We start from the raw sequence: 72,089 nt of genomic DNA, 5'->3' as shown, positions 1-72,089 counted from the left end.
GCGCCTGTGTACTCACTCGCCTCCTTCATGAACTCTTGAAACCATCCCCATGCCTTTCGGCATCTATCGACCAGTTTGAGCTACGATGTCCTTGGCACGTCCTCTATAAGTGCTAGGTTGATAAGGTTGAGGACCGGCAAAATGCCCGTTGCCACCTCCTGGCACCGGTCTTTCCATGTGTCCTGATCCTCGGTGATCTCTTGGCACCGTGCCTTCCAGTCGTCACGATCTTTCATCACAGCTTCCAAATGCTTATTGGCATTGACTTTTAAAACTGCAAACCGCACAAGCCATTAAAATGGCATACCACGACAAGGTAAAGCGGGCAACAAAAGTGAGCAAAGGGGCTTGGAAAACTTACTTTTTAGTTCCTCTTTCATCTTGGTCGTGTGGTCCTAGAGCTGTGACTGGTCATGTGCTAGTTTTCTGTTGTCCTCCTTTAGGCGATCGCACTCCACGACCGCACGATTGTTCTCCTCTCGGAGACGAACCACTTTGGCTTCTAAGCCTACACTACAGCTGTTACTACCAACAATGCAACAACACTTGTCATGCACTCGTTGTGATAAAGTGACTACTTACTTGTTCTTTCTTGCTCCTTGTTACTAAGCAGGACGACCAGGTTTTGGTTCTGGGACTCTTTTTCCGTCCTCTTATGGTTGGCGGCTTCAAGTTGGTGACACAAGCGTTCCACTTCCACCGTCAGCTCTCTATTGTTTGGAGTGATCCCCTCGATCTGGTCGAAGCATTTCTTACGGTACCTTATGGTTTTCATTAATTCCTATGTGCAAAAAGCTAAGTAAGAAAGTTTGACTACACAACAAGGTCAGGTGATGAAGCAAAACATACCTGGACCTCCGCCACCAGTCGTTTCGTCGCTCGTTCAACCTTCTTGGTCTCTTGGACCTCTGGGATTTCCTCATGAACAACCCATTGGTCATTTCGCCAGTGCGACACATATACATGTTGTCGCCTGTCCTATGGATGGCCTAGGACCTCTTCTACTTCATCCTGTTCGGCCTCTTCTTCAGGTACCGGTGCTGGTCTGGAGTTAGCAGTTTTTGCAATCACTATGGCCTTCCCATGGGCTGCAGCATCGACAAACGTGCTCTGTGCTCTCAACTCCGGCCGCTGCTCCTCGGTCTGACCCATTACCCCTGGTGCTGAGGTGTCACCCTCCGCAGGGTTGGTGCTTGGAGCACTTGTGCTTGGCTCGGCTCTTCCCTCGACCACCTGCTCAGGGACTGTTGTCTAGCTGCTTGTGTGCTGAGGCTCCGGCGGACCTTCTGCTGTGGTTTTTTCCATGGTCGGCTGCTGGGCAGTCTTCTCTGAAATTGCTGGCGGAGCCACGCCGCTCCCGGCTAGTTGGTCTGGATTTTTGGTGGACGCCGACCTTGTATATCCGAGACAAGTTTAGAAGGCAACCGTAATCAATATAAATTGCAAGCTTACATCAAGGTTACAAATACTTACATGTTGGAAGCACGGAATGATGTGGTGAAGGCGCGCCTCTTTGGCCATGCTTGCTCCACATGCTGTGCAGGTGACACCTGGTCTCCCTCTACATCCAGCACCAACGCTGGGGCTTGGTGCTTGACCCCTCCGCTGCTTGTCCTCTGCGCTGTAGTGGTCGGCGATGTGGGTCCCACTAGCACGGAGGAGCCACCTTGCTCCATTGACTCTAGTTGCCTCCTCCTCTTTTGAGGGACGAGTCGAAAGATGTCTGCATCCTCTGTGTCGTCGTCCAACAAAGTCAAGATCGCCTGACGACGCTTGCTGGCCGCCGGCTGCTTACTAGTAGCAATGGCTGCTGCTTCCTCTCCAACTCCGAGCACGGCCCAGTCGACATCCTCGACACCGACGCTGGTCTGGGCGGTTGGGTCAGCAACTTGTGGCTATTCTACACTAGGGGGTGGCGACACAAACATCGTCGCTCTATCCTAACCATTAATCTAGGAAACAAAAAGGAGATAACATAGTAAGTTCCTATTACAATATAAGACTACGGGTACAAGGCAAGATGGGTTACCTTTGGGGGAGGTCGGGCGAGCTTGAAAGCGTGCTCGATGGCGCTCAATCTGACATAATTTGGATCAGCTAAGTTAAATAGCTCTCCAATTCTGGCCTAGACTTTGATCTTGTCAAGCGCCTCCTGCCTCATCCTCATTGGGTCTACGCTACCTTGGTACTCGTAGTCGGGATGTACCCTCCTTTAGCAAGGCTGGATCCTTCGGCTGATGAAGTTCTCGACCACGCTTGGACCGTCCAGTTTATTCCATGGGATCATCCCAAGTAGTTCTAGAATCTGTTCTAGGTGCTCGGGCTTCTCCGACCAGCTGGTCCTCTTCTCCAGAATGAACCCCATGTCGCACAGTGTGATCATGTTTGGCTCTTCGTGGATGTAAAACCACTTCTTGTACCAGTCGTCAAGCGACATGTTCCAAGGGCAGTGCAGGTACTGGGCCTTCATCCCATCACGGAGGTTGAGGTACACACCTCTGACTATCTTCGAGTCATGCTTCCTTTCTTCCATAGACAGAAAAGATGACGAAAGAAGTCGAAATGGGGCTGGAAGCCGCCATATGCTTCGCAAAGATGAATGAAGGTGGAGACAAGGAGAATCGAGTTGGGATGCAGATTGCAAATCCCAATCTCATAGTATAGACAGAGCCCCTGAAGGAAAGGGTGCACTGGAACCCCAAAACCCCGCTTGAAGAAGTCTTCGAAAACCATAATCTCACCTGGTTGTGGATCGGGGTACCCCTCGCCCTTTGGCACGTGCCATCCTGTGAGTTCCTTGTTGTGGAGTACTCCCATGAGGACGAGGTCTTCAATGGTCTGCTCATTACTTCTCGACTTCCACCACTCCTTCGCCATGACTTCTTTCTTCTAGGCGTCACTTTTCGCCATGAATCCAGCTTTGCTGATGAATGAGGAAACGGTGGAGGATTGATTTGGTGGTGATTTTGGAGGTATTAGGGTTGGCAAGAGGAACAAGAAGGCTACGGCGGCGAATGGTAATGGGGTTTGGTAAAAAGTAACTTACCAATTCTATACTATATTTAACGAAGAGTTTCGCTGTTTTGATTGTGCGAGATTCTTGGGAGACGTGCACACGCGCCGCAGATGGTTGTTTTCACAACGTCAAGATCTATGCCAATGTATGTGCCTCTTCGTTATCAGTGTATGCGCCTCTTTGTTACCAGTGTGAGAGGGCCCACGCTGACGCACCTACTTACAGGTGCCACGTAACTGTTTGCTTGAAAGGACAAGAAGGTAGTATGACGTGCTATACACGTCTACTTTTTTGACCAGACATGTTAGATTGGACTTGACAGAGTAAGAAGATAAATAAATACACCAAATAATAGTACAAGTTGCAGTTGGTTCTTTGTCGCACCTCTCGTGCTCAGGGACCGTCTAGACCACTACCGTGCTCGGGGACTGCTCCGACCACTACCATGCTTGGGGACTGCTCCGACCACTACTGCTCCGACCACTACCGTGCTCGGGGACTGCTCCGACCACTACCGCGCTAGAGGACTTTTTAGACCACTACCATGCTCGGGGACTGTTCTAACCACTGCTCAGAGACCGCTCTCCTCGACTACATGTGATTTGTACTCACATACAGTCGAGAGGCATTTATTTAGACATTGCTACAAGGCTTATACTTCGCCTTCCAGCAAGCTCGGGGACTACATCGGTACGATGCACCTGCCGGTGCATCTCGTATTGCTTGTACGACGATTGGATTCTTAACTTTAGTGAAAATTCTTTTTAGACCCTGGCACCATGTGCCTACGTCACCTACTATCAGGCTCAGGGACTAAGTGGGCACACTTCACCTTACGGTGAATGTGCTTATTTTATCGACCCCTACGCTTTGACTAATTGCCAGAATTACTATTGTCCAAGGTTCACTTACATTTCTTTTCAGAAATACAAGTGGGCACACTTGATAAGGAAAGAAATCTTTTTCTTTTTTTTAGAGCACCATGCATTCTTCGGACAATTGGAATCTTCGGCTATAATCATGGTCTACTACTCTCTGTTCTAACCAGAATGCTGGCGCATTCGATTGGTCAATGTTTCAATCAGTTGGAGATGACATGAAGACGGATCGCATTAGTCGAAGGAGATTGAACGGCGTGTCGCAGCATAATACATGGTGCTCGGGGACTAGCTGTGGGGGTATTAACCCCTATACCCTTACGGCTAGGCTTGGGCCGGCTCGAATCAGGGGGTTCGGCCCACTAGAAGACGACGCGTGGCCCGGGCAACCTGTTTAGAATCACGCGCAAGGAGTCAAGGCAGATTTGGAGATCAAGCGGGATCCTAGTTGGTTAGAATAGGAATCCTTATCCGGCCACCTATGGAAATTGTAACTGGCTAGGATTAGTTTCTAGATCTGTAACCCTGCACCCGGACTATATAAGGCAGGCAGGGGACCCCTCTAAACAACATCTCTCATTGACATACAACAATACAATCAGACACAGGATGTAGGTATTACGCCTTTACGGCGGCCGAACCTAGATAAAATCTTATGTCTGCCTTGCATCACCATCTTGTTTGTAGCTTGCACATCTGTCTGCTGATAATCTACTACCTTGGGCATACCCCTAGGTAGACTGCCGACCATATTTCGTCGACACCAGGGAACAACGTTCCTCAATGTTCGGTGTACCACTGCCTCATTCGATGCTTGAAGAAGATTCTCGCTACCCTAGAAATGCTCTTGGTACTCTAACGGCAACATACTAGCTAATGGGAACTGAGGCCCGATCCTTCCGATAGGTAGATGATAATTCGAATTGTGGAGATCACGACGTAGATGATCCAAGGACTCCAACCGAGGAGATCGACTTCCTTGCAATCACAACACCACTGCTTTGATGGTTATCTACCAAGCACAAAACCCGGATGACCTCTCCAAGAAGGCTAGTCCCTACAAGCGATTCGAGAACACAAGAAAGAACTGGTAAAGGCAATCTGAAATTGCAATTTGGGGAATCATAAACCAAAGTAGCAGACTAGTCGGTCCAGTACAGAGGCGAAATCTCACAAACAAAGTGTGTAGATGCAATCTAAGCAAAACCCCAGTTTTCTAGCAGTACATAGGTAATATTTACAGTAGAAAACAACTCCTGCAGCAGGCTATGGGCGCAGGCCACCACTTGAGGAAGTGGAAGACCAATTGGTTCAGCTTCCATGAAGTCTCTTGAGGTTCTCGCGCGTCTTCTGAGATTCTGCGCAGCTTTTAGTAAATCAACCATAACTCTTCAGTGGGAAGTCCAAAGGATGCTCCATTTGTTGGGTTAGGAAGTAGACTTGATAGGCTTTCTCATGATGTATAGCATGCACCACAAAACTTCACATGTTGGTACAGATTTCTATGTGAAGTTGGAGTACTTGTCATGTGAACTCAGTCTTGTGCATGTAAACGTTTGTTGCTTGAGTGTAAACTTGGTGTAGAGCTTGAAGTTGGCGTAAGCAGCGGTAGGCTTGATGTAAATGGTGTATCAAAACTTGTGTAGCTCTTGTGCATTGCGTACACCATAGCTCATTGGATGTAAACTGTGCTGATCCCATGTTCCTAAGCAATAAGACATCATAAGACTTTAGTAGCATCCCATCCTTATTAATATTAGTATGTAACATAAGGAACGAACACACCTCATAATTCAAATGACGTGTACGAGCCCTTGTCATTGGTCCATGTAAAGAATTCGGTGTCGAATTAGTGATAGGAATTGTATCTGATGGAGCGATGTCCTCATCATCCTCCGCCTCTAGAACTGGAGTCGTCCTTGACTCAAGCACATTTTCTTCTTCCAAGTAAGGCTTCAAATCTGCAATGTTAAATGTGGGACTAACCCCAAAGTCTGTAGGTAACTCAAGTTTGTATGCATTGTCATTGATCTTCTCAAGAATTTTAAAAGGGCCATCAGCACGTGGCATTAATTTAGACTTCCTCAACTCAGGAAAATGATCCTTACACTAGTGTAACCAAACAAGATCACCAGGTTCAAAGGTTAAATGTTTCCTACCCTTGTTTCCATAAGATCTATACTTGACATTCATTTTCTCAATGTTTTTCTTAGTTAACTCATGCATTTTGAGAATCCATTCAGCTTGTGATGTAGCATCAGAATTTAATTGGATAGATTGTGGCAATGGTAACAAATCAATTGGGGGCATGGGGGTTGAAACCATATACTACCTGAAATGGACTTACCTTGGTAGTGAAGTGTATAGCACAGTTATAAGAGAACTCTATGTGAGGCAAACAATCTTCCCAAACCTACAAATTTTTCTTCAACACAGCACGTAACATGGTGGAAAATGTGTGGTTAACAACTTCTGTTTGTCCATATGTTTGGGGGTGGCATGTAGTGGAAACACAGCAGCTTGGTCCCAAGTTTACCCCAAAAACATCTCCAGAAATGGCTCAAGAACTTGACATCGCGATCTGAAACAATTGTGTTTAGCACTCCATGCAGATGAACAATCTCCCTGAAAAAAATCAGTAACCTTGGTGGCATCATCGCTCTTATGACAAGGAATGAAATGTGCCATTTTAGAAAATCGATCTACGACCACAAAGATACTATCCCTCCCCCTCTTGGTTTGAGGTAATCCCAAGACAAAGTCCATAGAAATATCCTCCCAAGACACACTAGGAACTGGAAGAGGCATATAAAGACCATGGGGATTCAAGCGAGACTTAGCTTTGTTGCAAGTAGTGCATCGTGATACATAGCGCTCAACATCACGTCTCATCTTTAGCCAAAACAAGAGGCTAGCAAGAACATCTTCAATTTTCTTCATGCCAAAGTGACCCATCAGACCACCACCATGCACCTCCTGCAAAAATAAAAGACGAATGGAACTAGCCGGAACACATAGCTTGTTAGCACGAAAGAGCAGTCCATCAATGAGGGAATATTTGTTCCAGGTGCGGCCGTCTCTGCAATGTTCAAAAGCCTCTTTGAAGTCCAAATCAGTAGCATATAAACTTTTAATTATTTCTAAGCCAAAGATTTTGTGATCCAGTTGGGACAGCATGGTATATCATCTAGATAAACCATCAACAATGACATTATCTTTACCCTTCTTGTGCTTAATTACATATGGAAATGTCTCTATGAACTCCACCCATTTAGCATGACGTTTATTCAATTTAGCTTGGCTTTAAATGTGCTTTAAAGATTCATGATCAGAGTGGATAATAAACTCTTTGGCCCAAAGATAATGTTGCCATGTTTCCAAAACGCGCACCAAAGCATACAACTCCTTATCATAGGTGGAATAATTTAGAGTTGTCCCACTCAACTTTTCACTAAAGTAAGCAATGGTTTTACCTTCTTGTAGCAGTACCCCACCAGTGCCAATGCCACTAGCATCACATTCTAACTCAAAAGCCTTACCAAAGTTTGGAAGTTGGAGTAGAGGGACACATGTAAGCTTCTCTTTCAGCATGTTGAAAGCATGGTCTTGTGCTAGAACCCATTGAAATGCAATACCTTTTTTTGTCAACTCATTAAGTGGGGCAACGATGGTGCTAAAATCCTTCACAAAACGGCGATAAAACCCTACAAGACCAAGAAACCTCCTCACCTGTGTGATAGTTTGAGGGATTGGCCAGCTCTTGATGGCTTCAATTTTTGTCTCATCCACTTTGATGCCCTGTGGAGTCACAACATAGCCAAGAAAAGATACACGATCTGTGCAAAAAGTGCACTTGGCAAGGTTACCAAATAAACATGCATCGTGTAAGACAACAAAAACTGCACGTAAGTGTTCCATGTGATCCTCAAAAGATGTACTATATATCAAGATATAATCAAAGTATACGATGACCAATTTGCCAATGAAAGCTCATAAAACCTCATTCATCAAGCGCATGAAAGTGCTAGGTGCATTGGTTAAACCAAAAGGCATCACCAACCACTCATACAAGCCAAACTTTGTTTTGAAAGTGTTCTCCATTCATCTCCTAACTTCATTCTAATTTGGTGGTAACCTGAGCACAAATCAATTTTTGTGAAAACAATACTTAATTCATCAAGCATATCGTCCTATCTAGGAATAGGATGACGATATCGTATAGTGATATTGTTAATAGCTCGACAATCAACACACATGCGCCAAGTACCATCTTTCTTTGGGACCAAAAGAACAGGAACAACACAAGGACTAAAGCTTTCTCGAATGTACCCGTGATCCAAAAGATCTTGGACTTGTCGCTGAATTTCCTTAGTCTCATCTAGATTGGTCTGATAAGCAGCACGGTTTGGCAAAGTTGCTTCTAGGATCAAATCAATTTGGTGCTCAATTCCTTGCAAGGAGGCAGCCCTGGGGGTACCTCAGCTGGAAACACATCTTTATATTCCTGCAAAAGGTCAGTAACAATAGGAGGCAAAGATGTGGGCATATCATCAAGTGAAAATAAAACTTCTTTGCATATCAAAGCATAGCACAAAGAGTCATGATCTGAAATTTCAGCAAGGTCTGATTTTGTGGCAAGCATAACACCACCCTTTAGCTTTATTCCTATGGAGCTAGAACTATGTGTGAGTTTGTCTATCCTTGGTGGGTAAACCGTGTGAGTAATCTGCTGATTTGCAGATTCTAAAGCTCGTTTCTTCTCATTTTCAGCAAGCTCTCGATCACATTGCACAATTTCAGCAGGGGTTAAGGGCAGTAAAGTGATCTTCTTCCCCTTGTGTATGAGAGTGTATGTGTTACTTCTACCATGGTGTGTAGCATCTGTATGAAACTCCCAAGGACATCCTAACAAAAGAGAACATGCTTGCATAGGCACAACATCAAAATCAACATGATCATGGTAGGAACCAATGGAAAAATGCACCCTCGTAGATTGTGTCACCTTCACCTTACCACAATTGTTGAACCACTGAACATGGTAGGGATGAGGGTGTGCTCGTGTGGTCAAGCCAAGCTTCTTGACTAGATCTGAACTTACCAAGTTGTTGCAGCTTCCACCATCAATTATGACACAAACACGGTAATCATGAACAATGAGAAACATCTGAAATAAATTGTGGTGTTGAAGCCTCTCTTCTTGCTTGATTTGAGCACTCAAAACAAGCTGCACAATAATGGTTCTATAATTTGCAGTGGCAGCGCTACCCAAAACTTTGTCTTCCATTTCACCCGTGGCCTCATCATTAGCAGGAGCTGCAAGATTAGTGGCGAGTGCAATTTCATCCTCAACATCACTAGCACTAACATACCCACCATCGTCGGTTACAATGTAGGCTCGCTAACTTGGGCAGTCCTTCATGACATGTCCCATGCCATGGCAACGGTGACACACAATGGGTTTGGCACATCCCGTGGAAGTGGCCGAAGAAGAGGACTTGCTCACCTCTGGTACATGTGGTGATGAAGATGGGGTTGGTGTACGTGTCCGAGCTGAGAATGGGGCAGTTTTGGCTTGCCCCGAAGTGGATCGTGGTGTCAAAGAAGTCCCAAAAGTGTTCCTTGCAGCTTGTTGGTGACCCTGCAGTTCTTTTTCAGCCAACAAAGCAAGATGGAGCAATCGATTGGTTGTATTATAATCCTTATAATCAACAATGTCCTAAATTTCTCCGTGTAAACCTGAATGGAAACGAACCATTCTATCCTCATCATGTTCCTGTACATCACAACAAAGCATGGTGATTTGCATCTCTTGATAGTAGTCGTGAACAGATTTATTTCCTTGATTTAGTCGCTGCAATTTTTTTTTCAAATCACGTTTATATGTTGTGGGAAGGAATGTACCACGCATAGCTCGTTGTAATCTATCCCAAGTGTTAGGTTCCAAACCAGAATTAACAAGCTCGTTCTACCACAAAATAGCATATCCGATGAACTCACAAGTAGCAAGACGAACTCTATGAATTTCAGGAACCATATGTTTGTTAAATTTCAACTCAACAATCATCTCCCAATCAAGATAAGCATCTCCATCATATGATCCATCAAAAGAAGGGATGACAAACTTAACCTTAGAATAAGGATCAGCATGACCATTGTTACCTCCCATACCTTGGCGGTGGTGGTTTTGTCGACGTCGGTCGCTTCCACCATGTCCATCTTGTCCAGCATTACTAGCATCATCATCCTCGTCATCTCCATGGATGGACTCTTCGGGCGGCTGCTCAAGATTGTTGACATGAGTGGTAAGATTTGCAATGCTTGTCTGAATGTTCCGAAGGAGCTACAATTGGGCCGTGTTATGTTCTTGTAGAATATTGGTGAGTTCATCCTTCGACATGCAAGCGCTAAAATCAGTAGGAGCAGCAGCACCTGACATGATTAGTGAACAAAGAACAATAACAAGGGCGTAACCCTATCAACTATGGGGGCAGTAGAAGTGGAATCACTCACACTCAAGCATCTTACCATGTGCTTGCAAGTGTTCTTACGAACGCAGTAGGGCGGTCAACCAGTGGCTGGTTCGTAATAAATCCTCGAACGTGGGCAGATTGCAAGGAAAAATCTATTCAGACAGAGAAAGGTGGAGCTTGGAAGGCTCAATATGTAGCAAGGATTAGCAAATACCGTGAACAGAGTTGCAAAGTTGAATAAATATCCAAAGCACAAGTCACAGTTGCTGGTCCTTAACATGTCCCTAGACCTAGGACAACAAGATAAAAGAAAGGACCAAGCAACAAACACAAAGCCGAATGAAAAAGATGGCTTCTTGTTTTCTTCTTTCTTTTTTTTCTCTCTTTTCTCTTTTCTTTTTTTTGACCTCTCTTTTTTTCACGTCACTTTGCTTCTCTACTTTTTTTTACCTTGTTTTTTATGTGACTCTGTTTTTTTCTCCTTATCTCTATTTTTTTCATGTTACCAACTAGAGCTCTTGGGAGCTCTCTTTTCTTAGGGGTGGAACCTAATTGTTGCTTTGGGTAACTGTTGGCGGTCATTACCGATCAAATCTGACCGTCAATTAAGACACAAAAAGAAGAGAAATAAGCAATCTTGATCACATATGCATTTACTACTAACCAAGTTCCACATGTATTTGGAGAACGTTATTTTGTAGGTCACAAACACAAAATACATAGAATAATTCACCGAAAGGTGCTTTCCGACGCTGATTTGCGTAAAGGAACAAGGGAGACGTCCATCAACTTAGTGCAAACCAGGCAAAACACCACGGAGCAGGGATCCATACCTCGCTCTGGAGGTGGCATGCCCCCATGCTGAGGCGGTGCATCCCATGCTTTCGCGCCAAAGATAGACAGAAGCACCGCCTTGCTCTTTTATAAATAGAGGGGTACCCCTCCCTCTCTCAACACACTTCACTTGAGCATCACCTCACACACCTCACTCTCTAGTAGTAGTAGCTTTACTTTTTAGTAACTTTAGAGCAAGGCAAAGCTACCTTGGAGAGCTTGGCTCCTTGGAAGAAGAGACCTTTGGGTATGAATAGAGATATGAGTTCTTCTTCCAAAGTTATGCTCTCATATGATATTTATAGTCAAACTTATGAACTAGAGTATAGTTATTGTGTTATAATCTTGATATATGAACTAGTCTATAGTTTATGTGTCATGAAAGTAGCACACTTAACTTTATGCTTAAACACTCATACAACTTATATAATCAAAATTAGAGCAAAGTTGAGGTGGTGGTTCATCGTGCCATTAGGTGTGTCCAAGTTCTTTACCTGTCGATCCGTAGGTTCGGGGACCCGGGGGAATTTGGGTAGTTTCTGTATATGCAAGCATGGTGCTTGAGTATGGAGAGATAGGTGAATGCATTGTCCCTTTCCATAGTTGAGGGGTAGACAGCATGTGGTGACAGCCATGTCCGTGCCTTGTAATCCTCCACATTCGACTGGGGTGTAAGAGTCTAAATTATCACATGAGGTTTCTGGCAGACCAATACTCGATGGCCTCCCAACCTACTTCACACTTAGCCCTAAGACTAATTATGTAACTTGTATGATCATTAACTAATCTTTGTATTACTATACTAGACCAATGCCTGCTCGACTATGATTATTCTTTTATTCTTTCTTCTCTATTTTATCCTTTGAGGAATGCCAAGTGTGTGTCCACTATCTTGAAATCACCATTCTTACCCCTGTTATATATTGGTGTACTTGCAAGCATTATTATTCAAGTTCATATACATACTAGACTCTTAATCAAATGTCTTCCTTTTAGAAAAATATAAATAACGATACCCTAAATACTTCCGGATAAAATACTACAATGATAGCTCCATGTGCTTGCGAATAAATATCTAAAATTGTTAAGGAACTATCAAGGCTATTACTTAGTGGCATTGCTAATCATTAGTGATGACGCTAAGAAATTCCAACAAGCATTTTTGGCACCGTTGCCGAGGATGGATTCTATCTCCATACTTGGTGATTGTGTTTAGAAATGCCAACAGTAACTGTCTCTTTCTCTTTACCTCTTCTGGAAACTAAAACACAAGGCATGAAGATGAACACAAGATGTGTAACTGCGACACAAGAACAACAAAATAAATGCAACCATGGCCAAGTTTATCAGAGGATTGCAAAAACTAGGCAGCGAAGAGAAAGTAGTAATAGGATTTGCTAGATGAACAAGGAGGGCTGCAGTAGCAAAGCGAGTTATGCAAGACGGCTTGCGACCTATCTAGGGCTGAGCGTGGCGGGAGTAAACAAAAGGTGGCTTGCAGGGCAAATCGAGTAGTGTGATGGCTCGATCTGTTGTTGGGGTGGTGGAAATGGGAAAACAGCACAAAAACAAAGCACGGGCGATTGAACTAAGACCAAGAACACGACTCTAGACCAGCAACAAAAACTCGACCATGGATACAAACTCAACAATGCGAAACTGAAAACAGTATTGCAAAGGCACAAAGTGGTTGTAGGACAGCGGAAAATAAGTGGATTGTTTTTTGGCTTTTTTGTGACTGTAGGTGATGAACACAATATATAAACTAAAGGAAGAGTGAGATAATACCTAGCGGTAAACCTGACAATTTGATACTAGATAATGGGAACTGAGGCCCGATCTTCCGGTAGGTAGATGATATGTCGAATTGTGGAGATCACGGCGTAAATGATCCAAGGACTCCGACCGAAGACATCGACTTCCTTGCAATCACAACACCACTGCTCCAATGGTTATCAACCGAGCATGAAACCTGGATGACCTCGCCAAGAAGGCTAGTCCCTGTAAGTGATTCGAGAACACAAGCAAGAACTGGTAAAGGCAATCTAAAATTGCAATTTGGGGAATCACAAACAAAAGCAGCAGCCTAGTCGGTCCGGTACAGAGGCGAAATCTCACAAACAAAGTGTGCATATGCAATCTAAGCAAAACCCCAGTTTTCTAGCAGTACATAGGCAATATTTATAGTAGAAAACAACTCCTACAGCAGGCTATGGGCGCAGGCCACCACTTGAGGAAGTGGAAGACCAATTGGTTCAGCTTCCATGAAGTCTCTTGAGGTTCTCGCACGTCTTCTGAGATTCTGCGCAGCCTTTAGTAAATCAACCATAACTCTTCAGTGGGAAGTCCAAAAGATGCTCCGTTTGTTGGGTTAGGAAGTAGACTTGATAGGCTTTCCAATCATGTATAGCATGCACCATGAAACTTCATATGTTGGTACAGATTTATATGTGAAGTTGGAGTACTTGTCATGTGAACTCAGTCTTGTGCATGTAAATGTTTGTTGCTTGAGCATAAACTTGGTGTAGAGCTTGAAGTTGGCGTAAGCGGCGGTAGGCTTGATGTAAATGGTGTATCAAAACTTGAGGCGTCTCTTGTGCTTTACGTACACCATAGCTCGTTGGATGTAAACTGTGTTGATCCCATGTTCCTAAGCAATAAGACATCACAAGACTTTAGTAGCATCCCATCCTTATTAATATTAGTATGTAACATAAGGAACGAACGCACCTTGTCATTGGTCCTTGTAAAGAATTCGGTGTCGAATTAGTGATAGGAATTGTATCTAATGGAGCGATGTCCTCATCACTAGCTCCCCAATACTTGGGAATATCTAAGTGCACTGCTCAGAGCTTCAGCACCCGAAGATGCTTACTATGTACTCACAGTACTTAGAACTTATATAGGAGACTACGACATTCCGAGGGCTTTAAGCTACATGCTAGCTTATCATTAAGTCTTACGGGGACTACTGTCAGAGATATGGGCCAGGGGTACCTGCACCGCCTGTATATATGACTATCGCCAAGCTATCAGCCCAGCAGCCATCAAGGAGGAGGCCCGCAAGGGTTGACGCGATCAACCAACATGGAGATCAAGGCAAACCAAGGCGGGCATATCTGGACGATAGCTAGGATCAATCTGTTGCGCATATCATATAACAAACTAGAAAACAATCTGTTAGCCCGATCGCCCTCTCTGTAACCCTACATCTCCTACCTATAAAAAGGAGGGTAGGGACCTCAGGCATGGGATCCAATCTTCCACCTATTCCATCTACCTCGTAGCTAGGAGCAACAGCCCATGTAATTGAGCATACGAATACAAGAGCAGCCGCACCACTGGAGTAGGGTTTAGCGTGCACCATGCCCCGAACCAGTATAAAGCTCTGTCTCGTGTGCTACCATCTGATTTTGTCTATGTGATCACATTGCTAGATATTGCTAGAGCAAAATAATCCAACACAACATCATCTTACAACTCAGACTTTGATCTCCCTTATGTCTCTCCTTGTTTCTTTGTTGATAATTTAAACCAAGGAGGCACCCCCAACTCATGGGCTAACATCCAATGGGAGCATGAATCGTCTGAGGCAAAGATCCCCATCCTAATGGAGGACGAGGATGGGAATCCATTCGTAGAATGCCATAGATAAGAGATGATCGACGAATATGTTTGGTCTATGAACATTCTTGAGGGACCAACTTTGGAGTCCAAGGAGGATCATGTGGATGAACATCAAAGATACACTCTAGAAGAGCCACAAGATCCACACTTTCATGATAAATCTCCAGAGTCAATCTTTCCTTCTGCTGTTAGCACTTATGAGAGTTGCAACCATCCTATGATTCTCCTTCATCAAACCTTAAAAAGGATGGTTGTGGAAGCTTTTGTTTACCATAAGTACTCCAAAGCTCGTAGCTTCCTCAGCATAAGTTCTTGCAGCTGAAACTGCAATGGTCGAGCTTATGACTTAAAACAAAGCACTGTCGAGAGATAACCTGTTTGCATGCTATTTTCAATTCAATAAAGTTTGTTTAGTTTCTATCATCATAAGTAGTAGTAGTAGTAGTAGTAGTAGTAGTAGTAGTAGTAGTAGTAGTAGTAGTAGTAGTAGTAGTAATTAATAAAAAATAGTTTACCTTTTTAGGATTATGTTTTTTCCTTCAAATAAAATAGAGCGAACCCAATGAAGATTTAGCTTGATTGTTGCACCGGCCGATGTGCTCACACACCGGTCGGGTTTGTAATATCACCTTGCACTAGTCTTTGTTGTAGATATTAAAATCACGAGTCAAGACTTTTGAGCAAGCATTAGGAGTGACATCAAGAAGAAGGAATTCAAGTCAAGGACAAGGTATAAACGTGCAATTCAAGAGTGAAGCTAATCAGGCATGGAATGCTTAGAAGCAAATGTGATGGTCCACTCGAAGCCATCATCACAACATCACACTTCAAAGAAACAAAGGTAACATCTCTAAGGTATGTGGTTAATGCTTAAAAGATTATCTTTGACCCAATAAGCATGAAAATGAAAAATTTGATATGATCAAACTTGTTTAGTTTTGCTAACACAATGGTCAAACTTAGTTTTTCAATCATGTCTTCTTTCTGTCCATAATCATAGCCAATTCTTTTGAATTCATGTTAACCTAATATATGGAAGTCTACACAAAATCTTGTTCCATATTTTGACATATGTGGGGGTCGGCCGACCTGGCCTTAGGTCGCCCGACCTGGCACTGACATGAATCAGCTCAAATTCTTGTGCACATGTTCTTCTATCTTGCCTTGTCTTAATCCAACATAGGAAGAGCGTAGATTGAGATGTTAAAATTGAATGATCATGTTTTGTCTTTACATTCTCATCTCTAAAACAAATGCCTAAACATGAACCTCTTCTTATGCAACCTGTTGCCATGTTGAGTTGAGATAAATTTTGTGACCTTATGAACTAGTGGCACTTAGAAAGATTTGAATTACCTCCTTCATAAATACCCCCTTTTGCCTTTTTGTGAAGAGAGACATGGATCTATAAAAAAAGTTGGACACATGAAGGTCCAAGTAAAATAAAAAAAACAAAAAAATATGGGCACATGAAGGTCTAAGTATATTAAAAGTATGTTATATGTATAAAAAAATAATAGCTCCATGATCTCAAATGTTATCTTGTGGGGGTCAATCATAAGGAGATCCGCTCACCACATTGTTTTGCTTGAGAAGTGTCACAACCTTCACTACGAACATTTTTTAACCTAACAATATACATGACATAGGTATGTTTTTCCTTCACCTTGATCTCTCCTTTGGCATGATAAATGTTTAGGCGTTTTTGTTTCATTTCCAATCATGCTATGCGCCTCTGTTTGCCTTTCAATAAGAGGAATAAAGTTTTGGTTCACTAGTACACTTGTACTAGTAGAACCCTCTTGCTTTCACCCTTTGTGTCATTGAATAAGAACAGATGCCGAAGGAACAGGTGTGGGGGTTGGGCAACCCAAACCCAACCTAAGCAACTTCTCCTTCGATGAAAAACACTGAGGCTACACACAGAAGCACTTCACACATCAACATCAACTCTTAGGACTTCATCTCAATATGGGACGCTGGTTTGTATCTTGGTACACCTCTCCTACATTTATCTCCCTAAAAATGAATGCTTAAAAAGCCAATTTCTTCATGTTATTAAAACTTGATGAACTCTAAAACATGACCCCAAGACTTGATCATGACTTATCTTATGAGATTCTCTTGCATAATCTTTATTCCATGTCTTTACTTAATGCTTGTGGGAACCTTACTCAATTAGGATAACATTACCTAAGTTGTTGTGAACTGTGATATAGTTATGACAAGACAAGTCTTTCTTTCTAATCAAGTGTTTTGGAGGCTTTTGTTTTGAATAGAATTTAAAACCATGGCTTCATAACTCCTCTATGGTATAAATGTCCTACTAGAGCCATAGGTAATATCTCGACAAACCTACACTTTCTTACTGCTTAGATTTTGTTTTGAGTTTTGTCAAATTATGTGATCCTAGTGAGTCATGCACCATGCTTACATGATCAAGATCATGTATACTCCACCCATATATGCTTTACTCTTACACAGAGAGTAAGCAAAAATATGCTCCACACTTATGCTATGCTCTTACACTAAGAGCTAGCATAGATATGCCTTTTTACCTCTCCACAAACATTCCTTTCCACCTCCCCACAATCATGCTTTTCCACCTTTCCACAAAATATGGACTACATGTATTCAAGATCTCTCTCCATTCTCCATACAAGTCTAAAAAAGAGACATGGGCTATATGTTATGAAAAAAAAGAGAGTTGAAAAAAATAGAGTTGGAAAAGATGAAAGAGAGAGAGAGAGTTGAAAGGAGAGCTGGAAAAGATTATGAAAAGAGAGAGAGAGTGATGAGTAAAAAAAGTGTCGAGCAAAAAAAAGAGGATGAGCATCAAAGATAGACCATGATCTCAATCATCTAGATTTGGAGAGAGAATCTTTAAGGAGTCAACCGTCCACTCATATCCACACACTTGCACTCTTGATCATGTTTATATGTTGTTTTCCTCCATGGATCCATGCTTTGACTTTACAATATAAACATTCTAAGTATGTCTCTCTAGTTCTCCTACCCAAAACTCCACATAAGCTATAGTTGTAGGGCCTTGAGGCAATAGCACAAGATCTTGGTGAGGACATATACACAAATTCCACTGAGTGATTTGAGAGAACCATATGAGGAGTAACATGAGCTATGTTATGTTTTGAAAAATATTGTGAAAAACTCTAGTCTTACTTGAGAAGAAGTGATCTATGTCTTTAAGTCAGAACTATTCCATTTCCCAACCACCCAAGGTGATGTTCTAGCCACTTCAAAACACACAGGTATGAGTATGTGACTTGGAATATCTTTTATACTTGCATCATATCCTAAGAAAGTTGTGCATCAAATCCACTTGAATCTTTACTCAGTCATCTTTCTTGTTCGAATCATTTACTTAGGATGAGCAAAGGCTCAATGTGGGGGAGCTTGTTGATGGTCCTTAACACCCCATTTTATACCATCAGCAATGCCTAAATTGGTCATATAAATGATAAAAACCATAGTCATAGGGCTTATTTCTAACCATTTCCACGAGTTGTGATGACTATGTGAGTGTAGGAACAAGGTGGCCATATACATGCAAAAAAACACTTCATCAAATTCTCATTTTGACTACACCATATCAAAGAGCTCGTCGAGATACATAAAATTGAGTTTTGATTGACCCAATTTGGAGTTCGGACGACAAAGTTATGGCTTCTAGAAGATCGCATGACAACTAGGCTGGATTTGGACACATGGGGGCGCCAGGCGACCCCCTAAGGCGTTGGGCGACCTGTACATGTGTCCAATGGCCTCTAGACTTGGGTATGGGCCTCCACATTCAATGGAGAACCCAAGGGAGGCCTTGTTCATGCCATTGGGCCAAATGGAGGGTCGGGTGATGCTAACCCAAGATGGTGAACCCAAACCAAAGTTCATCCACGTCACCAATCCATGCCACCAGCAAGAAACACACTTTGGAGGCATCCTAAAAGTCGATTCAATGATGGTTCATCATCAAGGGTGAAGATGGTGTCCATGTGGCCTCTCCCATGGATCCATGGGCCCACTAACCAAAGAAAACAAACTCCAAAAGCGACCAAACTTTGTACCCAAGCAAAAGAGGACCGTGGATCACCAAATCGACTCAAGATCGACAGCAAACATGCCAGTGGAGCATCGGGTGACTGCCACCCACGTCGATCGATGTGTGGGACCATCCAAACCGACTCTAGGGAGCCTCCTCAGTCGTGGATGCACCAAGTCGATGCATCCAAGCATCGGGCGACGCCAAGGAAGGTCGGCCGACACCACCGATCTACCAACCGACCTCCTCAGCTCTCTACAAGTACCCCCCCCCTCCAAGAACCAACCTTGGGAGGCTATAAATAGTGGTGTAGAGCTCCATTTGTAATCATTCCATTCATCCCATCTCATTCATATCTAGTAGAATAGTCGCAAGGCAAAGCTCTGTAGCTACTCCACTTAGAAGTAGAAGATAGGGAGAGAGTGAGGAGAAGCTTGCGGAGGAGCTAGGGTTGTCAGCATCCTCTCCACTTGTGCCTCGGCGGATGAAGCTTTTCTTCGAGTGAAGTCTGGCATCTTCTGTGTGGTAACTCTGTTCTTTTGCATTACTTAAGTGTTGTTTATATTACTGTTGTTTACAAGTTTCACCGCTTGGGTAGAGTGCTCTGATCTTATTTCGTCGAGGCCTAGATTGGGGTAGTGAGTCTATAGATTAAGCGTGGTGCTTAGGCTATAGCTTGCTTGTGTTTATGGCTAGATCCCCGGATAGATTGTGGTTGGTGGCAAGTGGTGACAGCCCTATCCATCCTCTGTATTCCACCACATTGGTTCTAGTTATTAAATCATAGGGCTTGTTGTGCTCTGTGCCTAATCAACCCTTTGGGTGACGTTAGGGCATGTATGCCCGTAAACAACCTTGATATAACCTTCCTTAGTCTTGCCTTAGTATCTTAGAAACCACATAGATCCCCTCTACCTGTTATCACCTATCCTTGTTTTGTCCTTGGACAACTTAGTTCTTACACTAGTCCACTTCGCATTCCCCGTGGAAATTCAATACCCCGGAATACTCCCGGGTGAAAGCTACATTGACATCCGTGCACTTACAAATTTATCTGTTTGCCATATCAAGTGTCACCAGTCCTCGCAGGGCACGGTGGACGTGGGAGGGTGTTACCTTGTCCTTGCGCGACCGCTGATGGCGGACAGAGAGAGGAGGACTGGAGCTGAGGGACGACCCTGTAGCTAGGGTCGCTGATAGGTGGGGTCCACTTGTCAGCGAATGAGAGAGAAGGAGGCAGGCATGGCCCGCCTGGTAGTCACAGAGAGGGGGAGAGTTCTACCAGTGCGGTTGCGGGTCGACGGACTAGTAGGGAGATGGGAGGTGGGCTGGAATTGGCCCGGATAGAGGAAGGAGAGATTGCCATTTTTTTCCTTTTTTTTAAATCCATTTTGATTTATTTCTGACTTGGAAATAAAACTTTGAACTTGTTCCCGATGAAATTTAAATACTTTATTTTATAAATAGAGTAAAACCGATTCGCATCTAAATCGAATTGAATAAATTATTTTCCACCCAGTAAAAACAAATGCAAGCGGAATGAATGCAACACAATAAATTTCAAATTATAACACTAGTCCATCAACCCGTTCTCTCGCACGGGCTAGAATTTTAGGACATATAAACAATAGGTATTATCTAATAATCCCTTCATTCTAAATTATAATGTACTTTGGATTTTCTGGATATATTATTTTTACTATGTATCTAGAGAGTATGTCTAAGTGTATTACAAAAACTATATATTTAAAATCTAAAAACGTACATGTACATCTAAATAATAAAGAATTACATTAAATGTATGGTTTTTTCTTTGTTTATTTTCTAACATAAAAAACATAATAGATACTCTGTAGTCTACGTCTAGTTATAATAAAATTGTTAATTACTATTTTTTAAGGAACAAATCCATATGTTTTTTATCCATATTCGTATTTTTCCTTGCACCTCTATATATTTTTAATATGCAATTACTTTGACACCTTACCATTAATCATGGTGGCTCTTGTTGCATCATGCATCTTATAAAGTCATAAATCTAAATTTTGTTTTTTTCAAAATTTATTCTTATTGACTACTATGGAGTTCTTTCTCTCTCCTTGAGTTAAGTTAAAACTCTCGTGCTTATTGTATCTTTCATTAACTCTCCTTTTTGCACTTTTTAAAAATAAGGATTTTAGTCATAAAGTATGTTTATTAAGTACTATAATAGCATAAGCCATTATTTACATGCACCATATCGCTCAACATAAATCGTAGAGCTTGAAGTGAGATCTCGGACAGGGGTGGTAGTGCTAACCTCAATAGAATTTTAATACTTAAACCTTATAGTGATCGACTTTTTACTCTACAATATTCTTAAAGGGCCAGGAAAATATAGCAATCAGTGGTCTCCCACACTTCTATAGATGATTGAATTTTTCTATCAAGAAATTATATTTATAGTTATGGTTATACTATAAATATAGACATGTCAAACATTTTAGTTAAAATACATAAATATATCTAAAGTAACAATCTCTATAATTTATATGTTATAGTTACTAATATGGTTTAAATAATATGTTAGTATCATTAGTATGTGAGTTGTTAAGGAAATACTTTTTATGTGATGAAATGTAACATATGTACTTTATTGCTCATGTATGTTGGCACGACCCTTATATTTACTTTAATTAAATCTTACTATATTAATACTGATAGAGGTGGGGTAGTGTAAAAACATATTTATGCTCTATTCGTTATCTAAATAATTTCCGTTTTTGAAATAGGAGATGTTGATAATGAAGATGTAGATTTGAGGGGTATTTAATTGTTCTAATAATGAGATAAAAATTGAGTTATGTAAATTACCGATCATAATATGAGGACGTCGATAATTAAATGTAAATTTAAGTCTACTTTAGATCATGTTTCTTAGGACATATGCGGTTAATATAATTAGAGTCATGAGTTAGTTTATATTGTTTTACACAATAACAAAAGTTAGTTTTTATTGTTTTACACAATAACAGAAGTGGATAAGTATTTAGAAAATAGAACATACCCAATAGATATTATTATTATCAATGGTGATTAGGTTATACCTAATTGATGGTAAAATGTTTCTGATTTATGAGAGTTTCTAGTATCTATCTTGTGTTTTCCTATCAAGTCTTTTGAGGATTAACATGCAAGCTTCAATAGGGACCTCTAGTTAGAATTTCTAGTATTTATCTTTTTTTCTAGTGTGATATGTATTTAGCTGAAATCTAGTCTTAAGATATATAAACTCTTGAGACAACACTTTTTGTGACTTCGTAAATATATAGTTTATCTTTTAACTTTTAATCAAGTTGTTGTAATTTTTTCACATGCTAGTTAGAAATTCTAGTATTATTTACCTTTTATTCAAAAACTTTTATTAAAAAGAGTCTAGGTCCTAGTAGTATTGTTTTTCCAGATAAGTTGCAATCCAGTTTGCATCTTGAGAACAAACATGTGGAATTTCTTATATCACAAGATTATATATGTGTAATATTATTTATATATCATAGAGTGCATAAAATTAAATTAATAATATTGATATGACATAATGTTTTAGTAAAAAGTATAAACTTAGCTTTTTGTTTATTTTTGCTATCGCTAAGGTACATACAAATACAAAGGTAATACCTTATATTATGTTTCACAACCACATATATGGATAGGTTAAATGCAAACTTAGAATATTACTTTACATTAGCTTTCATAACGATAAAGATGGGTAATTTATAAAATCGTAGGAGGTATTTTAAATTATCTTTCATAATGGCATGTGTGAGTAGTTTAGATACAGAGTTAGAGGATTATTTTAGATTATCTTTCATAATGACAAAGCTAAATAATTTAGAAACAATGTTACGGGGTTATTTTAAATTATGTTTCACAATAGCCGAGGTGGGTAATTTATATACAAATTTAGGGGGTTATTTTGAATTGTTTTTTATAATGACATATGTTGATAATTTGTATATAATGAGGACATTCCTAACATTCACTCATCTTCGAATGAAACTCCACTTGATATAGCTGGTCCAATTACAAGAAGTAGAGCTAAACAATTGGAGAAGGAAATTCATTCTCAGGTGAACGCTAACCTTATGTTTAATAATCAGTTTATGTTGAATGAGCCTATGCTTTTGAGTTCTTGTTCCAATGTCCTTAGGAATGATGGAGTGTATGAACCAGCATGGAATGAAGATGGATTCAAACCTCTAGACATTTGAACCAGGAAGCCTATGGTGTGCAAGAATAAAATGGTGGTTCATCACCTTTGCATGGAAATGTAACCAGAAGCTAGATGACTGATACATGGTACGAATTCCAAGCATCACCGCGGACAGAATACAAGGAGTTAGACGGTGTTGTACATGTGGATGGAAGCGTCTTCAAGTCTACTTTCTAGCCCATCAAACGGCTCATTATTTGGACTTTTTAATAAAGAGTTATACTCATTTTAGTAACTGCTATCAGAAGCTGAAAGACGCGCGAACCAGCCACGAAATCCACTGGTGCATGCGCATGCTGCCATTTACTCCAAGCTGAATGTCCCTATCTCTATATAGATCTTGTACTAGACAATGAAAGATTGGATCTTGATTGGCTGAATTCAGAATACACAAACTCGTGAAGTTTTGTTTATGCGTGAGTCTTGAGAGGCTTGCAACACTTGTTCTTTCGATTCCTGAGGGAGTTGTAGAACGCCGAACTACGGTTCACCCAGTTCGTGCATTCACTTGCATTCATTAGCAAAACTAATCAATTGATTTTTTGTAGGCATCCCGTTTCCAATCCCGACAGCAGCTCCCGCTAAAGCAATTGTAGCAGCTCCAGCACCTATTGATTTAGCTCCCACTAACATGTAGAGTTGAGAGTTTACATTGTTTCATGCTTTTCCTTCGCTACTTGAAATTTCGAGTATAGTATTTCTCGTTGATTTGATTCCTCTCCTTTCCTTAGTTGAACAGATGAAAGCGAAAGGAGTTGCTTCAATGAAACTGGAAAACCTAAAACCCACATTTTCTTAATTCTAATTGTCCGGGCGTATTGTGGCGATTCTTTTGAGTACTATATCTAGAAATCCCCGTCGATTCCTTATTGGTACCCTTTCGAACACAACTAATACATTCCAAAATAACTCGGATTCTAACATCTTTGCCCTTGGCCATGAACCTCCTTTCCTTTTTGGATCGACGTCTATAGGGCGTGATTGCGTGGGCTGTTTCGTCGGTACGTGGAAGGGTGATTGTCTCGTTAGTTTGTCGTGTGGACAGCCTCGCGGTGCACTGCCTCTTCACCAGGTCACGCAGCGACAAGTTATCAAGTTCGCGGATCCTACGAGAAGATCGGGCCACACAACTTGCTACACGCGTTGCATAGGCGTGTGCGCATCAGTATATAAACATAGGGGGTTATTTTGAAATATCATTTGTAATGGCAGAGGTGGGTAATTTACATATAAAATTAGGGGGTTACTTTATGTATTTTTCACAATGACAGTGGTGGGTAAGTTTTAATAAACTACAATAGATCCAATGGCTATTATCGATTATGATGATTAGAGACTACCAAATCAATGGCCAGATGTTTCTAATTATTATGAGAATTTCTTAGATTTATCTTTTTTCCTAGGGCGTATGGTGAGAATTAACATGATGTTTCCGTTGGGGCCTCTAATTAGTAATAGTAAGATATGATATTATTTTTCTGCACTATTATTTGGCCATAAATCTAAATTATATTCTAACAAATTTTAGAAAATTGTGAAATTCAAAATTTAGGGTGTTACAGTGGCCATGCCAGCTTTTTGGCCTCTGCCTGGTCTAGATTGGCTAGGCCGGCTTGTGTGTCTTCACTAGGGATGAAAACGGTACGGATATTTTCCGACCGTATTCGAAACCGAATCCGTTTAGAGGGGTTGAGATCTGTCCGTATCCGAGTCCGGATATCCAACATCCGATACCGTATCTGTATCTGAATACTCAAATCGCATATTTATGATGTCGATATCCAATCGTATTCTATCCGACATAGTTGACACTATCCGTATTCGAATCCGAATCCGGACAGAAATATGAAAACAAATGTAATATCGGTGATATCCGTCCGTATCTTGCGATTTGTGCGTTCTAACACTATAAGTGTGGGATTGATATTCCGGTCAAAAAACAATATAAACATTTGTGACTCTGAAAAAGGTATACCATAAAATAATGCTCCAAGATGAATTTATGATAATTATTTGGCATCAGACATATTACTAATTACTAATATTTCTAATAGATCTTGTCAAATTTAAGATATGTGGACTTAGAATAAAGCTAAAATAACATTGTTTGTTTGACAGAGGGAACATTTGACATAGCTTTCAACAGAAACGATATCACTACTCGACCTTAAAATTCCACATGCTAATCAACGATTGGAGTGGACAGAGATATGAGGTGGTCAATCATACAAGTCTGTTATCTCCAACCATCAGAACTGACAAATCATAAGGCAATAACCTCGCTTCCATTGTTGGACTGGTCTCCCCACTCAAATTTAGCAAGCCAATTAGTACTTGTATTTGTATCAAACACTCTCTCATCCCAGTCTGCACGCTACCGTATCCCAAGAATTCAGAGTACAGACAGAAAGGAAAAAGCAACAAGTTGTGCATCGCCCTTCTTTGTGAACAGAAACATAATCCCGGATTCAGATTGATTGCGCTAGCCGAAAGAATTTCAATGAGACAGTTACTTCTCGAAACCAAAAGTTTAGCAAATCAAGATGCCAATTCGACTTTGCTGTCCCTGGCGCATGAATGTACAGTACGTGTGTTATCTTTTGCATGGACGGTGGTTGTGTTGCCAAATCGGTAAAGCCAATCTTTCCACCACACGGCTGTTCTATCAATTTCTTGATGTGGGCCGAAGAGAAGAAGCACCACGTTGGTATGGTCCACAGCCGACCAATCTGCAGCACGACGTAAACGAAAGGAAGGAGCACTGTTCCCATGCACTGCCGTTGTATCAGACATTCAGACAGTGACACTGGACTAAACCGTGACCAGGGGCCTCTCCTCTCGTTGGCTAAGCTCCTGCCGTCGAGACGTTGTTGTCAAGTAGTGTTATCATGGACAGCTTCCATGTACATTTGACTTGGGGTGGATTATTGTTACTCTCACCCTTGATCTCTTAGTCTTAGCTAGGGTGGCTAAAGAAAAACAGAAATGATGGAGACCCACAGATGCTCAACACTAGTCCATGGGCTGGATGCAGAGCATTTGAGCCAGATTAGCTTTCAGCATTTTCGTTTCTTCTGTTTAATTACACAACAGAACTAGTGTACATTTTAGTTGCCTTGAAAGCACTGGGTATGTAACAGGGGAACGACATGATTGCTCCTAGCTTTTCTCTCATTGTTCTTTTCAGGCAGAATTAGTTGCATTCTCTTGGTAACTTTTTTCTTTGCGTAATTCTGCTAATATGCAAGAAAACTAGTAAAGTAAACTGATTCAGCTCATGTTGCCAAGGTCATATCCTCATCGAATCCAAACAAGTCTCTCTCTCTCTCTCTCTCTCTCTCTGTGTGTGTGTGTGTGGCAAGAGGCCATTGACGATGCAAACCAGTCTGTGTGTCTGTGACCACAGCGCACGATACGGCTTCTATGGAGCAGATACATGCGCCTGTTCAGTAGTAGCTTTCACATTCGACAAAACTCAACGTTCAGTCGTTCAGTGAAGTACATCATGCTCCTACCATGCATCTTATTCAAGAGCTCATTTGTTTCCCAAACAAAGCCATTGTGATACTACTTGATTTCCAGGAGAATCCAGGAAAGTTTGCTGTGTAATTTGCGTAACAGAAGCTGGAGCTGTTGTTCAACCGCAAACTGTGTCAACTCAGTTTGATAGAATCTGCAAGGAGATGTGGTTCATCTGTTTCAACTTTTTGCTTGAGTACGCGATCTCTATTGTTCTTCCAACTGCTGGCATCAACGCAAACAAATTTGTAACTACCTGATGAGTCAGTGCATGATTGAATAAAGCTAGTTGCTCCCAAGAGCCAAGAGAGGAAAACTTTTGTAGGGCGAGCGATACTGTCCACAAGCAGCATTTCATCTAGGTGCTGCCCAATCGACCCTTGATGCTGCTGATGCAGGTCTACTGACATGACTCCTCAAATAAAGTTGGAACGAACCAAACACGACATAGCTGCTCCTCTAGACTAGCGAATGTGATGCTTTCGCCACATCCAAAAAAAATACTGGATTTCTTTCTAATTTCCTTGCTACAAAGATATGCTTTTCTGTTTTCCATTGATAACGGAATACATACTTTATCGTCTAAGATATCGTGTACAATCTAATGATGGATCAGTTGGAATTTCAGGGAAAGCAAAGGAGTGCCCATCTGGTAGACTTGTCATCCATGATTCATAAAGCAAAAGTGTACCCCGTCAAGGTCATACTCTGATCAAATGCTGGTGCCATTGAAATGTAGTGTCCAAACTCTTGTTTTGCACGAGGACATATCGTAAGCAAGAGCACTGTTGTCATGATCACCTTCGTTAGAAATTTGCCTTGGGGGTCAGGGCCATTGGCATTGTTAATTCGTCGACAGCCGAGCTCAGAATCCAGCAAGTTGTACATGTCTCACAATCACAGTTACGTTCTTTCCAGGTTCAGATTGATTGATTGCACTTCCGAAGAGATCTTGGGTTTGTTTGCGAATGAAACCAAAGCCATGAGATGTCATAGCTAGCTTCTTTGTTGTCTGCTACAGTACTACGGTAGGAGTAGAACACAATGCTTACTCGCCTTTTGCTTACTCATTCATGTAATGCAATCATGCATGAATGTACCAGTACCGTACCAGGCGACGGTTTCTTTAGGTTGGATGGTGGTTCTTGTGTTGCCAAATTGGTAAAGCTGATCCCGACACGGCTGTCATCTGCTATCAGTTTTCTTGAATCGTGTTAGTGGTCGCCATCAGCTAGCCCACAAGCGCGCATGCAAGGTGATGAGTGAATGAATGGCGCAGTGTTCGTACGTTCCCAGTTTACATATATACATGTACACCAGGCAGCCAGACAGTGACTCAACCCAACTTTGAGTTAATTGTCAGTAGACACGAGACATGCATGGGTTCAGGGTTCTCGATCGATCTCATGCCGTCAAATAGTTTCGTACGTGTTCGATCGATATGGATCGACTCACATCATCCCGTAGTCTAGCACTGTTCGTTGTCACGGCCACTTTCCTTACAAACCTGACTTCATTTACAAGGAAGCTAGAGCAGAATACAAATAATGTAAAACCTAGTTAAATTAAAGCTAATTAATCAATGTATTTGCAATGAAGGAACCAAGCTTTGCAATGAGCTTATACACATCCAAATCCAAATTGATATGACTCCACAAACTTCAATGAAGTAACCAATGCAACCAGGACCCCTTCTGGTTGCGACTAAAGAACACGAGGCTATTGCCGATCCAATCCAAATTAAACTAAAGCTCGCATCATTCCTTGCCAATCTTGGAAGGCACCAAAAAGATGCTTTCCCGGAACCAACGATTATCTCCGATCCCGTCAATACATGATCCAATAATATGTCGCACCATGTTTTTCAGCCAAAAAAAAATTCAATCGACAGCGGCTAGTCATGGGATTCATACCGTACCATCTATTTGCAACTCAATCGTGTACTAAACCCGTTCCAAATTATAGTTCGTTTGACTTTTTTACCCTAAATTTGACCACTCGTCTTATTAAAAAATTTATGCTAAATATCACTTCTTTTGTTGTTGTGGCTTACTTTATTAACAAAAGTTCTTCAAGAATGACTTAAATTTGACTATGTTTACACAATTTTTTTTTGAATAAGACGAGCGATCAAACTTAGGGTCAAAAAAAGTCAAACGAATTATAATTTGAAACGAAAGGAGTAGCATACATGTATGAACTGACATGATGCAGTCAGGCAGGCATCCACAGCCAGGTGAGCACCCAAGAAAGCTTACAGTATCTGCCAAATTCTCTTCGCTGTGACCAAGGCCTTGTTTAGTTGGCGATTTTTTTTTAGGAAATGGTATTGTAGCACTTTCGTTGTTATTTGGCAATTAGTGTCCAATCATAGTCTAATTAGGCTTAAAAGATTCGTCTCGTGAATTTCGTCTAAACTGTGTAATTAGTTTTATTTTTTATTTATATTTAATGCTTCATGTATGCGTCCAAAGATTCGATGTGACGAAAAATCTTAAAAAAATTTGCAAAATGAAGTGGAACTCAACACTACCCAAATTAAAACCTCTCGCGTCTCAACGGCCTGGCACAGTTCCGTGTCCAAATCCCAAAAGGCTCGTGAGTCATGAGTCATGAGGAGGTGGTGTGGTTGTCACCTCGCTCGCCGTTCTCTCAACTCAAGATTGTGCGCAGAGAACAAATTCCCTGCCGGCTGCCGCCGTACGTCATCTTAATCTCCGGGTTGAGTTGAAGTATTCAACCACGATTATTGGTACTGCTGCTGCTGGTGGTAGGCTTGGTTGGTAGGAGTGAGAAAATATCAGCAAGCTCAGCCTCCTCTAGCAGTTCCTTCTGGGTTCAGAATCTTCCGACCCGATTCCGATTGCATTACATGCATCTCAAACAACTTTTTCAGTCCGCTTGTTAAACTGAAACCAGAGCCATGAACGCTGCTTCATTCCATTCAGTCATCGCCGGGTGGGTGCATTTGCATCTACGTAGCAGACGGCTGGCTGTTCCATCAAATTCTTTCTTGGTGTAAAATTATACGTAGCAGAAAACGAGCACCATGTCAGTCATCGTCGCCATCACTCAGCCGACCTGCCTGGTCCCTGCTACAAGGTTAGTGAAAGGAGCAGCGTTCTTCCCGTAGCCTGTTGTTTACTGGACAGACAGTGACTTGCATGTGAAAATGTTAGCACACCCAACCCAATAGACACGTGTTGTGGCGCTTTCACTCGATGAACCTCCAGCCTCATCGAATTGTGCTACGGTTCCTCTCATGATCGAGCAGTGTTGCGTGACCGGATTTCCTACAAATTTGACTCGGTGATGACTGATGAGAGACGGTTTGCTGTTACTTATCATACAGTTAACAGTTCCCGTCTTCAGATTCATCCAATCCATATGGTCCTCATTTACTGTTACAAAATTTTCATTTTGTTTTGAATGATAAATGGAGACAACGAACAGAGGGGGAAAAAAACTTTTCCACTTTTGCCCTGAAACAAGGGGGGAAAATACAGCGCACTAGGGCAGACTTAAAGGATTAAAAATAAATTAATCTGTTGTTCAACTAGTAGAATAGCTAAGGAGGACTCTGTCGCTTCGTTTTGGTTAAATCCGGCCTGTCAGGATTGTAATGTTTCCTGTGAAATGTATGAACTCCAAAGTCCAAATACATCACAAATAAAATTATAAAAACAACAACAATACAGTTCGGTCAGGCATATGCAGTAAGGCAGTGGCCAGTAGGGAACAAAGATGACACGTCTGGCACTCTGCCAGCAGTGCCCAGCAAAAGTGCAAAACTATGCCATTATGCTCTAACGCTCAGAATTGGCCACGTTCGCTTGAGCTTATCAGCCAGAATTAGCTTTACTTTTTACTAATAGGAATAGTGTTTTCTCTCGCAATAAATCAGCCACAGCAGTAATAAATCACATCCAAAAGTGTTGCTGTGTGCTACTACGTATGCGTGTGATTGTCGTTGTGTGGCCACCGACCATGCCCATGAGCACATCGCCGTCTTATCTCTCTCCTCAATGTTTTTGGATCGGGTTAGTCGGATTTGTGCGGTTACAAAAGTTGGTTTGTTTCGAGGATACGCAGGTACTATAAATTATAATTTGGAAAAATATGCCATTACAATTGAGTTGTATTAGAACCATGCGATTATAGCTTTAAAGTTGTCATGAACTACACGGGATTATAATGGCATATTTCTAAACAGTTGAGTTGATGTGGCATGGTTGGAGTGTTTTTTTAATAGCAGAAAAGTTGAGCAAATTCCCAGTGGCACTGAAAATTGTAGCGCTTCTTTCAAAGCTATCTAAACTCAAGTCCTCTCACTGTTACTAAAGAAATTTTCGTTTTCCGCCGTTTATAGTGAAACTGAAATTCTCTTTCACATAAATGCATGCTTTGGATGGCACATCGTGTTCAGAATCTTGATCGCGCAAAGCTGCCAGGGCAGGTGTGCAATTGCAGAATCGATCCCCCGCGGCAGCTTAGCACTAGGGTGCGGTGGCGTAGCTGCGGAGGTAGGCGTTCTTGTCCCCGTAGCACGTCGTACGTCCTGCCCACCGCCACCCTGCGTGCACACGCGTGAGGATGCATGTACTCGACCTAACACTGCAATTATTCCGCCATGTCCAAATCCCAACGATCGAGATTCGTTACTTCTAGGCTGAGATTGAGTAAGCGGGTGTTTGGTTTCTCCTCTAGATTTTAGTTGGTGTTTCATTGGATGTTTAACATGTATATAGAGTATTAAATATAGATTAATTACAAAACTAATTGCATAGCTTACGACTAATTTACGAGACAAATCTTTTAAGTCTAATTAGTTAATGATATGATTTGACAATGTAGTGCTACAATAAATATATGCTAATAATAGATTAATTATGCTTAATAAATTTGTCTCGTGGAGTACCGATAGATTCTGTAATTTATTTTTTTATTAGTATTCGAACATCTCATGCAACACCCTCACGTGACACCTCCTAAATTTTAATCACCGGATCCAAACACCCACTGACTGTACAAAAACGAGCATGATCAGTTCCGCTGCGGAACCAAAAATCCATGAGCGCTTCATCACTCTTGGGCATTGGGAGCATAGCACAGCAAGACAGAATCCAAGTTCGTCTCTGGATGGTTAGGGCGTTTGATGTGGGTAAGCAGCATGTTATATGTTAGTCACTGCCATCAGCCGACCACTGTTGCAGCGCAGACAACACAAGGTGAGTGGATGCTGAAACAGTGTTCCCATTGTACTTCCTCCCAAAAATTTAGAAGAATGCAAATGTTCTATAGTTTTAAAAGAAGTCATTTTTTCTTTTATATAAAATAGTATGAATATTTACGACTCCATCAGAGTGGTACGCTATGAAAATAGAATAAAATATATTTTCCTGAAAAATCTATTATTTTTTTATCCATATCATAAATATTAATGATTGCAAATTGAGTGTAATTCACACATATGTATTTAAGTTATTGACCTGACCTTGATACTCGTTTTTTTTCTGTGTTATAGGTAACGTGTCCATTAATACTGTTATGCCTGCGAGTCCAGTTTTTTTCGGAGGTGCTCGTGCTGATAGAGTGTGTGGTACTATGATTTGAAAAAAAAAATATTAGTACTTTTTAACGAACACTTGATCAACTACTTGAGATCTGTTGACTTGGGAAAAATATAGAATTGTATTTTAAAAAAAAACGGACGGTGTGCTATTATTCAGACGGACAAAGACAGTCTATAGTTAAAAATGTGTAAACGGAGCGCACGACCACCTAAATTATTGATTGATCTCAAGCTGTTGTCATGGGCATGTCTTAGTCGAATAGTGGCGCCGTTGAAATTGACTCACAACTCAAAGGTCATGCCACCATCAGGGATTGCTGTCGTGACCAGTTTCCTTACAAGCTGATGATCGTTATCCATCTCACTGTTGACCAGGTGGTCACAACAAGAAGAAAACCGGGCGACTGATGTGCACGTCCATACCGAAGCATAAGTTATCGCTAGTCAACACGAGGCAGATAACTTTTTCTTTTAGCAACCTTCATTTTCCCTTTAACCCAAACGGGGCACCAAACAGGGGGGTTCTGCAGGTATGTTTCAATTAATTACCATGGACAAGAAGAAACAGGTAGGCTAAAGAAATATGTAAGAAGTAGAGTACAATGGGTTCCACCTTTGTAATTGATTAAGCTCATGTTGCCAAGGTCATATCATAGTCAAGTAGTACTAGCTAGTAGTCAATTGATTAAAGCTCAAGTGGCTAAGGTCATATCCCAACGGGGCAGCGTCCCTGCCCAGCTGATTAAACAACTAATGTCGTTTGTCAATGGCAAATCGTAATGAAAGACCCTCTTGCTCACATTTATGAGCTTTCGATTTGAATATGTATAGATCGTGATATCATGAAACCGCCGTACGTTGAAATCAAATATATACATATGATTTTGGTGACTCGAATCAAAATGCTTTGGCATATATTAATTAGCTTAGTGGCCAGTTTCGTTACTAGGATGCATGGAAAATGTAACAGCTAGCAATTGACAGACGACGACGACAGCTTAATAAGATGCATATGCATCGATCATCCCTTCATCAGGAAGAAGGACGCTGCTAGTGCTAGATACACACGGCGTTGGCGTATGTAGCCCCCGTACTTGTGGGCGCCAGCTCTTGCGTGCTTGCATTGGTGGTCGTCTGCTAGCCAAGTTGTTGTCATCACGTACTCATCAGTAGGTGGTGTTGCCGTTGTTGTTGGAGGCCCTGGCGCTGCCGTCGACGACCACCTCCGTCATTTCGACCTGGTCCGTCTTGCGCTTGCGTGCCTCGATGATCTTCTGGGTGTTCTTGTAGTAGATAGCGTACAGGACCAGCTGCGCCACCGCGAACAGCACGCCCAGCCCGTTGGGGATCTGCATGCATGATCATTGATCAGTGAGTACATGTACATGATGAGGAGGAAGAAAAATACATAACAGAGATTCATCCGGATAAAATTCAGACTTGGTCAGTAGGAATATGGTTGTCTTAGCCTTGATTCTGTAGGACTAATGTTGTGGAGGTGAGTTAGATTTCAAGAGCCAGGTGGCACAGCAGTGATGTACAAGTGTACTACTGCTAGTGTAGCCGGGCATGCAGCAACGCAGCAGAGGAGAGGAGGCGTCTAGGAGTTCCAGTGCCCTACGGGATACGGATAAGATGGTGTCCGTCGTGTACTGCTGTGGAGTAGCGTGCCGAAGCCGTCAGTCGTCACTCGTGAGATGCACACGGTAGAACGGGACAGACGCGTCCGTCCACGGATCCACCTGTGCAGCTTTCGCCGCCTATGATATGAATGATGACCGCTGCAATGCAAGTTGAAGGCGCGCGCATTGGGAACATCGACCAGAGATATATGGCTGGATGGACGCGGACGCGGTGCAGCGGCATGGCAGACGAGTGACTCGGCTCGGCTGAATGAACATGGACGGCCGGATCGGCCACAGATGTGTTTTTGTAGTCTCTGCCGAGTTTCCACGGCTCTAAGACTGATTGACAGTGTTGAGTTGCGCGATCGCGACATGCAGTCGTTTTGCACGTTGCCATCAGCCATGGTCGATGGCTAGGAGCCTATGACACGGACAGGCCCTCCTCAGCGCCCGCCGCCGCCTGTTGTGGGATGTGGTTGGTGCCGTGCGTGGCTGGACCGTGCCCACCACTCATTTGATGCGATCGGGCGGGCGGGCTCGGTGGCGGTCCTGGCCGGACGGTGGACGACGCAGCGTGCACGCATCGGACCGGAGGAAGCTCGTTGGTGGTCAGGTGAGATGGGGGGATGGCGGTCAAAAGCGTGTGAGGGGAAGGGGAATTGATCGAACAGGACAAGGGCATCATTCATCGTTCACGGGTTTGCCTTCTGCCGAGGCAGGTCGGCAGGCGCTCCCACACGAGTCACAAGGTGCAAAGCCAAAGCCGGGTCTCGTCGCATGTATCTGGGCCAAAGGCCAAGGCCGGCAACTGCACACCTCCCGCCGGTACCAACTTGGCCTGTCTCTCTGTCTGTCCGTGCCAACTTTTGCCTACAGTACCTACTACTGCATGCCTGTGACTCTCTGTGAGGGAAGCTGCGTCTGCGTCTGCGTCTGTGTGCATGCTTGCCAGCAACACTAAAAAATGCAAGAGCGATTCTTTCTTCGACAGCGTTTTAGGCAAAAGGTTCGATACCTATTCGACATCATGACTTAAAAGAGAAAAAGAATCATTTCTGCCTCTCAGACAACCTAAATAGGTCTCCCATATAGATACTCAGCTGATTTTAGATCTCTGGCTATCTATTTTACGTTGAGATGCTCATATAGGTTCCTTTTTGGAGATGGTCTGCACAAGAGTTGAGTTACCCACATGCGCCATCACGCCACGGACAGGGAAGGGCCCCAGAGGAGGAGGTGCGTGCCATGTCCCGAGCCACACGTATTTCAGGTCAGGTCTCACGTCATATGGGGAAGCTGCTGCGTGGAGCGTAGCCATGTGACTGCTTGCGCAACCAAGGTCTCAAAAGAAAATACGTACGGTACCCAACCGTAACCCGTTCTGTTGGTTTGCTCCGTTGGTTACTGCAGGTGAAGCAGGGATGGATCGGACATCGGAGCACATGCGTGGCTTCTAACTCCTCTCATCCTTCCCTGTCGGGTTCCTCCAGACCCAGCAGGCTGATTTGGGCACGGTCTTAAAGTACTCACTGCCCGATTCCTATATGAATACTAGCGCTGCATGCCAAGCTACTTCTACCGTACCGGCTGCTAGGTAAATACAACAAGTACTAGTACAACTGAATGCCTGTTAGCTACTACTCTAGGTATAAACAAAAGCTAAAAACGGATTCCAAAGTTTATTTGAAGAGTTACTAGTAGCAGTTTCTTACGGTGATGTAGAGGTCGAAGTGGATGAGGGCGTAGGCGGTCCAGCAGATGCCGTTCCCGAGGGAAGCCAGAGACAAGAACAGGGGCATATACTCCACACTCTTCGTCTGGATCACCATTTTCTGCCCAAAAGAAACATATCTGCATTAGTATATAATATGGGTATAAAATAAATCATGCATGGACAAAATCAGATATGCAAAAAAGACCTTTACCATCAATAATACCTTCTGCAACATATAACAAGGCATGTGCTGCATGAATGTGAGAGAGAGAGAGAGAGAGGGCGCCCAGTGCTAATTTTGCAAATGAATCAAAATGAACACTCTTCTACGTACTATTACTCGATAGTACTCCAGTTTGATGGAATCTAAGGTCCGAACCGGTCCGGTTCGGCCGATCTATAAGCCTTTTGTACTGATTTATATGACTAGTTTATTGGAAGAGAAAAATACTATACCATAGATATACAAGCAGCCGAACACAGACATGGAAAACACTGCACATATGCTGTTGCGCCGCATACAGAGTCACAGAAGACGACAGCAGGGTTATGCCCACGAACGTGTGGCTACATTGTTTTATTCTCACCAACAAAGAAAATCTCTGTGCGCAATCAAATGAAATCTAAAACTAATGCCCACTTCGTTTCTATGCAAGATTCCCATTCCAGCTGCACTAATTTATTAATCACTCATTAACAGTAAAGAACAAAAAAACGTAATCTCCTGACGCCGACAGCAACCTAATATAATACTGGTAAGCACAACGCGCTACTGCAGAACAGAAGTGCAATCAAAGAAAAAAAAAGGAAATCCGTCGACTAATTGATAACTCGGTCGAAAGCTAGCACACCAGTCACATGCTGCAACTATACCAATATACTACTACAAGTAATACTAGACGCCGTATATACGTACCATGACGGAGAGCGGGGCGGCGTACATGCCGGTGCCGAAGAGGACGCAGAGGATGCCGACCACCATGGACCTCCGCTCATGCGTGTGTGCCAGGGTGAGCACCAGCGCGGCGACGGCGCCGACGAAGGCCACCTCGGCGGCGAGCAGGAGAACGACCTTGCGGCGCACCGCCCCCACGGAGTAGAGGAGGAAGAGCGTGACGTAGGTGAGCTGGATGGCCATGCCAGTGCCATTGATGGTGATCACCAGCATGCTATGCGGGTGCACAACCGGCAGGCCGTACAACACCCACATCATGCAGTTCAGGAGCGTCGCCACGTACGGGATCGGCGAGTACTGCTCCACAGACCCTTTCTTCCAGATGCGGATGAACGTAGGCCTGTACACGTCACACGTATATGCGCGCATAAATACGTGCTTCAATTAGTAGACGCTACATACTACATACATATTTTTCAGAGTATTTGTGTTCTGGGACATGTTTATTGCTGGTTCATAGTTATGCAACTGTATGATAATTATTCCTATACGTATTTCATGATGGGTGTGTGTTATTGTCTATTCTTAATTTAGAGTTTTGTATTCATCTGGAAACGAATGGATTGATTCTTACACTGGGGAGAGGAAGAGCACCAGGGCGGTCCCATTGCCTGCAACATACCCAAAAGTGAATATATAGCACGTGCTTTGTGGCAAGAAGAAAATCACAAATTGAGCTTTAATTTGGCGCAAATTAGTACTATGAACAAGCAGCATGAGAAGGAAAATGATTAGGCAGGGGCACAGGTAGTGGCTACTCACCTATGACACCGATGGCCGTGCGGATGGTGTCAGAGGAGACCATGGTCGCTAGCTGCCTTGAGGAAGATGGTGCTCAGCTCTAGAGAGAGTGCCCTTGCTAGCAAGACTCTGGTGAGGCACCTCCGTTAGGAAACAGAGGCCGGCCGGAGGACAAACACCAAATAAAGACGAAGAAACGAATGGGCACGGTTGAGCTGAAGCTCTCCGCTCTCCGGCTTCTTTGTGAGTGACGGGCGAGTGAAGGATGCCGGCTTAAATAGAGGAGGAGCATGAGTTAGCTAGCGTCTGCAGCAGTGCAGCTCCCTGGCCTCGCCGTGGCCGGAACCGCGGACATCGATCGGGTCCCACCAGCCCACCTCCACTCCACCTCCACCTCCATCTCTATCTGATCTAACTCTCTCTCTCTCTCTCTCTCACTAGTCACTAGAGTGTCGTCTTTCCGAGTAAAATAAAAAATTTGCCTTCTCCAAAGCGTATGTACCGTCCGTATGGACAGAGAAGGGGAGGCCGCGAACCTGTTTGCTAGGGCGTGTTCGATTTATAAGTCATATTTTTTTAATTAATGAATAATATTTTTTTCTCATATTAAATCAGTTAACAATATTTTCAGTTATGGTTTATTAGCCAAATAAGTTCAAATAAATAGGGCGATTATACTCGTACAAGTACAATATAATAAAACCATTTCCCAGAGTAGTAAGATAACATGTATAGTAAATGTCTTTTTTTGAGTTTTTTAATTTATGAGAAATTTGGATATCAAACCAAGAGAAAATCTTTATGTTTTAATGTTCCCTGTTGGCAGATACACAGAATTTCTCTTAATGTTCCCTGTTGGCAGAGACACGTAATCGACCCTCATATTTCTCTTATTGTTGACTTTTCATACTTGTCTTTTTTTGTTCTTTGTTGTCCTTTTTTTTTGAAGCAACCGGAGGGGTTACCCCTACTGAAAAATTTTATTAAATTTGTGATCCCTTTGGTCACCCCAAATATAAATGTTTGTTTCTATGACACACTAGGAGGCGTGTCCCCTAATGATAAATTTTATTAGAATGAAAAGGTACAAAGATTACAATTACAAAAAGCCTTACTCCAAATATGTACATCTTTTTTGACCCAAAAAGAGTGTTGTTCTGTCTATGAATCTGGACAAATATTTATCCGAATCAACAGCTAGAACGATATTCTTTTTGGGGGCAGAGGGATATGTGAGTTACATTAACTAGTATAATGCCCGTGCTAACGCTACGGATTTTTCTTGAAAATGTCTCTTAAAACAATAAAATTATTTTTGCATAGTCTAATGTAAAAACAATTGTACTTGAGTCTATGTATAATTTTCTAATATTATGACCATCTAAGTTACATTTTGCCTAACTCCTTAATCATCTCTTGAAGATATTCAGGGATGTTGTCAGAACATTCGTTTGCACGACTCACCAAAACGTCTGCCAAGAATTCCATCCTCAGTGAAGTTGAGAGCTGTGCATGGTATATAGATTAACAATAAGTTATTGTTTTTCTATGTAGTGTACAATATATAGCTAGAGACTATATATGCTTACATTGTTGATCGGTGACGATCTTTCGTCGTCCCAGAACTTCATAAAATTGTATACAAGAAAGCCTCCTAGTTTCCTGGACAAGATCAGTTGTTTATTTGATGTAAATAAATGAAATAATTTTTTTTGTGATATAACAGGTGAAATATATTACAACTGGTTACCAATATTTATTATGTGTAACCTTTGTTACACATGTAGGGTATTCTTTCTTCCAGTCATAAATATTGCCGTTCCACTTAGAATTTGATAGCCCCATGGCGAGACTGAACATTCTAGCCATTGTGTGGAACGTAGGTATATAAGCCATTGTTTGATCATAACCCTTGAAACATGGACCATCTTGAAGGGGGTCCATAATGTGCACGGTTTTGTTTTCCATGTCCATTATGAATAAAATGTACAGTCCGCTTTGATAATATGGTAGTAGAATCTAAAAACAAACATAGAGAATATAAGTGCTAAACAAAATAAATTAATTTTGTACAGTAGTACACATAACATAACTTACGTTGTTACAATCTTTAATTTTGTAATCCATGTCCGGCCAACACTCAAGTACTTTCTCAATTTCCCGCAATATTCGTTGTCAATTCTGCCACAACATCGTGGATCTCGTCCAAACCCAGTTATTTCCTGAGGATTGTGCAAAAATATATTTTAATTAATTATGCAATTATTGTAAGTCTTTGATAAACAATAAATTTATATATCAAGTGGAATTTTTGTTTCTTACCAACCATATGTTGGCATCTCTAGATCCTCATCGAAAATATTTTTAATCTTGACAAGATTCAAAGAAATTAGGTACGGTCGTGTACTTCGTACCCACTCTTTGCTATAAAACAAGGTTAATCCACAAATTACTTTTTGTATGAATTCTAGAACGGATAACTGAAATATCTAAATTAGAACAAAACAGTTTACTATAGAATGACTTACTGAAGTAAAGTTTAGTCGCTGGCGATGAATTGGATGTTTGTGCATATTGCGGCCAATATTTGTTCCATACTTTTCCACTTTATTGCACGTGTCAACTTAATTTCACCCAACATTATTATATCCAGCTCATCGAGCTCTGTGACATCACCATCTAGCTCATTGTGGGTCTCTAACTGTTGCCCATGATCCGGTAACCCTCTTGCTTCATTTAACGGGGAGTTATACAAGATCGCAGGTAGTTTGAACCTGAAGTTACTTATATCTTCCTGAAAATTTGAGCAAGTTCTGATATATATTAACCAATCCAAAAGAAATGATTATGTTTAGAAATAAACTCTTATAGAATTACCTGGGTGACATGGTCAGATAAAGCAGTTCCAGTCCAATATTCCATATAATTAATCAGCCATAATCCACAACTACAACTGAGCATATATTCCAAAAAATGAATGAAATATGAGTTTTAGAGGTACTGTTGTTGGTTGTGCAATTGTATATACACGAAATGGAAAGATAGTTTACCCATCTTTTTGCATTTGTTCGGTAATCTTATGTTTAATCTCCCAAGATGACACTTCGATACCGTGTAGCCATTTAGTTTGGTTTAGTAGTTTAGATTTCAGTGCATGCTTTATTAGTCTTTCCATTCCTATTAATTGGAATGACCAAAACACCAAGGTTAACAAAGAAAGAGATAATGAAGAATTTTAAAGAAGTTTGTATATCAATTGTTAAGCCATACCGTATATTTGAGATCTTTCCAATCTGTCATTTTTTGTCCGAAGGAATCCAAAACATGTATTTCACCTTCATTTGCATTCACAACCGCCAGGTACCAGTGAAAATTTGTAATGTTGATAGGAAGGAAGACCTGCAGTAATAGACATTTATCTAAACTATTTCCTTACATTTGAAAGGGTATAAAATTAGCATATGTGAAATCTTACCATATCAGCATTTAAACAATTTTGTACCCTTGTTTCAACTATGTCCTCTTTTATCCAGCTCTTTTTCATCTCATCTTCCTCTCCCTCTTGTTGTAGTAATTGAGAGAACCACGTATTCTCCAAGTAAACATCTCCACCTTCTCTATGTAGCAGGTGTTCTTCGAGCCGCATCAATTAGATATAAAGACTCATGACCTACAAGTTTTTATTTTGTCATTTCAAGATTGGCAGATATTTCCCATGGACATTAGTTAATGCTGAAGCAAGTGTTAAACATGCTTACCGCGCCATTGACTTGCTCATTCCCAAGAAAAAGACAATCCATGTCATCTCTTGCTCCCCAACAATCATCGATTTTGACAAGCAGATGCTTTTTACTTTTTCCTTTCATATATTCAATTACCTCAACATCTTGTTGCATACACGCATAATCTAGAGAGGTATTATTTTTTATTAATAATTAATTAATTCCCAAATTTAAAGACATATAGGTTTAAATTGATGGTGGATCACCTTGAGGCATGACTTGTACATTGTTTGCTTTCTTTGGCTTATTATACTGAGGCAACACAATCACCTCACTAAGAACATGTATTGGATTTTTATTGGCTTCTAGCCATGGCATTTGTACATCATTATCTTTGTACTGTACTTCATTTCCATCCTTTATAATGATCTGCATATGCAATATATAATATCAGTTTTATACGTCATTCTTTTACATTTAGTATGCAATGGGCCATACGGGCAGAAAATATGAGAGGATATTTGAGTTGCTTGAGAGATTGTTACGTACGTCATCCTCGTGTGCACGCTTCCGCTTCTTGAATCCATCTTTGGTTTGGACATCTTCATCAGTATAGCCCCGCTTGTGTACTTCTGCAAATATTTTTAAAATAAGCACAGTAACATAGCTATAAATAAATGCCTTATATATATTTTATTAAAAAATTACATGAGATTGTTGTGCTAATCTTACTCACCGGAAGTAGGCAATGGATCAATGTGGATCGTACATGGCCCTCTACTTCCTGGAACATAATTATCATTTCTGTGTAGCCAATCCGTGGGCTCTATGGACTCATCAGTGTCCACTATGGTTTTAGTCTCCAAAACATCATCTTCACAATTACGAGCGAGAGTAATTATATTAGCATCGTCTTTGTTTTGCATTTGTTGGGTAGAGGCCTCGATTCTTGCATCACTCTCTATGAACTTTTTAATGTCTTCTGTATCCAGATGAGCAAAGAATAATTAAACAATGATTATTGTAACTGTGGATAACTGTGGTCTAAAGAGCGTTGAAATAGTCTGTATCCATCTATTTCACCTGGTGTATCCATTGCTGCATATTCCTTTGCTCCCTCCTCCGCGATTCCTCATCTAAAAATATGAAAACGTCCTTCCAGTAAATAGTGAAAAATATGAAAAGGTTTGCATACGAAAATATTTTAAGCATACCTATGACATTGGTGATATCACCTAGTGGTTGGCGTGTATATGTTGGCGTAATCATTTGGCTGACGTTGGTGATATCACTTAGTGGTTCGCGTGTATATGTCGGCGTAATCATTTGGCTTTGCGCTCCGCGCGTATCTCTCGGTGTAGACATTTTGCTCTGACCGTCGCGTGGATCTCCCGGCGTAGACATCGCCTCTTCCCTATGTACACAATTATTATTATCTCCACTTAAATTAACATTAACATGGACACAGAATTACCTTGAACTCATGCATGGTAGCTACGATGGTGTACCCGGGCGTGTAGTACAGGTGATATCCAGGTCATTTTAGCAGCGAAACCAATCACCACCGAGCATCCAGAACCTGGAGACAAGCAGGATTAGGTACAACCTCTGGCGACAAGCAGGATTAGGTGTTGTCAACCAGAAGCTACAATGTTAAGGATAAAATGTCACATATAGGTATAGCAATCATTCGATGTTATGATTCATTAGATTTGGGAGGCTCAGTCACACCAAACAAACACAATAGTCATGAGATGATATGATAGTGCAGATAAACATATTGGAGCTATAGCTTTAGCTTCCCAGTGTACACCCATGAAACAGAATCATGTTTTCACAATGGCTTGGCTTCACAGGTGCATCAAGTTTTAAGCTTTGAAACTATGTAGTGCCAAAGTTTACGCAAAGCATTAATCAATTCATTGTCACTGGCTCTAGATTTGAAGAAAGGCAAGGCAAACCTAAGCCCAGGCATGCAGGCATTCAAATAAACCCTAGCCTTCACGGAAATAAAAAAAGGAAGGCAAGGCAAACCTTCAAGTGCGTGAGGTCTCAGGCTTTGTCCGTGGAGGTGGGGGCACTGGCCACGCGCATGATCTCCATGGAGCTTTCGGAGTCGACGTCGCGGACGGCACTCAGTGTAGATCACGATGGAGGGACGTGTCGCCGCCGCTGATCGTACGTCGCGGAATCGCCGTTGCTGGTTGCCGTGATCAGGATCCCGGTCGTCCTCCGTCGTGGACGGAAATAAAAAAAGGAAGGCAAGGCAAACCTTCAAGTGCGTGAGGTCTCAGGCTTTGTCCGTGGAGGTGGGGGCACTGGCCACGCGCATGATCTCCGTGGAGCTTTCGGAGTCGACGTCGAGGACGGCACTCGATGTAGATGACGATGGAGGGACATGTCGCCGCCGCTGATCGTACGTCGCGGAATCGCCGTTGCTGGTTGCCGTGATCAGGATCCCGGTCGTCCTCCGTCGTGGACGGAAATAAAAAAAGGAAGGCAAGGCAAACCTTCAAGTGCGTGAGGTCTCAGGCTTTGTCCGTGGAGGTGGGGGCACTGGCCACGCGCATGATCTCCATGGAGCTTTCGGAGTCGACGTCGCGGACGGCACTCGATGTAGATCACGATGGAGGGATGTGTCGCCGCCGCTGATCGTACGTCGCGGAATCACCGTTGCTGGTTGCCGTGATCAGGATCCCGGTCGTCCTCCGTCGTGGACTGCTAGCACGGGCACGTCGCGGAATCGCCGTTGCTGGTTGCCGTGACGGACGGGCGGGCGTCGGGCTTCCTTTTTTTCGTCGATGACGGACGGGCGGGCGTCGGGCGTGCTCGCGCGGAAGGGAAATTTTGTTTTCTTTTTTTCGTCGATACGGACGGCGTTTGTTTCCTTTTATACGGACGGGAGCGTTGAAGCCTCCGTGATGAGTCTCAAGTTTTCAATTATAGTAGAGATAAAGCAAATGTGATCTTTCCAAAATTTTGAGTTCAAAACCACCAACTTTGTTTTAGAAATTTCAGGCGTTGTAGATATTACTCATAGTTACTGCCGGCAACAAATCAATACTACCAAAATAATTTTTGTAGACGTCCATTTTTCTATAGATGTCTTGATAAAAAAAACATCTCTACAAATGGTTTCCAAGATGACCGACCACTAAAAATCCATTTTAAGAGTGCTATACCAACAGCCTCTAAAAACTTATTTTTAGTTACATTTGGCAATGTGGTTTGCCTCTAAAAGTTAAGTACAACACAAAAATAATTATAACTTTCCCAAATTAAGTCGAACAAAGACTTTTATATAAAAATTTGTAGAGCCCAAACAGTTCTACAACTTCATAGTTGAGAATCTTTTACGTTTGAAATCATTTAGGACCTCCGAAATATATTTTACATTTTTAGATTTTGAAATTTAAAAAGATCAAATGATCTCGGATGAATACACGCTCCAAATCAAAATTGTATTTCATGATTAGATCTAAATATCCTTAGTTCAAACTTTTAAATTTAAAATTATTTAGGAGTTCAAATATTTGTTATAAGATTTGTGAAAGTGGACACAAAAGAATAGCATCATTCAATTAGTCACTAGTGATTTTGGGGTGAAGAAGTAGGGGGAAGGGGTAGGGAAAATTCGTGCGAGGCCTGAGGTTTTGAGTTCAATCGCCTGTCATTGTATCTGCGTGAAGATCATGTGACTTTCTGCACTAGTTCAACTGCATACACAAAGTTCTCAATTATCGAGTGTCCTCGTATGAATCCGGTTTGGTCTAGGTCGATGAGCTTAGAGATTTCAGCTTGGAGCCTCGTTGTCAGCAACTTTGCAAGTATCTTGATATTGCAGTTTTGTAGGCAAATTAGCTTGAAAGCATCCACTTGGGTCGTCCTGGTTTCTTTGGCAGTAGCACCACATACGATCGGTTGATATGTGCTAGGTCGACGGGACCTCGATATGGAAGGTGTGAATGAACTCCATCACTTCCCACTTGATTGTTCCCCATGCCACTGTGTACCTAGGGCCACCCCGTCCGACCTTGGGGTGCTAGAACAATTTATTGAGTGACTGCAACCAATACCTCAAGTTCAGTGAAGGACTCGGTCTTGTAGATATCGCTGCAACTAAAGTGCCAGGTAGAGGCACCTGACATCCTGAGAAATGATTGCTAGTGGTTAGTTAGGGTTTCGATCTTGCCATTTTGGTTTGTGATCTGAGGCTCATTGACTTCAGCACAACAAATTTGGTTCTTCCATGCGCCCTGTTACATGCGTGTGGAAGAAGGTAGTGCTGTTATCTCCTTCCCTAATTGCTCTGATTTTCCCTCACTGTTTCCAGTAGGTAGCCCGACCCTTGAGCTCATGAGCCGCTCGGACCTGTAGTTCTGCACTTGAGAGACTCCGTCCCTCCTCAAGATAGTTAAATAAAAGTAGGATGAATCTGTAATTCTAGATGAGTGCAGGCCATGTCCTGTTACATCATGCCGAAACCTTAGTCGTAGCTCTCGCAAATTTGAGACATCCCATGAGCAGACCAGTAGCGCCGTTAGAGTGGAGAGCTTCGAGCTAGGCTGAGTGCCACGCAGGAAGTAAGAGTGGATTAATAAGCCATGAGTTCTCAAAGTAGAAGATGGTCAGCATATATAGGATATCTTTGGAAACAGGCACCATTATAGGAGTATGATCCGAGGTTGGGCATGGAAGGGATAGGAGGGAGTTAGGAGATGAGGTCCAAATTGATGAACATTCAGTTGAGGCGAGCAAGAGTGGGTGGCATTAGCGGAGCCAAGATGAGCACCTCGAGGGGGCTAATCAATAGAGATTTAGAACAAATGTCGAAGATTAATGGTGAAATCACGTTTTTTCTATAGTAAATACAAAGCAAAATCACTCTCATGGGGGAGGGGGGCTGCAGCCCCCCTAGCCCCCCGTGGATCCGCCACTGGTGGGTGGGTTTCTTTTATTGGACTAGGTATAGTGACGATCGAGAAGAGGTAGCTCATCAAACCAAAGCTGATTGATTGTATCATTGAAGTCAGAACAAAGGTTTGGATGGGATATGGGAGGGGGTGTTTTTATCCTCAGGAGTTCGAACGAGGTTGAAATACCAAGCAGAAGCTAGGGGCTAGAGATACGACTCATACGAGGGGCAAGCTCCTCAAGACCCTCAAGGAAGATGATAGAGTCCCTATGTTCGAGGGGGCATAGATGTTTGTGATGGTGATATGGTGGCTAGGTGTCATAGAGGTGAGCACAATGGAGAGGGAGTGTCTTTCTGAGATAAAGGACTCAAGAGAGAACATGCAGGGGTCTTAGGCGGTGAGTATGCCACCATGCTCCAATGGCGCTAATGAAGTTGAAAGAAGAAGCAAGGTTTGGTGGGAGGATGGAAGAAGATTTGAAGCATGATATATCCTAAAGTTGTGTTACCTAGAGGCAAAAAAGCAGAGGGAGTTGCTACATGCAGAGCATCGCACACAACTGTGCACTTATTCGGTTCATCCAATTTCAGGTCAGCATAGATAACAAACCAGAAATATTGCTCATTAACATGGAGAGACACCATACACGCTTGCACATGTGCAGTAATGCATTGGAGCAAATACACCGACGCACTATGACAACTAAGGAACCTAACATAAGCTACCTGGCATAAAACACAAGCAGAACAACATCAGACATGCAGGTGGACACATGGCAGCTTTGTCAGCTATAGTGCAACCACGCAAGACAAGGTCGGGGTTGAAAGGCAAGGCCCTGCTTATGGCCAAGACACACACACAAAGGCAACACCACTAAAATACTCCCAAAGCTACAAAAAAAAATAGAACATGGCAAAATGCGTCCAGAGCTCAGGGCATCCCTGTGATGGTTCCTCATTTTGGGGTGTTGTTCATCACCCCCACGGTGTTCGCTCCTGCACAGCCGAGTCCATCCGCGGACATGAGTTTTGATGTATGTGTCACGTATCGATATTACGGATACCAAAGTAAGAAAGTTAGTATTCACATTGACTTTTCTGGATGGCTCGAGATGTATTAAAAGGTCTCGCCCGGCCCCAAGGCCGCGGGCTCCATCTCGCCCGACCTCGAGGCCGTGGGCTCTGTCTCGCCCGACCCTTTGGGTGCGAGCTCCGTCTCGCCTGACCCTAAGGACGCGGGTTCTGTCTCGCCCAAGGCCGTGGGGTCCGTCTTGCCCGACCTCGAGACCGCGGGCTTTGTCTCGCCCGACCCCTTGGGTGTGGGCTCCGTCTCGCCCGACCCCAAGGACGTGGTTTCCGTCTCACCCAAGGTCGCGGGCTCCGTCTCGCCCGACCTTGAGGACGCGGGTTCCGTCTCGTCCGACGGGGAGCCATACCGCCACCAACCACTCCAGATTCAAGTGTATGGGCCTGAGTCAAAACTCTGACGCCAGAGAAGAGGCTGGCACGCCGCGATGTAACCCATGGCCATGACGGGTCATACCTGGGGATTCACATCAAGAACAGTGTCGGGCGTGCTGGTGTTGTTATGACTAATCCTCGTACGGATGCTGACAGGCACGTCAGTTGACCACGACGTCCGCCGGAATGGAGTGGAACGCCATGATCGGCAAATGACGCCTATGCATGGCGCCAGTGAAGAACAGGGCCGCGACATGAAGCCATCCCTGTTGACATCTACAGGATCGGCGAGACCCGCATAAAGAAGAAGAAGGACCCAGCAACCCTGCAAGCCTTCTTCTCTCTCGTTCTTCTCCTTTTCCTCCTTTGTAACCCGCACTTTCCCTTCGCTTATAAAAGAAGAAGTAGGGCGCCTTATGAAATGTGGATCGAGACAAGGGGGACGGGGGATCTTGACACAAGAGCATGACATAAGCACACGGCTGAGCGGCAAGCGAGCTCTTAGCACCCGTTCACTCCTTCCACCAGAGACTTGGGATCCTCCCCCTCTCTCGCCTGTTTGTAACCCCTACTGCAAACCAAATGCCGGTAACACGAGCAGTAACGAACTAGACATAGGGATGTTCTGCCCGAACCAGTATAAACCCTTGTGTCCTCCGAGCACACCATTAGACCCAGACGCACAAATAAAAATTTACTCGTCGGTGGTCCGAAAACACCGACAGTTGGCGCGCCAAGTAGGGGCTTTTTGCGCGTCTCGATGTCCACATCAGGCCTCAGATGGCTAGTCACGGCGTCAGCTGGATCCTGGGCGCGCACGTGTGCTTTGGGAATGTGGACTTCATCGTTACGATGGAGGGAGAGTTGGCGCAGGTTCCCGCCGCCGTCCAGCCTCTCCACTCCTCTGGCCTCGACACGATCGCCGAGGCGCTAGAGGAGCTGCAGCTGCACGCACCAGAGGCCCACGCCCCTGGGAGCAACCAGCTCCTTGGCTTCGATTATCGGAGGCTAGAGCACCAGCTTGGCGCCTTCCTAGGACCCCGACCGTCCCAGGAGGACCTACGTCGCCTCACCTTCTCGTTCGCCAACATCATGACGCAGCTTGCCAGAGGAGAGCCGCTCTCCCTGGAATACCTCATCCGGAGCGTCCCGACAACGCTCCCGTTCGGTCTGCGCAATGCCGTAGAGACCATTGGCCACCTTATTATGGCGTAGCGCATGACCCCATCCCCTATGAACGACGAGTTCATGGGGATGACCGAACACATCGTGGAATCTTTTCATGACCTTCTCGTAGGAGAATTAGAGTCGCCCTCCGACTCTGACTCCAGCAGGGGCAGCCATCACCCCTCACGAGAATGTTTCATGGCAGGTACCCTCGAGGGATACATTGAAAGCATCCATGAGAGAGGGGCTACCCTATCAGATGACGTCGAGGGGGATGCAGGGGGCCCACCTTGCCTGTGGGTAGAGTAGCTAAGGGCACGGCACCAAGAGCTCGAAGAAGCATGACTCCAGCTTGAGCAGGAACGCACGAAGCTCGAGCGAGAGATCGAGCACCACGGAGACGGTGGCCATGCATGCATCGTGGCCCGCGATGTGAACTGGAGGATCATCAAGGACAACAAAGCCCTCCCACACTTCACCCCGGCAAGCCAGAACATCGTTGCCATGGTGGTCTTACTCCGGGGGCTTTCGGAGCCCACGACACCTGAGGATCATCGGGCCTATCGCGAGATTCGCATGCTACTTGAGCGTGCGGCGGCGCAGCAGGTCGAGAACTCGCTATCCCGATAATGCGAGCTCGACGCCAGCCAGCGCGTGCCCTCAGAGCAACCCGACAGGGACATGTCAGTCCACCAGGCGTAGTGAGGCAGCAGGCCGCGCACCGTGGCCCCAGTGCATGAGCGTCTCGGCCTCCACCGTGATGTGCACAACACCCCGGATGCCCGTAGGCATGCCTACGGCGATGAGAAGGAGGAGGTTAGCCACAGCTACTACCCTCATCGTGGTGGACGCTATGACAGCGGCAAGGACCGAAGCACGAGCCCTGACTTGTTGGGACCTCAGGCCTTTGGTTGACACATCTTCAAAGCCATCTTCCCACCATGGTACCGACCGTCGACCAACATCCCGAAATACTCCGAGGAAACAAACCCTGGACTGTAGCTTAAGGATTATCGGCTTACTTGCCAAGCCAGTGGAGCGGATAGTGACAAGTTCATTATCCCCAACCTTCCATTGTTCCTGGCCGATTCAGGGCGAACATGGTTGGAACACCTTTCGCCTAACCAAATCCAAAGTTGGGCGGACCTAAAAGAGATATTTGTGGGAAACTTTCAGGGCACATACACGCATCTTGGGAACCTATCGGATCTCAAAAACTACCGATAGAAGTCCAGGGACACTCTTCGTGGGTACATTTGGCGCTTCTCCCGGCAGTGCAACGAGCTGCTCAACGTCGCCGACGCCGACGTCATAGGAGCTTTTCGGTCTGGGACCACCTATGAGTCCCTAGTTCACAAGCTAGGATGTAAGGGCCCTCGAACCACCAAGGAGCTCCTTGATATCATCACCAGCCATGCCTCGGGCGAGGAGGCGGTCGGGGCAATTTTCGATCGCCCTAAGGGCAAGGCAAAGCGGGACGAGGACATCGGCGAAGGCACCTCCAATCGATCCCCATCATGTGGCTGTTCGTGGTATGGGGGCTCGATCTAGTCGGACCTTTCAAGAGGGTGCTCGGGGGTTGATAAGAGATTATCTATTTGGTAGACATTCTCTATACCTGACCCTTTCTCACATTAAGATCTTGAAGCAAGGGTTGCGAAAACAAACGCTGAGTAAAACTGGTCGGACCGCAAGAAACCTACGCCCAGCGGCTATGGTGTTTTTTCTCACCAGCATGATCAGAGTTTTTTGCACGCACCCCAAGCTTTTTAGCCTTAACTATGAAAAGAGCCAGAACACATTAAAGAGTATATCTGTTAGTGTTTTGGACCGGGGGGTCCTCAACCAACCAGTGAATTTGTTCTACGTGTTCCCAATCCCGGATGGTGATGCAAAGAGACACAAGGTTTATACTGGTTCAGGCAATCGATGCCCTACGTCCAGTCTGAGAGATCGATCTTGTATTCCTTACACCGAAGTACTCGTAGTAGGGGGTTACAAGCTAGGTGAGAGAGGGAGCTAGTCCCAGGTCTCGACAAGGTGTCGTGTGGGCTGCTTGAGACGTTGCTCTCAGGCGGCTGGGATGTGTGTGTGTTACCCTCTGTTACCGAGCATCCTCCTCCTCCTTTTATAGCCTAAAGGGAGGACAAGGAAGGTACATGAGCTAACTATACGGTGTCGTGTGAACAGAGGCGGCGTGTCCAGGCCCTGTAGCCTGTTCCTGTGGTGGCGTGGTCGTCGGAGTGGTCCGTCCTTGGAGCACTGGGGCGGCGTGGTCGTCCCATCTGATCCTGTGCGTCGTGGGAGCCCCAGGACAGTCTCGGAGTGGGTGCGGCGGTGAACGTGCAAGCCACTATGGACGGACTGTGCGCGAGGCCAAGACTTGGTCGGTGCCGAGGCTGTGCCGTAGTGGAGGGGTCTCGGTAGGCACAAACCTCAAGATAGCCGAGACCTTGGTGTACAGTGCCGAGGCCTCGAGTGGGTGGCTGATCGTGGGCACAGCGTTAGGACAGTGGTTGGTAATCCCCGCCGTACCCTGTCCCAGTCGGTATGGCACTAATCGTGGACACAGCGTTAGGACATAGTGGCCGGTAATGCCCGCCGTGCCCTGTCCCGGCCGGTATGGCGCTGATGCGACCTCGGGTCCCGTCGGCCATTCTGTGGCATTGAGCCATCGTCCGGCTGAGATTGCAGGAGTGGTTGAAGCATTAATGAGACATGACGCGCTGTCTGGAGGGTCGGTCAAGGCGGGGGGCGACGGGCTACGGACGAGCCGGGCTCGAGCGACACGGAGAATGAGGCCTCGCGCGAGACGGAGATCGGATTCCTTGCCGAGGCATGCCGCGAGAGGCCTCGCGCGATACAGAGAATGCCCCCCCTACCGAGACCTTCCATGGCGGGCCTCGTGCGAGGCGGAATTCACGTCAGGGTGCCAAGACCTCCTGCACGAGGCTCGAGGTGAGGCGAGGGGCCTGGTGGGCTCGGTCGTCGCGGGTGAGGGGCCCGCGGCTTACCTTCTAGCTTTATTTTTTGATGGGACTTTAGCGACCCTTTTGATTGTTCGCTCGGGGTACCCCGTTCTAAGGTACCCGACAGTAGCCCCCGAGCCTCCGGGGGAGTGCGTGCACTCTCCCTGAGGGTTTGCCTAGGCTTGGTTCGTACCCGCTCCCATAGGAATTGGGTTTTGTATCTTGGGGTTCCGGTGGGTGTAGCCCCCGAGGCCCTGGAGGAGTGGAGTTACTTCTCCAGGGGCTTTTTTATTTTTGTGTTTGAACGAGTAGTTCTTATTGCATTTGCCGAGCCCCTAAGCGCAAGTTCGGGTTGCGGGGGTCTCGGCAAGGCTGTAGGAAAAAGCCCTCTAGCCTCCGCACGGAGCGAGAGGTTCGTTAGGGCCCCCTTGACTTTGGGTATGACCCTCACGCTTCCTTTCGCTCAGAAGGAGGGGTGGAATGTGCTAGGCTACCCTCGATGGGCACGAGCGTGGACACTTCCGATGAGCTGTTATCGGGTAGTCCGAGTGGAGGCCCGAGCCCTGTTCGCTAGAGGATGGCTAGCGGTCTAGAGACGCACTCCAAAAGTACCAGAGGGTTTCTCTAGTGGGTGCCGAGGCCGTTCGCTGGGCCTCGGTGGCTCGGTGCCTCCCTACGGTGGGATCCCATCCGGATACTTCCCTACCGGTCTCGGACACGACTTAGGACGCCCCGAACGACTGTTCGCTTGGGCCTAGGCCATTCATAGGCTCGCCCTGAAGTCGTCCCTGACTCTGTTGCCCTGGGGCGGCTGTCGAAACCCCTTGGAGGCCTAGCCTTTGAACCCCTGGACCGTAATGGGCTCGGTGCCCTTTATTGTGTTTTGTAATGAAACCTCTAGTGTGGGCTTGGACCGTTTGTCTTGGTCTTCAAGTGCAAGAGGAACCCCTGAGCCTCCGCCTAGAGCAAGAGGACGGTCGGGGGTCCCTTGACTTTTTCATCCGACCCTCACATAACCTTTTCGTTCGGACAGAGGGTTTGTTTGCCGAGCCTATTCTGGTCTCGGCAAGGTTGCAGGAAGAGCCCCTAGCCTCTGCGTGGAGCGAGAGGGCCGTCGGGAGTTCCCCTGACTTTTTATACACCCCTCGCGCGTGAGGGTTTGTTTGCCGAGGCCCCTTTTGGGCGTGAGCCCGAGAGTTGGGGTCTCGGCGTATTTGCAGGAAGAGCCCCCTAGCCTCTGCATAGGGTGAGAGGGCCGTTAGGAGCTCCCCTATCTTTTTGTATGACCCTCACGCTTCCTTTTCGCTCGGAAGGAGGGTTTGTTTTGCCGAGCCCCTTTGAGTGCAAGCTGGGGTCGCTGGGTCTCGACAAGGTTGTAGGAAGAGCCCCCCTAGCCTCTGCATAAAATGAGAAGGCCATCAGGGGTTCCCCTGACTTTTTGTGCGACCCTCACGCTTCCTTTTCGCTCAGAAGGAGGGGTGGAATGTGCCTCGCTACCCTCGGTGGGCACGAGCGGTGGCACTTCCGGTGAGCTGTTATCGGGTAGTCTGAGTGGAGGCCCGAACCTTGTTCGCTAGGGGATGGCTAGCAGTCCAGAGACACACTCCAAGAGTACCAGAGGATGTCTCTAGTGGGTGCCGAGGCCGTTCGCTGGGCCTCGGTGGCTCGGTGCCTCCCTACGGTGGGATCCCATTCGGAGACTTTCCTCTAGTCTCGGACACAACTTTGGGTGTCCCAAGCGTTTCGCTTGCTTGGGCCTCAGCCCCATATGGGATCGCTCGCGGTCATCCCTGACTCTGTTATCCTAGGGTAGCTGTCAAAACCCTTTAGGGCCCAGCCTTCGAACCCCTGGATCGTAATAGGTTCAGAGCCTGGTTCCTTCATACGAAAGGAATAGGCCGCAGGGAATATCTTCCCTATTGGCTTCGCACGGGCGACGCGCCTTTTGAGGTGGTTTCATGGGGAGTCGAAATGATGCCTGCTGCCGTAGTGGCCGAGCGTGGCGAGGTGGATGGGACGTAACTGTCCTCGCATTTAATGCGGGAGACGTGGGCACGTGGGTCGGCGAAATCAGCTCGTGGTTAACCGCGCCGGATTGGGGGAAAACCTCCCCGATTTCATCACCCGTTCGTTTCACCTCCTCCCTACATAAATACCCGAAGAGTCTCGCCCCTCCTCGTCTTACCTTGCCTGCATTAGCACTGCCTCCGTTGAGCCGTCGCTAGAGCAGCGGGTGCCGGGAAGAAGAGGAGAGAAGAGCGAACCTAGGGAGAAAGCGAGAAAAAAGCAAGAGCATGGGAGAGAGAGAGAAAAAACTCACCACCGCACCAGATTCCTCCATCGCACCCATGGCCGGCGACATCGTCGTTGTCGAGGCGGACCCCTGGGACCCGTCGGACGTCACCGAGGAGACGCTTCAGTCGCTTGTCGATGGTGGACTCCTTCACCCGGTGATAGACCCCGCCAGGCCAAAGTGGATTGCTCCATACGGTGAGCCGAAGCCGAGGCCTCGCGACGGCTACGTCGTGAGCTTTGTCTCCTTCCACGAGCGCGGCCTCAGCGTCCCGGTGGACCGGTTCATGCGGGCGCTCCCGTACTACTACGGCGTGGAGCTCCACAACTTCAATCCCAACTCCATCGCTTAGGCGGCTATCTTTGTTGCTGTCTGCGAGGGGTATTTGGGGATTGCTCCCCATTGGGAGTTGTGGCTCCACCTATTCCGGGCGGGGCACACTACCAAGCTGACGGGTACGTCGGGTAAGAAGAAGGCGATGAGGGCCAGCAGCTGCACTCTCTAGGTGCGCCAGGACTGCCAGCACCTCTACATCCCGGCCCAGCTCGCGTCCTCCAACCGACGGTGGTACACGAGCTAGTTCTACCTTCATAACGATGACGGAGGACTTCCCCCTTACACTGGGCAGATTGTGGGGAGCTGCCCGGAGAGATGGAAGTGGGGTGTCCCGAAGGACGACCAGCCCAAGCTAGAGCCGCTCCTGGAGGGGCTAGCGAGGCTATGGGGCCATGGCCTCACCGTGGCTGTGGTCGTGGCCGCCTTCCACCACCGGAGGGTGCTGCCACTGATGGCTCGGCGGCGGCGGCTGTTTGAGATGAGGCCGGGTGAACCCATGGAGGGCATCCGGATGTCCTCCTCTGCCCTCTCCGACGAGGAAATTCTTCGTCGAGTGGGGGAGACGGTAGAGGCAAAGTTGAAGGGCGGCAACTTGACCCCCTTTGTGATGCGACCGTCGTGGGGGTTCCTTTCACTGGTAAGTTGTGTGCCGCTGTAGCCTGTGAGCCTCCTCAGTCTCCCCTTACCCCTTGTTCCCTTATGCGCGTTTGTTGTTCCTTCAGGGGATGAGGGACGTGCGCTCCTCTCCACCGCCCGTTCCCGAGGACGTGGGGCGGTGGGTGATCAACTGTGCTCACGCCGATGCTCAGAAGAGGTGAAAGGACGCCAAGGTGGCAAAGCGCACGAAGCACATCCTCACGCGCGAGGAGCTGGATAAGCACCGCCGTCAACAATGAAAGGATGGTCTACCGTTGGAGGAATCCCCGTCGACGTCGTTGTCGACGGAGGCCTTGGACGGGAATGACGAGGGCGAGGGAGGGCGAGGTCCCCTAGACCACCTTCCTGACATCATGGAGGTGGCGCCCGGGGTGTCGGCAAGCAGCCCGGCACCCCCGTGAGGGGGAGGAGAAGCAGACCCGGGGCCAGCGGTTGCCCGCTCCGGGGCCGAGGCCGACACACCCGAGGCGCGGGCGTTAGGCAAACGCGTCGTCAGCCCGGTAGGCTCAGCGGCTATGGTGGAGCAGGTGGTGGTGGAGGCGACGCCATCGCCCCTGTAGAGGACCGAAGGGGCGCCGGGGTCCGCTGAAGACCAATCGGCGCCGATGGATACGGAGGCGACGCCTCTGCCGCCGCCTCCGCCGTTGCGGACGAGGTTTGCTGTGGAGAAGCGGTTGCCGCCCCGTTCAAGGCAAGTGTATTTTTGGCAGGGTCATAGTGCCTTCCATTCACTTTTTTGGTCTCGCGCTGACCCTGTAGGTTAATTTTCCTTGGTCGGAAGTGGCCTGCGGACGAGCTCCCATTGGCGCCCCTTAAGGCGCATAAGGCGAGCCCCGGCTCCTCCGCCCACTGGGTGGCAGAGGCACAAGCCGCTATCCAACGCGGCGCGGCGTTGGCAAGGGTCGACCCAAAGGGGCCGGCCGCCTAGGGAGGGGTTGCCGAGGCGGCCCCTACACAGACAAGGGAGGGAGCGCTTCCGCCTCGTGGGGGCGAGGCTCACGAGTCGGATGGGGCCGGCATGCCCTTGGTTGCCGGGGCCGCCGGGGTCTCCGAGGCTGAGGCGATGGAGGCCACGGTGCCCTCGACCGCTGAGACCGCAGTGGCCGCGGTCGGTGTCTCTATGTCTGCCAAGGCCACGATGGCGGAGGCCGAAGCCCCCGAGACCGTTGAGGCCATAATTGCAGAGGCCAGAGCCCCTGAGATTACCAAGGCCGTCGTGATGGCGGTGAGGCCGTCTGTCCAGGAGGCGGAGATGCGGGTGGCGGAGGCCTCGGTGGCGCCCTTGATTCAGGGCCCACCGTTGTTGCGGGAGAGCGCCCGGGAGGTGGAGGTCTATCTGATCTCCTCCGATGATACTTCCCGGGCACAGGAGGTGGTCGACGCCGAGGATGCTGGTGCCATGGAACAGCCGGCGCCGTTCTTGGATGGGGGAAGCTTGGCCCTCGTGCGGGCACGACCCGAGCCTCGCGGGTGGGATCACCCACGAGTACTGTGGCAGAGCCGAGATGACCCTGAGGGGGAGCCTCTGTTCGCCCTTGAGGACGCAGCCGAAGGCGGGCACTGGGGCACCTTCGAGCAATACCGCCAGCTGGCGGAGCAGTCGCTACAGACGGCCCTGTCCGTGGTGGCCGACGAACTGCTCGGAGTTGCCCAGGTTCGTGTTTTCCTTTCTCGCGCGATGTTGTCCTTTTCTGGTTTCATTGCAACCAATGACCCTCGTTCTGCTTCCCCAGGAGCTCGAGACCCGGTCACTTGGGAAGTCGGTCTTTCTCCGGTGGGAGAGGGGCGTCTGGGACCAGCTTCAGCGGCAGAAGGACCTTCTTGCCAGCGCCAACAAGCTCCTGTCGACACGGAGCATGGAGGTAGAGGACCTCCGCCTTTGTTGTGTCGACACGAAGGTTGAGGCAACCACGGCCCAGACGCAACTCGCCCCTCTAGCGGCATGGGTTAAGGAGTTGGAGGAGGAGCTCACCCACGCGGTCAGCGACCGGGATGCCTTTAGGGGCTAAGCCATTGAAGCTATGGCCTCGGCCGCGGCTCACGCGGGGCAGCTGGGGGCAGAACAGAGGGCGCACCAGCTGATGAAAGGTGCCTTGGACGAGGCCCTTGCTGCAGCTGAGGCCTCGTGGACCGAGGCTGTAGTTTGGAGGAGGACGGTCGAGGGTGAGTTTTAGTCCCCTCATTTTGTTTTCTTTTTCTTATGTTCACTCCCTAACTCCTTTGCGTGACGCAGAGCTAGGGAGTGAGGCTTCTAGGGCGGCCGAGGCTTCTCGGGTTGAGGCCCAGCGCTTGAAGGAGGAGGCCGAGGCTTCCTGAGCCGAGGCCCTATGCTGGAAGGAGAAGACCGAGGCTTGTCAGGTCGAGACCTAATGCTGGGAGCAGAAGGCCAAGGGTGAGTTCCATGGGCTTCTGTCCCTAACTTAGGTTGTTTTTTCCCTCGCTCGGCCTCATTCCATTTTCCTCGGTGCAGAGTCAGAGGCGGAGATCACTCGGGCCATCGAGGCTTCCAGTGCGGTGCAGACGGTGCTCGAGGCCGAGATCAGGGAGCACGAGGCGCTGAAACGTGCTGCCCTTTCCGCCTGCGAGGCCTTAGAGGTCGAGGGGGTTCAGTCAGGCAGCTCCCTGGGGAGCCGTTTGACCGCGCTGAGCAACCAGGTGCGCGAGCGGCTCCGAGGAGCGCTGCATACTGGTGTCAAGCGCGCGCTGGCCGTCATCTCTTCTCACTACATCGGCGTCGACCTCCCGGCCATCAGCGATGGGTATGTCCTGCCTGATGATGACGAGGAGGCGGACGCGGTGGTCACGAAGCTGATGGAGGCGGCGGAAGGCCCTGGCACGGTGTTGGCGACACTCTTCGAAGAGGAGGTGGTTCCTCCCTTACCATCTGTCGATGCTGAAGACCCTAAGCCTTGATCTGTGCCCCGAAGGCTATGTAAAAGTAAAGTAGGGGTTATTTTTTGCATCGTAACGCTTGTGGCCGTCGAGGCCTTTATTTCTGAAGTATTTGTGTTTCTTAGTTGTTTTTCTTATGTTTCCGAGCCTCTGCCCTCTGTTGCCCCTGATCGGATTTCATTTGCAAAGCACCCCGTTGGGGCCTAAGCCGTCCCTCGAGCGAGAGGTAGTGAGGGAGTGCCGTAGCCCGGAGGCGTAGGCCATCTCGCGACTCTACCGACCTCTTGCTTAGGAAACAGACGTTGGTCCGAGGAGTCTTTATAACTGATTCGTTAGAGCCTGCTAGAGTCTTGGTGTAGGAATTTTTGTGAAAAAACAACTAAAGAACGGTGCATGGGACCTAGGGGGGAGTCCCCCATCTAGCCCCCGAGGGAGGCTTGGTTCTGCCAAGGCAGAGCCGAGTCTCCCTTGTCGTGTTATTATACTGCCGAGACCTACGATGGGCTCAGGGGGTTCCTTGAAAAATTAGACCAACTAAAGAACGCTTTTTAATTGTATTTCGAGAAACGATATATACAATGCTTGGACATTTAGGGATAAAAGCGACATAGCTGTTCTATGTTCCAAGCATTGGTGAAGACTTCGCCCTTCTCGTTGGCCAGCTTGTAGGTCCCGGGCTTCAGTACTTGGGCGATGATGTACGGTCCTTCCCATGGTGGGGTCAGCTTGTGGTGACCCTTGTTGCTCTGTGCTAGCCTCAACACTAGGTCGCCTACCTTCAAGTCTCAGCCTCGGATGCGTTGGGCCTGATAGCGCCGTAGGTTCTGCTAGTATTTGGCCGAGTGTAGTAGCGCGACGTCTCGGGCTTCCTCCAGTTGATCAAGGGCGTCCTCTTGGGTGGTGCGGTTACTTTGTTCGTTGTAGGCTTGTAGCCTCGGGGAACCATATTCCAAGTCGGTGGGGAGGATGGCCTCAGCCCCATAGACCAGGAAGAAAGGCGTGAACGCCGTGGCTTGGCTTGGAGTGTTCCTTAGGCTCTAGATGACCGACGGGAGTTCGGCGAGCCATTTCTTGCCAAACTTTTTCAACCGGTTGTGAATCCTTGGCTTGAGGCCTTATAGGATCATGCCGTTGGCACGCTCTACTTGGCTGTTGGTCCTTGGGTGTCCTACGGCTAACCAGGCCACACGAATGTGGTGGTCGTCGCAAAACGTCAGGAACTTTTTACCGGTGAACTGCGTCCCGTTGTCGGTGATGATGGTGTTGGGGACCCCAAACCTGTGGATAATGTCAGTGAAGAACAGCACCGCCTGCTCGGACTTGATTCGGTTGATTGGACGAGCCTCAATCCATTTGGAGAACTTGTCGATTGATACCAGTAGGTGGGTGTAGCCCCCGGGGGCCTTTTGCAGAGGCCCGACCATGTTGAGCCCCCACACAGCGAACAGCCATGTGATGGGAATGGTTTGTAGGGCCAGGGCCGGGAGATGTGTCTGCCGAGCATAGTACTGGCATCCTTCGTAGGAGCGTACTAGCTTGGTAGCATTGGTGACCGCTGTCGGCCAGTAGAACCCTTGGCAGAAAGCGTTCCCTACGAGCATCCAAGGCGCCGCATGGTGCCTACAGGTGCCTGCGTGTAAGTCCTAAAGCAGGGCTTGGCCCGCCTCGGAACTGATACATCGTTGGAGGACACCTGAGGGACTTCGCCTATACAATTCGTCATTGTAGAGGACGTAAGCCTTAGCTCGGCGCGCGAGCCGTCGGGCTTCGGTCCTGTTGCTAGGAAGTTCCCCCCGATCGAACTAATCGAGGAATGGAATTCACCAATCCGCGTCCTGGTCGGTCTACGGAGGCTCGGTGCTGACTTCCATGACTTTAGGCTCGGTCGAGGGGGTCTCGGTAGTAGAGGGGGCGTCGAGCCTGGCCGTGGTTTCCATAGACGGGCCCTCCTCTGCTACTAGGGTGTAGTTAATGGAAGGCTTGTGGAGGTCTCTGGCAAAGACGTTCGGGGGGATCGGGGCCCATGCCGAGGCCATCTTCGCTAGCTCATCGGCGGCCTCGTTGTATTTCTACGTGACGTGGTTTAGTTCGAGGCCATCGAACTTGTCTTCTAGGCGACGTACCAATTTGTAGTAAGCCTCCATTTTGGGGTCGAGGCAATTTGACTCCTTCATCACTTGATCAATGACGAGCCGCGAGTCGCCTCAGATGTTGAGGCGCCATGCCCCAAGTTCGATGGCGATTTGTAAACCGTTGATGAGGGCCTCGTACTCTGCCGCGTTGTTGGAGGCAGCGAAATGGAGCCACACCATGTAGCGCATGTGTACTCCGAGGGGTGAGATGAAGAGCAGACCCGTGCTTGCCCCGGTCTTCATCAAGGATCCATCGAAGTACATGGTCCAACACTCCATCTGAATTTGAGCAGGTGGCAGTTGGGTGTCTGTCCATTCAACCATGAAATCGGCCAAGACTTGAGACTTGATCGCTTTTCGAGGCACAAAAGTCAAGGTTTCCCCCATAAGCTCGACGGCCCACTTGGCTATCCTGCCCGAGGCCTCTCGGTTATGAACTATCTCCCCCAGGGGAAAAGAGGATATCACAGTCACTGGGTGAGACTCAAAGTAGTGATGCAGTTTGCGTCGGGCCAGGACCATGGTGTAGACTAGCTTCTGGATGTGGGGGTAGCGTGCTTTGGTCTCGGAGAGCACCTCGCTGATGAAATAAATAGGTCGTTGGGTGGGCAGAGTATGCCCCTCTTCCTGCCGCTCTACCACTACGGCAGCGCTGACCACTTGGGTCGTCGCAGCGACGTAGAGTAAGAGGGCCTCGTCCCTGGTCGGGGGTACCAGGACAGGAGGATTTGTGAGCAGCCTCTTGAGTCTGCTGAGGGCTTCTTCGGCCTCAGGGGTCCAAGAAAAATGCTCGGATTTTCTCAAGAGCCGGTACAGAGGCAAACCTTTTTCGCCGAGGCGCGAGATGAATCGGCTCAGGGCCACAAGGCATCCCATGACCCTATGTACTCCCTTGAGGTCTCTGATTGGTCCCATGCTGGTTATGGCCGAGACCTTCTCTGGGTTGGCTTCAATGCCGCGTTCCGAGACTATGAATCCCAAGAGCATGCCTCAGGGGACCCCAAACACACACTTCTTGGGATTGAGCTTGATGCCCTTCTCTCGAAGGCATTTGAAGGTTATCCTCAAGTCGTTGACAAGATCCTTGGCCTTTCTAGTTTTGACCACGATGTCGTCTACATAGGCCTCGACGGTGTGCCCGATGTTGTCGCCAAAGACCTGGGTCATGCACTGCTGGTATGTGGCACCCGCGTTTCTAAGGCTGAAAGGCATAGTCACGTAGCAGTACATGCCGAATGGTGTGATGAAAGAAGTCGTGAGCTGGTCGGACTCTTTCATCTTAATTTGATGGTAACTAGAATACGCATCAAGGAAAGATAGGGTCTCGCACCCTGCAGTGGAATCAACGATTTGATCGATTCAGGGTAATGGAAAGGGGACTTTCGGATAGGCTTTGTTCAAACCGGTGTAGTCTACACACATCCTCCATTTCCTATTTTTCTTCTTGACTAACACGGGGTTAGCCAACCACTCTAGGTGGGACACTTCCCTGATGAACCCGGCCGCCAAGAGTTTCTGTATCTCCTCACCGATGGCCCTACGCTTTTCCTCGTCGAAGCGGCGTAGGCATTGCCTCGCCGGTCTAGACCCGGCTCGGATGTCTAGGGCATGCTCGGCGACCTCCCTCGGTATGCTCGGCATGTCCGAGGGACACCATGCGAATATGTCGGCATTCGCATGGAGAAAGTCGACGAGCACGGTTTCCTATTTGATATCAAGGGTGGCGCTGATCCTCAGCGCCCGGTCGTCGGGGCAGGGGGGGTCGACCGGGATGAGTTTGATGGTTTCCACGGGCTCGAATGCCCCCGCATGACGCTTGGAGTCAGGCACCTCGCCACTGAGTTGGTCAAGGTGGGCAATGAGGGTCTCGGCCTCCGCAAGAGCCTCAGCGTACTCGATGCATTCAATGTCGTAGTCGTATGCATGTTCGTACGTGGACTCAATCGTGATAACACCGCTAGCGCCTGGCATCTTGAGCTTGAGGTAGGTATAGTTGGGCACTGCCATGAACTTGGCGTAGCACGGCCGCCCCAGGATGGCATGGTAGGCTCCCTCGAACCCGACTACCTCGAAGGTGAGGACTTCCTTGCGGTAGTTGGAGGGGGTGCCGAAGCAGACAGGAAGGTCAATGCGCCTGATGGGTCGTGTGCGCTTCCCTAGTACGATGCTGTGGAAGGGGGCAATGCCGCCTTGGAGCCTCGACCGGTCGATCTCCAAGAGCTCCAGGGTATTGACGTAGAGGATGTTGAGGCCGCTGCCTCCATCCATCAACACCTTGGAGAGTCGAGTATTGCCGATGATCAAGTCAACGACCAGTGGGTACTGCCCGGGATTCGGAACATGGTCAGGGTGGTCATCTTGATCGAAGGTGATCACCTCCTAAGACCAGTCAAGGTACTGGGGGGTGGCCACCTTGATCAAGAAGACTTCTCGACGTTCTCTCTTGCGCTACCGCGCTGTAAGGCATGCCGAGGGTCCACCGAAGATCATGAAGGCGTTGCGTACCTCGAGGAACCCATCGTCCTTGTCTTCATCGCGGTCACCAGCGCCCTTCTGCTTGGCGTCGTCATCGGAGAGCCCGAGCCTAGCGTAGTAATGCCGCAGCATGGTGCAATCCTCGAGAGCGTGCTTGACCGGGCCCTGGTGGTAAGGGCAAGGTTTCTTGAGCATGTCATCGAAGGGCCTAGGGCCTTTGAAGCCTCGGGGGTTCTTGTGTTCTACGGCCGTGACCAGATCAGCCTCTAGGACCTCTTACTTCCCTAGGCGCCCCTTTTTCTTTCTCTTGGGGAGGTGGGAGGCTGAGGCCTCGGGGGCCTCGTCCCTCCGCTTCCCCTTGGTGTCGCTGTTGGAGAAGATGGCTCCAACAGCCTCCTCACCCGAGGCGAAGCTGGTGGCAATGTCGAGGAGTGCAGCAGCCGAGCGTGGCACATTGCGCCCTAACTCTCGAACCATGTCCTGGCAGGTAGTGCCGAAGAGGAAAGCCTAGACGATCTCTGAGTCGCCGACATTGGGTAACTCGGTGCATTGTTTGGAGAAGCACCGGATGAAGTCTCAGAGAGACTCGTCCGGCTTCTGGCGGTAGCTCTTAAGATCCCAGGAGTTCCCAGGGCGCACGTATGTGCCCTGGAAGTTCCTGACGAAGATCCTAACCAAGTCACGCCAGTCATGGATTTGTGAGAGAGGAAGGTGCTCGAGCCAGGCTCGCGTTGAGTCCGACAAGAGCAAGGGGAGGTTGCGGATGATGAGCAGGTCATCGTCCGCACCACCTAGCTGGCAGGCTAGGCGGTAATTGGCAAGCCAGAGTTTAGGGTTGGTCTCGCCGCTGTACTTTGCGAGATTGGCTGGTTGTCGAAACTGGGTAGGGAAAAGTGCAGCGCGGATGGCCCTGCTGAAGACCCAAGGGCTTGGCAGTTCAGGGGAAGGACTGCGGTCCTCTCCGCTGTCATAGCGACCACCTCGGTGTGGGTGGTATCCCCAAGTGGGCCCCTCGTTGTCGTGGCGTCGTCGCCTGCTGACCACCTCATGGTCTCCCTGTACCTCGCGTCGATTGTCGAGGCGGTCCAGAAGCACGGGGACCCTGTGGGCTATCGGCGCTCGGTTAGGCTCGAAACAAGCCAAGGCCTCCCTGTCCTACCGAGGCGGTGCCGTGGGCAGGTTCGAGGCGTCCCCGTGCCATCGGGAGGCGGAACTCTTAGCCTGCTGAACCGCGGTGGTCTCTAGGAGATCCCGGAGCTCGCCGCGGACCCGACGCCCCTCTATGGTAGAAGGCTCGGGCATTGCGCGGACCAGCATTGCTACGGCCGCGATGTTCTGGCTAGCGCGATTGAAGACTAGGGGTTGCTCACTCCCTTCGTCGTCATGGATGCGGTGATGCACATCGCGGGCCCTCCGTCGGGCTCCCCCGCCTTCACCGTGACCTCGCTGTTCTTGTTCGAGAGAGTCTCAAAGCTGCTGTAGAAAGAGTTGGTCTTGTTCAACCTTGGCCTGGAGCTATTCTAGGTCTAGGCGCTGAGGTCGAGCAAGAGCGACGTTCTCATTTCGTGCAGCCGGCAGGACATTGCGTGGGGGCGTGGCGTCGCCCGCACCTGGGCGAAGCGGGGAACGGCTACCTGCCCCCTCGTCCTCTTCGCCCGTCCTCGGCATCCCAAGCCCGATGTGAAAACACTCGCGAGTGGGGTCGTAAGTGCCTTCGTCGTCGGAGTCGGAGTAGCCGAAGCAGTAATCGCTTGCGGCCAAGAACTGGCGCAAAGCCCCAGGGTCGTGGAGTCCAAAGAAATCCACTCCTGGCCATGCCTCGTCCTCATCCGAGGAGTCGGCGTGGGTGCTTAGGTCGAGGCCGAAGCGTTAGCGGCGCTCTGAGGGTTCCTCGTGAGCGGCAGTGCAAACGTAGGCGTAAGAGGTGGCGGCATTTCTCAACCCGAAGGGGTATGGGGATGGTGCCATCGCCAGACTCTGCTCCGCCGGGATCGGCTCCTCAGGGAGTGGTGGGGCGGAGCTTGATGACTGGGCATCGCCGTGTGCCACCAGCAATTTTCCTTTGTCCAAGCTCAGGCTAGACAGGTCCTCAGCCAGGGACCCTATGCCAACAGCTGGTCGTAGGATGCCGGTGGTGAGCGGCATGCCATCCTAGATTCGCGTAGCTTTGGGGTGGTCATGCTCGCGTCGTGCCTGGCGGGCGCGGCGAGAGCAGCCGCCCGGGCGCCGCCTGCGCCTAGGCTACCGGTGCGTGACTTCATCGTCTGTTGGTGGGGCTCGAGGAGTGAGGAGTACCATGTCGTACCCATGCCATAGAGACATGAATTCTAGGCTCCCGAACCAAACCACCGCGCCGAGACGCAATGGTCGTACAGGGTCTGCCATCCGGAACTTGCTGGGATGACGAAATTGACACACAGAGGCCCCTACCTGGCGCGCCAACTGTCGGTGTTTCAGACCGGGGGGTCCTCAACCAACCAGTGAATTTGTTCTACGTGTTCCCAATCCCGGATGGTGATACAAAGAGACACAAGGTCTATACTGGTTCAGGCAATCGATGCCCTACGTCCAGTCTGAGAGATCAATCTTGTATTCCTTGCACCGAAGTACTCGTAGTAGGGGGTTACAAGCTAGGTGAGAGAGGGAGCTAGTCCTAGGTCTCGGCAAGGTGTCGTGTTGGCCGCTTGAGACATTGCTCTTAGGCGGCTAGGATGTGTGCGTGTGTTACCCTCTGTTACCGGGCGTCCTCCTCCTCCTTTTATAGCCTGAAGGGAGGACAAGGACAGTACATGAGCTAACTATACGGTGTCGTGTGAATAGAGGCGGCGTGTCCGGGCCCTGTAGCCTGTTCCTGTGGTGGCGTGGTCGTCGGAGTGGTCCGTCCTTGGAGCACTAGGGCGGTGTGGTCGTCCCATCCGATCCTATGCGTCGTGGGAGCCCCGGGACTGTCTCGGAGTGGGTGCGGCGGTGAACATGCAAGCCACTGTGGATGGACTGTGCGCGAGGCCGAGACTTGGTCAGTGCCGAGGCTACGCCATAGTGGAGGGGTCTCGGCAGGCACGAACCTCAAGATAGCCGAGACCTTGGTGTACAGTGCCGAGGCCTCAAGTGGGCGGCTGATCGTGGGCACAGCATTAGGACACCGTGGCCAGTAATCCCCGTCGTACCCTGTCCCAGCCGGTATGGCGCTGATCGTGGACACAGCATTAGGACACAGTGGCCGGTAATCCCCGCCGTGCCCTGTCCCGGCCGGTATGGCGCTGATGTGACCTCGGGTCCTGTCGGCCATTCTGTGGCGTTGAGCCATCGTCCGGCTGAGATTGCGGGAGTGGTTGAAGCATTAATGAGACATGACGCGCTGTCTGGAGGGTCGGTCGAGGCGGGGGGCGACGGGCTGCGGACGAGCCAGGCTCGAGCGACATGGAGAATGAGGCCTCACGCGAGACGGAGATCGGATTCCTTGCCGAGGCATGCTGCGAGAGGCCTCGCGCGATATGGAGAATGCGCCCCCTGCCGAGGCCTTCCATGGTGGGCCTCGCGCGAGGTAGAATTAGCGTCAGGGTACCGAGACCTCCTGCGCGAGTCTCGAGGCGAGGCGGGGGGCCTGGTGGGCTCAGTCGTCGTGGGTGAGGGGCCCACGTCTTACCTTCTAGCTTTATTTTTTGATGGGATTTTAGCGACCCTTTTGATTGTTCGCTCGAGGTACCCCATTCTAAGGTACCCGACAATATCTATCCGGTAGACATTCTCTATGCCCGACCCTTTCTCACGTTAAGATCTAGAAGCAAGGGTTGCAGAAAGAACACTAAGTAAAACTGGTCAGACTGCAAGAAACCTACGCCCCAGCGGCTTCGGTGTTTTTGCTCACCAGTGTGATCAAAGTTTTTTCACCCATACCCCGAGCTTTACAGCCTTAGCGACGGAAAGGGTTAGAACACATCAACCTTTTTATTACGCCGGTACCATAGCCGTTGAGTGTGGGGTCAGGCCTTCAACGTCGAGGACCTGGTGCTTCGCCTCGTCCAAAGCAACAAGAACCACCACAAGTCCTCTTCGCCGTGGGAGGGACCATACGTTATCGCAGAGGTGCTCCGACTAGGCATCTATAAGCTCAAGACCATCGACGGCGAAGTCTCCATCAACGCCTAGAACATCGGACAGCTATGTCGCTTTTACCCTTAATCTACGCATGCTTTCTCTTATCGGTTTCACTATCGACTCCTCGATCTTTAGTGACACCCGACCATAGCAATGGCAAGGGGTCGGGCCTCACTCGAGGGCAAGAGCATATCTATCTAGTAGACATTCTCTATGCCAAGCCCTTTCTCATGTTAAGATCTAGAAGTAAGGGTTGCGGAAACAAACGATGAGTAAAATTGGTCAGACCGCAAGAAACCTACGCCCTAGCAGCTACGACATTTTTGCTCACCAGCGTGATCAGAGTTTTTTGCCCGCATCCCAGGCTTTTTAGCCTTAACTATGGAAAGATTCGGAACGCATTAAAGAGTATATCTATCCGGTAGACATTCTCTATGGCCGACCCTTTCTCATGTTAAGATCTAGAAGCAAGGGTTGTGGAAACAAATGCTGAGTAAAACTGGTCAGACCGAGCAAAGTTTTTTGCTCACTAGCGTGATCAAAGTTTTTTGCCTACACCTAGAGCTCTTTAGCCTTAACTACGGAAAGAGTCAGAGCGCATTAAAGAGTATATCTACCCGACAAACATTCTCTGTGCTCGACCCTTTCTCACGTTAAGATCTAGAAGCAAGGGTTACAGAAACGAATGCTTAGTAAAACTGGTCAGACTGAAAGAAACCTATGTCCTAGCGGCTATGGCATTTTTGCTCACCAGCGTGATCAGAGTTTTTCACCCGTACCCCGAGCTTTACAGCCTTAACGACGGAAAGGGTTGGAATACATTAACCTTTTTATACAAAAAGGGGAGAAAGAGCTAAAAATCTATTTGACCATAACAAAATTTAAGAGCCTGTCCACTTATTATAAGTTCACCGCCTAGCTTATCTACCTAACTAATTTCTTGAGGGATGATCTCATCCCCCATCTCGATAGGTAAGTCCTATGCCAGAGGGCCCACCTCCTTCTTGATGTCGTCCAACTCGACGTCGGTGTAGACGGGCACGAGAACCATCACAGGTAAGGAGGTATACGGAGCTAAAAATGCTCCTACGGCCCATTTAGGCCCAGGAGTTTGAAGGCTGGCCCGCCGATGGGTTCACAGCCGCTCCGGGGCACCCTTAGAGTGAGGGATGGAAAGAGATGGGCCCACTAGCTGCCAATACCCGGGCACACAAACGTCGCGGGCATCCTGGCCCACGTTTGAGTCTTGGTCGGTTCTCAGTCCATGGTTTTTCCTCGAAGAAAGGCAATGAGCCCTTAGGACCAGTTGAACAAACCCAAGAACTATATGGATTGGTCACTGTAAATCTAGAGTCGATCACTAGCTGACCCATGCCAGACCCCCATGAATAGGAAGCCAGGGCCCCACTTGGACTAGCCGGTTAACAGCTCACCGAGCACCATATTTCGTCCATCGAGGAAAAACGTGGCATGGCTCAACCCCTCTGTTTTATCGAAAAAACGCTTAAGGGATGACGATCATAAAGACGAGCCAACCCTCAACTGTATCCCTGCTATCACGAGGGCTCGAGGGAAGTTGGACTCGCAAGGATACCAAACACGCGGTCGTAGGACGACGACGCGAGGACCGTCATAGGTAAGGAGGGACACGGAGCTGAAAACGCTCCTATGGCCCATTTAGGCCTAGGAGTTCGAAGGCTGGCCCTCCGATGGGTTCATAGCCGCTCTAGGGCACCCTTAGAGTGAGGGGTGGAAATGGATGGGCCCACTAGCAGCCAGTACCTAGGCGCATGAGCGTCGCGGGCATCCTGGCGCATGTTCGAGTCTTGGTCGTTTCCCAGTCCATGGTTTTTCCTCAAAGAAGGGTAACGAGCCCTTGGGACCGGTCGAACGGACCCAAAAACTATATGGATTGGCCACTGAGAATCTGGAGTTAGTCACCAGCTGACCCATGATGGATCCCCATGAACGAGAAGCCAGGGCCCCACTTGGACTAGCCCGTTAACAGCTCACCGAGCACCATGTTTCGTCCATCGAGGAAAAACATGGCACGGCTCAGCCCCTCTGTTTTATTGAAAAAATGCTTGAGGGATGACGATCACAAAGATGAGCCAACCCTCGACCGGACCCCTGCTACACGCGGGGGCTCGAGGGAAGTTGGACTCGCAAGGAGACCGAATGCGCGGTCGTAGTTTGACGGCGGACCGATCAGATCCTAGGGGACTGGAATCAGGAAACATCTTTTCGACCTCTTGAATCCTATGTTTACATGCCCCCAAGAAGGCTGATCACGACAAAAGGGAATCATCGTCCTACTAGGATGCCGCGGGCTACAAAAAGAAGGCCAAGGCCCTCAGAGTCCTCCCGTCTGGAAAAGCCTTCAAAAGAGTATTCTACTCCTCCGCAGTCTCGGGGTCTACTGTCGGGTATCGATATTAGGAATACCCAAAGCAAGGAAGTTAGCGCCCACGCTGACTTCCCCGGATGGCTCGAGATGTATTAAAAGGTCTCGCCCGACCGCAAGGACGTGGGCTCTATCTCGCCCGACCTCGAGGCCGCGGGCTCCATCACGCCCAACCCCAAGGACGCGGGTTCTGTCTCACCCAAGGCCGCAGGCTCCGTCTTGCCCGACCTCGAGGCCACGGGCTCCGTCTCGCCCGACCCCTTAGGTGTGGGCTCCATCTCGCCCAACCCTAAGGACGTGGTTTCCATCTCGCCCAAGGTCGTGGGCTCTTTCTCGCCCGACCTCGAGGACGCGGGTTTCGTCTCTTCCGACGGGGACCCATACCGCCATCAACCACTCCAGGTCCAAGCGTATGGGCCTAGGTCAAAACTCTGACGTCAGGGAAGAGGCTGGCACGCCTCGATGTAACCCGTGGCCATGACGGACCATACCTATGGATTCATATCAAAAATAGTGTCGGGGGTGCCGGTGTTGTTCTGCCTAATCCTCGTACGGATACTGCTTGACGCGTCAGTTCACCATGACGCCCGCCGAGACGGAGTGAAACGCTATGACTGGCAGATGACGCCTGCGCATGGCACCAGTGACGAACAGGGCTACAACATGAGCCATCCCTGTTGACATCTACAGGATCGGCGAGACCCGCATGAAGGAGAAGAAGGACCCAACAGCCTTAGAAGCCATCTTCTCTCTCTCATTCTTCTCCTTTTCCTCCTCTGTAACCCGCACTTTCCTTTCGCTTATAGAAGGGGAAGCAGGGCACCCCATGAAATGGGGATCATGCCAAGGTGGACAGGGGATCTTGACACAAGAGCATGACACGAGCACACAACTGAGCGGCAAGCGAGCTCTCAGCACCCGTTCACTTCTTCCACCAGAGACTTGGGATCCTCTCACTCTCTTGCCTGTTTGTAACCCCTACTACAAACCAAGTGCTGGTAATACGAGCAGCAACGAACTGGACGTAGAGACGTTCCGCCTGAACTAGTATAAACCCTTGTGTCCTCCGACCACATCATCTGAGCCAGACGCGCAAATATAAATTTACTCGTCGTTGGTCCGAAAACACCGACAGTATAATTGCCTCTAGTGCTATCTAAAGATGAATTTGTTGTAATCCCACAAGTAAATAGTGGAAGATGATTTAGTTGGTTTGGTCCAATGGTTTTTACTCCGATTTTCAGGGTTTCTACATTAAATATGATGTCTTGCAATTTGATGTGATGAGTGGCTACAACTAGTCGGGACTGCGGTTCGTGTGATCATTTTCAATCAATTGCCAATGCGGTTGATGTGATGACAACTGGTTGCAGCCAGTTGTGACTGCTGTTATACCGTCCATTTATCTGTGTGATGCATATGTTTCCATTCGTGAGTAGGTGATGATTTTGCGATGATTTTATATTGCAATGAAATTAGTGCTTTCATTGTCAGCAAGTTTGTGTTTGTGTGGTTATGCCAACACCCCCTTCATTATTACAAACAAAAACTGAAAATAAAGATACGTGCATGCATGTGTATCAATAAATACAGAGAAGAGGGGGAAAACTATATTCATTAGCTGTGGGTGGACGATTGTCACCATGTCTCCAAATCATGTAGATATAATTTCACTCAAATTGGATATATGCACATCATCTTGTTTCATGATATATAGATATTGTTTATCTTCTCCATGTATATGATATATCGGTGTTAGGATGTGTTTGGGAGGAACTCTTTCGTGCCCACTCCGTTGTCTGCGCCAGAGCCCTTCGGACATAGGCACATTTTATGGATTCGTCATGATTTGACTCCCAAAAGCACTTATCCGCATGGAGTCATTTAGAATAGCTCTGTCCGCTTCAGACACCAAAACAGGTGTAGAAGTTGGTGCAAACGCCACACCAAATAGACGCTAAGAGAAAACTAACTAGTCAAATGCACGACAAGTATACCCATTATTTGTCATCGGCACAAGCAGTACTCTCTCGGTCCTAAAATAAATATCATTTTCACTTTCCAAGAAGTCCAACATTTTTAACTTTGATCAAACATATATAAGAAAATATTTATATTTATGGTGCATAATTAGCATCATTAATGAACCATTAAATATATTTTCATCATATATTTGTTTAGAGATATAAATATTGTTAATATTTTCTATAAGTCTAAGTTAAATTAAAGAAAGTTTGACCAACACGTACTCCATGGCTACAATTATATTTTTAAGACAGAGGGACTACGTCATATGCTGCTATGCAAGATATCACAACTCAGGTCAACTTGAGTACCGTAGAGAATATGATTCATCACTTGTCAAACTGTACGTCATGTTTACGTGGAAATTTTGAAGATCTGTACTAGTACTGCTAGGGCCTCCTGCAACTGCAAAGCAATGGCACGGGATTCAACGCCACTAACAAGAAGCCTAGATTGCTAGCTAGTGATCCTCATCTATTTAGGGCCTGCGTGAGACACTGGAGTGCGTCCAAATAGTCAAACTTTTCTGGGCTAGCCTGTTCCGGATACAGCGAGTAGCGTTTGGGTTTGGATCAGACTCCGCTGATGCAAAAGCAGCCAGCGAGCCTGGACCGAGAAATAAAAGTGAAATCCGTTTCTCAAGAGCTTCCTCTCTTCCTCGCACGTAGTGGCGACGTATAGGATGTGCCAACGCTTCCTGCGTTGCAGGGGATTCCGAGACCTCGCGTGCGACTGCAAGCGGCCGTGACGGGTGCCTCTGCCAGAGGAGGCACACCTGGTAACACAGGCAGTATACCTCGATGATCTGCCTGGGACCACCACGACCACCCCTCGCGATCACAGCTAGCGGCCCGCAGTGGTCCGCTGGAATCGGGTGGAGCTATGTTGGGTGCCGTTGGCCACGTCGGTGAAGGGCGTGACGCCAAAGCAGGCGACATTGGAGGTCGCCGAGGAGTGGACAGCAGCATGGTGGTGTTGGCTGACTACATCGCCGCTGCTGCCGCCCGGGCCATTCATCGACTAGCGTGACAAGCTACGGAGGTACCTCTCTGATCTCGATCCATTGACACTAATGCCAGGTCTGGACACCTCACATGCTAGGCGTGACATCATGAACGACCCGATGCTGAAGGAGTTCATAGCCTCGCTCGCTGCCAGCCGGGCCATGAGAGGCCCTTCACTGGGGCGCCTGCCTCCAACTCTGGCGACCGCTCCTCCGTGAGATGAGGTCCCATCGGAGGCCAACTGCGAAGGCACCTGCGCTCCACCGGAAGGCAACACGTGTT

The 72,089-nt window shown here is 47.2% G+C and overlaps 2 protein-coding genes and 1 pseudogene across 2 annotated transcripts; all 3 read right to left on the bottom strand.

Moving 5' to 3' along the window:
- Positions 1-33,116: 33,116 nt before the first annotated feature.
- LOC136467014 (bidirectional sugar transporter SWEET4-like) lies at positions 33,117-37,573 on the bottom strand. The gene is made up of 5 exons (XM_066465571.1): positions 37,279-37,573; positions 37,091-37,127; positions 36,478-36,856; positions 35,560-35,679; positions 33,117-33,571 (listed from the first exon to the last, which is right to left on the bottom strand). The coding sequence occupies exons 1-5, from the start codon at positions 37,319-37,321 to the stop codon at positions 33,389-33,391; spliced, it is 762 nt and encodes a 253-aa protein (XP_066321668.1). The 5' UTR covers positions 37,322-37,573; the 3' UTR covers positions 33,117-33,388.
- A 939-nt stretch (positions 37,574-38,512) lies between these two features.
- Positions 38,513-42,075, bottom strand: LOC136465534 (uncharacterized; annotated as a pseudogene).
- Positions 42,076-61,505: 19,430 nt separating this feature from the next.
- LOC136465532 (uncharacterized) lies at positions 61,506-62,408 on the bottom strand. Its single transcript, XM_066464223.1, has 3 exons — positions 62,307-62,408; positions 61,869-62,123; positions 61,506-61,778 (listed from the first exon to the last, which is right to left on the bottom strand). The coding sequence occupies exons 1-3, from the start codon at positions 62,406-62,408 to the stop codon at positions 61,506-61,508; spliced, it is 630 nt and encodes a 209-aa protein (XP_066320320.1).
- Between the last annotated feature and the right edge of the window lie 9,681 nt (positions 62,409-72,089).

This window comes from Miscanthus floridulus, chromosome 7 (assembly GCF_019320115.1).
Source record: "Miscanthus floridulus cultivar M001 chromosome 7, ASM1932011v1, whole genome shotgun sequence".
Classification (NCBI taxonomy): domain Eukaryota; kingdom Viridiplantae; phylum Streptophyta; class Magnoliopsida; order Poales; family Poaceae; genus Miscanthus; species Miscanthus floridulus.
Note: the sequence above shows the minus strand (reverse complement) of the source record. Positions and strands in the feature narration are given on the sequence as shown.

Coding starts and splice junctions, on each gene's coding strand:
- LOC136465532 (XM_066464223.1), bottom strand. CDS start 62,408: ATGCTGCGGCATTACTACGCTAGGCTCGGGCTCTCCGATGACGACGCC. Junction 62,124..62,306: donor AGGACGATGGGTTCCTCGAG/GTACGCAACGCC, acceptor AATCCCGGGCAG/TACCCACTGGTCGTTGACTT. Junction 61,779..61,868: donor AGGAAGTCCTCACCTTCGAG/GTAGTCGGGTTC, acceptor ACCTACCTCAAG/CTCAAGATGCCAGGCGCTAG.
- LOC136467014 (XM_066465571.1), bottom strand. CDS start 37,321: ATGGTCTCCTCTGACACCATCCGCACGGCCATCGGTGTCATAG. Junction 37,128..37,278: donor CACGGCCATCGGTGTCATAG/GTGAGTAGCCAC, acceptor GGTATGTTGCAG/GCAATGGGACCGCCCTGGTG. Junction 35,680..36,477: donor CCGCCCCGCTCTCCGTCATG/GTACGTATATAC, acceptor TCTTTTGGGCAG/AAAATGGTGATCCAGACGAA.